At 43.9% G+C, this 52,813-nt stretch overlaps 2 protein-coding genes across 3 annotated transcripts in view; both read left to right on the top strand.

Moving 5' to 3' along the window:
- Nucleotides 1–17,380, top strand: part of LOC139373463 (glutamate receptor ionotropic, kainate 5-like) — an 88,279-nt gene extending 70,899 nt beyond the window's left edge. The window contains exons 13-20 of the mRNA XM_071114001.1: nt 1,198–1,311; nt 2,145–2,254; nt 2,551–2,724; nt 4,835–5,000; nt 5,395–5,620; nt 7,164–7,292; nt 14,290–14,456; nt 15,221–17,380. Of these exons, the coding sequence (XP_070970102.1) occupies nt 1,198–1,311; nt 2,145–2,254; nt 2,551–2,724; nt 4,835–5,000; nt 5,395–5,620; nt 7,164–7,292; nt 14,290–14,456; nt 15,221–15,874 (1,740 nt within the window). The 3' untranslated portion in view covers nt 15,875–17,380. The remainder of the gene's footprint in view (nt 1–1,197; nt 1,312–2,144; nt 2,255–2,550; nt 2,725–4,834; nt 5,001–5,394; nt 5,621–7,163; nt 7,293–14,289; nt 14,457–15,220) is intronic.
- A 12,799-nt stretch (nt 17,381–30,179) lies between these two features.
- LOC139373456 (cell adhesion molecule CEACAM20-like) lies at nt 30,180–48,371 on the top strand. Of its 2 annotated transcripts, XR_011627577.1 has the most exons (10): nt 30,180–30,275; nt 30,567–30,905; nt 33,153–33,437; nt 34,122–34,388; nt 36,122–36,400; nt 36,629–36,883; nt 37,081–37,201; nt 45,423–45,463; nt 46,031–46,119; nt 46,424–48,371. XR_011627577.1 is itself a non-coding variant. In XM_071113982.1 (9 exons), exons 1-8 carry the CDS (start codon nt 30,227–30,229, stop codon nt 45,439–45,441), a joined length of 1,614 nt encoding a protein of 537 aa, XP_070970083.1. In that variant the 5' UTR covers nt 30,180–30,226; the 3' UTR covers nt 45,442–45,463; nt 46,031–48,371. The 2 variants fall into 2 exon arrangements, 1 of the variants encoding a protein (XP_070970083.1); XM_071113982.1 differs by having other exon boundaries at nt 46,031–48,371.
- Nucleotides 48,372–52,813: the final 4,442 nt, after the last annotated feature.

The raw sequence follows: 52,813 nt of genomic DNA, 5'->3' as shown, positions 1-52,813 counted from the left end.
TCCATAATGACCTGACTTTCCCCCAGTGTGAGTGGAGCTGGTGGGGTAGTGGAGCCGTGCGTGACCTATCCGGCGCGTGAAGAGCTTAATCAAATGTCTCTCGGTCGCTAATTATACAGTGGTGCAGCCTGGGATGCCCTAGCGTAGGTTGGCACGCACACACCCTGATGAACGCACGTGTACACACACGTGTGTGTGTATACACTTAGAAAAAAAAGGGTTCCAAAAGGGTTCTTCGGATGTCCCCATAGGAGAACCCTTTTTGGTTCCAGGTAAAACCCCTTTTTGGTTCTAGGTAGAATCATTTTGGGTTCCATGTAGAATCCTCTGTGGAAAGGGTTTTTACATGTAACCAACAATGGTTCTTCAAAGGGGTTCTCCTATGGAACCTTTTGGGTTCTAGATAGCACTTTTCTTTCTAAGAGTGTACACACTGTAAGTGCACACACACATGCGCTCATGTGGAGTGAACACGCTCTTGGTGGCACACACAGAGAGACACACACTAATGGATATGCAGAGTGAGCCCTCACACACAAAGTTATGTAAATTCCATGAAAATATACACTCACTAGATTTTTTTAATATGCATACTTATGCAGTAAGCACACACACACACACACACACACACACACACACACACACACACACACAAACTAGCATTGCCTAAACAGTTCATTGAATAACACACTAACCCACCCCCTTCTCTCCCTCTCTGATACGGCATGATGAAAGTGGGTGAAACTCGTTAACGAGTCTGTCCTCGTTAATCAATTAAACTGTAGTTAAGGAACTGAGAGGTGTCTGGGGTCTTGTTTTTGTTGGAGCAGCCATGCACTCTATGATGACTATGCCCTCTATGGTGTGTCCCGCCCCTCTCCTTCCTCTAGACCTCCCTCTTGAAGACTCTTCCCCTCCTGCTTTCCTACATGTCAAGACTGCTTTCAAGTCCTCCTCGATAACATCCTTTTAAATTTTTTTTATATATCTCTCTGCTCTCTCTTCGACTCCCCTCTGTCTTATATCTATCTCCCTCAATATTTTTCTCTCACTCTGTTGTCTTTTCTCTCTCTCTCTCCCTTCTCTCTCTCTCCCTTCCCTCTCTCTCCTTATCTCTCTCTCTCTCACACTTTCTTTCTCTGTCTCTCTCTCTCTGTCCCTCTATCCCCCCCCCCTCGCCATCCCTCTCTCCTACAGAAAGCAGACCTGGCGGTAGCTGGGTTCACCATCACCTCAGAGAGGGAGAAGGTCATAGATTTCTCCAAACCCTTCATGTCCCTGGGCATCAGCATCCTGTACAGAGTCCATTTGGTAAGATGACCACGGAGACCAGTCCATTTAGTTATGATTTACCACTAATGGTTCTGCACTGTCATTGAGTACAGATTACGTGTGCTGTACTACGTTGGTGCTTTTCCACTGTGAGAGTTGTCACGGCTCTTGCCATGTCCTTAGTGTCATTCCTAGCTATGAAAAAGCAATGGAAAGCAATGGAAAGCCTCCAGCTGGACCAGGGGTGCAGTGGAATGTACACTGTTTTATACATTGTTGTTACTACCTCGGCTAACACTTTATTTGTGTGCCTATAAACTGTTTATAGACCGTGATAAAATGGTTTGTTAAGCATTAGCAAAATGTCTATCAGACGTGGATGTATTTAGTCCCATAGGCGAGTACATTGCATGTATCAATCATTTCTTATGAGGACACGTAATCATATACAAGTCATGAATAAGGATGTATTCAAACTATGATCATGATGAGTATTTTAACGTCTGCTGATAAAGTGTCACCCCCAACCGGATTCATCCAAAAAGCAATTATCACATATGGACAACAAACAAAACAAACCACATCACTCTGTAGCCTAATACATTCCATTATCAATGTAATTACTCAAGCTGTCGTGGGTCGTATTCATTAGGTACCAAATGGAAGAAAATGGACTGAAACAACTTGTTTCCATTTTTCTGCTGCAAAACCTTTTGCTCTGTAGAGTCCTAATGAATACGACCTTGTACTCACATTGCCCAGTCTGTGATGCAATCAATGCCAATACTCTGCCCCATTGTGTTTGAAATCTGAACTGCACCGTCCGCTATTGATCTCCGTTAACACTAACTTTGTCCTCGTCCTCCAATCAGGGACGGAAGCCAGGTTATTTCTCCTTCCTGGACCCGTTCTCTCCGGCCGTGTGGCTCTTCATGCTGCTGGCCTACCTGGCTGTCAGCTGTGTGCTCTTCCTAGCCGCCAGGTAGCTAACTACGCCACCTAGTGGGCTGGGGGACACCTCAACCTGCATATACACTGGTTAGAGTAGCCTGGTGGTCCTATATCTGTTGGCTATGCAGCACAAACAGATCTGGGACCAGAGGTTATACAAGTCTTCTTTCCCTCATCTACTTATCTAATAGAGAGAAGCGAAATGCAATTTTGGGGATATTTTTTTCACGCATTAAGACACGATGCTAGTATGTGTGAATCATGTGTTGAAGACATAAATCATGTGTCGAAGCTCATAGTCCACCTCTCTCACTGTCCACCTCCCAGGTTGAGTCCGTATGAGTGGTACAACTCCCACCCGTGTCCTATGGGGCGAAAGGACATGCTGGAGAACCAGTACACCCTGGGTAACAGCCTGTGGTTCCCCGTGGGAGGCTTCATGCAGCAGGGCTCTGAGATTATGCCCCGCGCCCTGTCCACGCGCTGCGTCTCCGGGGTCTGGTGAGTGTGGGAGGGGGGTTTTTGGCACGTGTGTGTGTGTCTATCTACAGTATCAATCTCTATATTTCTTCCTCCGCTCTTCCTCCACTTTACTCTTCTCTCAAAGCTACTGTTCATCAGATCAAGCAGATGGCAGTCATATACTGATGGGAATTATATTATGCCGCAGTATTACACCCAACCTCACCACTTCTCACTCTAGTTTGTTAGCTCCGTTAACTCTGAATTGTCTTGATACTGCAATGCACTGCTCAGAATAAAACTGGGTTCAACCTAAAGGGTAAAGTAGTGCAATAAGTTACTTTTTTTGAAAACTATGTAGATGCTCAGACGATCAACAAACGTTTCATTATATCAGTGCAACAGCATTCTGTGAATGCGAAGAGTTCAACAATTTGTCATTTTGACCTTCACAAGGATTCAAAAAAAGAGCAGAACTTTGAGGTGTAATAAAATGGGATAGTCTCCTGGACACAAATGAAGCCTATTTCTGGACTAGGGTTCTGGTAACTTACCCACATTACCCAGGTTTCCCTGAAATCCTGGGTGGAAGATTCCAAGAATCAGGAAGGAATAACTAGTGAAAAAGCAGGAAATGCAACCAGGATTTTTGGAAAAAAAATGGCATTTTGGGAAAGGTACCACAATTCTGCCACCATATTCTGGACAACAACTAAGATCCTATTGTAAGGGTTGTCGTCGGTGGAAGAAGGATTGGACCAAAGCGCAGAGTGGTAAGTCTTCCCCCCCAAAGGTGCGGACTCCGGCCGCAAAACCTGAATCTATAGGGAAAGGGTCTGGGTGGGCGTCTGTCCGCGGTGGCGGCTCTGGCGCGGGGCGTGGACCCCACTTCACCACAGTTTTTGTCCGCCTCCTCAACCGCCCCCGTGGCCTCTTACGAGCGGCAACCCTCGCTGTCCGACCTCCGACTGGGGACCCTAGCGATGGGTCCCGAACGGACGGGAGATTCCGACAGCGCAGGACAGGCGGGAGATTCCGGAGGCGCCGGACAGGCGGGAGACTCCGGCGGCTCCTGGCTGGCTGACGGCTCTGGCGGCTCCTGGCTGGATGGCGGCTCTGGCGGCTCCTGGCTGGCTGGCGGATCCTGGCTGGCTGGCGGCTCTGTCGGCTCAGGACAGACGGGAGACTCTGGTGGCTCAGGACAGACGGGAGACTCTGGCGGCTCAGGACAGACGGGAGACTCTGGCGGCGCTGGGCAGGAGAAAGGCTCTGGCAGCGCTGGACAGGCGGGAGCACCTGTCGGGGGAAGACAGAGAGACAGCCTGGTGCGGGGGGCTGCCACCGGAGGGCTGGTGTGTGGAGGTGGCACCTGATAGACCGGACCGTGCAGGCGCACTGTAGCTCTTGAGCACCGAGCCTGCCCAACCTTACCTGGTTGAATGCTCCCTATAGCCAGGCCAGTGCTCCCTCGTATCGCTGGCTCCTCTCTCCGGCTGCCTCTGCTCTCCTAGCTGCCTCCACCTGTTCCCATGGGAGGCGATCCCTTCCAGCCAGGATCTCCTCCCATGTGTAGCAACCCTTGCAGTCCAAAACGTCCTCCCATGTCCAGGAGTCCTGACATCGCTGCTGCTACCTGCTACTGCTGCCCGTTACCACGCTGCTTGGTCCTTTTGTGGTGGGTGTTTCTGTAAGGGTTGTGGTCGGTGGAAGAAGGATCGGACCAAAGCGCAGCATGGTAAGTGTTCATGATGATATTTAATTGAAAGGAACTGAACACTGAAATACAAAACAATAAACGATGTGAACAAAACGAAAACCGAAACAGTACCGTGTGGCCCAAACATTCACTCGGAAACAAACACCCACAAACCAAAAGTGAAACCCAGGCTACCTAAGTATGATTCTCAATCAGAGACAACTAACGACACATGCCTCTGATTGAGAACCATACTAGGCCGAACACAAAAACCAACAGACTGCCCACCCCAACTCACGCCCTGACCATACTAAAACAAAGACTAAAATAACAGAACTATGGTCAGAACGTGACACCTATAGATATCTTTTTTTAGTCCAGGACTAGGCTAGGCTTAACTTTGCCATAGTGTAACTCGTGGTAATATGCCTGTCCCCTGTCTCTCCATCCCAGGTGGGCGTTCACTCTTATCATCATCTCCTCCTACACGGCCAACCTGGCAGCCTTCCTCACTGTTCAGAGGATGGAGGTGCCCATCGAGTCTCCTGACGACCTGGCTGACCAGACAAACATCCAGTATGGTACCATCCAAGGGGGCTCCACCATGACCTTCTTCATGGTAGGGATTGTATGCTGTGTGTGTGGGGTGTGGGGTGTGGGGTGGGGGTGGGGGGGGGTGGGTGCAGGACATGTGAACAGATCATACATGTATGTTTAGAATTGCAGGAAATCTGCTTTAAATATGAAAAAGTCTCATTGCAATATGTGTAGAATTGCGGGAAATTTGCTTTAAAACGCTACCTTTTCTCTCAGCTTCATGGAAAAATGTGTAAAATGGCATGAGATTAGCTATAAAACTGCAACAAAAAAATGTGGTTGGGGCCTTGTTCAGACGGGCGGGGGGGGGGTGAGAGAGAGGGGATGGGGGTTCATGAGTATGTGTTGGGGGTATCACAAAAAGTTCAAACCCCTTCTTGTCTTGCCATGACAACCTTCAACACACCCATCAACAGAACTCGCGCTACCAGACGTACCAGCGCATGTGGAACTACATGCACTCCAAGCAGCCCAGTGTGTTTGTGAAGAGCACGGAGGAGGGCATCGCCCGCGTGGTCAACTCCAAATACGCCTTCCTGCTGGAGAGCACCATGAACAAGTACCACCGCCGCCTCAACTGTAACCTCACCCAAATAGGCGGTCTTCTCGACACCAAGGGCTATGGCATCGGCATGCCCCTGGGTGAGTGGAGAGGGAGTGTGGTCGGGGGGGGGTAGGGGAGAAGGAGTGAGGACTGCCATCAAAATGCCACTGAGTGAGTGTTGGAGAGGGTGGAGGAGAGAGAATGAGGGAAGGAGAGAAGGATGGGTTAGGAGGCATGCTGGACACCAAGAGTCACGGTTTCACACCCTAACCACCATGAGCTCTATTCTTATTTGGTGTCATTTCCCTGGAACTTATCATGTTATTACACTTCTCTCATTTTATTTTGATGATAAACCTAAATATAAACTTGCATGTTCTTGCTGGAGGCCCACTTTAACATCAAACCCACCTGGTTTAGATGGATTCCTGGCTATGTATTACAGCCTCGGGACATTTTTCCCCAAAGAATTCCCAGAATTTCAAAACATCAAAGTAGGCCTCAGACATACAGTATCACATTTCCCTTAAGGACTGACCAGGGATACGGTTCCTCTTTCTTTCATCAACATGCCTTTACATTGCCTTCCAGCTCAAAGGTCAGAAATAACTCACATCTCATCACCCAACATTTTCTTTTAAGAAGCCTGTCGCCATGGCTACAGTTGCTTCTTCCTCAGCAACTTTGATGTTACACAAGTAGGTGGTCCTCAGCGACAGATTTATTAAGGACAGGCTTGGATCCTTGTTTTTTTGGGGGGAAGTATGTATTTACACGACTCCAGCTATGTGGGAGTTCTTTCGCCTTCCCTATTAGCCGGGGGTGGAATTGGGATGGAACGCTTGGGAACAGAGATCCAACAGTGAAAATTTCAGGGGGAACATTTTGACATTTAACATTTTGTTAGTGGAGATCCATCTGTGGAGTTCACAGATGGTTCCATCCCAGCTAACTAGCCTATTACTGAATATTAACAGTATGTCTGGCTGGCCTACCTTACAACCTCTGACTTACATGTACAGTATAATTGGTGTTTGTTGTATTTGCACAACAGCATGGATGCCAACCTCTAAGGTTACAGTTGGCTCACATGTAGTGCAGAGTCCCAATTATAAATTTCTCTCTCTCTCCCTCCCTCCCTCTCGCTCACTCACCCCCTCCCTCATTTTCTTTCTCCATCACCACGTTCTCTACCTCTTTTTAAAGCCCTCTATATTCCCAATCCTCTCTTGCGTCCTCCATCTTGATTCGATTCAATTCAATTAACTTTATTGGCACGATTTGTCACTATCTTTAATCGCCAAGCAATGACACAGGAAGTTAAATCAATAATGAGGACATGGTGATACACAATTAGCAACAGTAATATTGTTCTCTCTCTCTCTTTCACTCCTTCTCTCCCTCCTTGTCCATCTGTCTGTCTGTCTCTCTCTCGCTCCCTCTCTCCTTTCCTCCCGCACTCTGTAACTCTCTCTCTCCCGCCCTCTTTCACTCCTTCTCTCCCTCCTTGTCCATCTGTCTGTCTCTCTCTCTCTCCCTCTCTCCTTTCCTCCCTCTCTCTGTAACACTCTCTCTCTCCCGCACTCTCTCTCTTTTTCTCCCCCACCCTCTATCTCTCTCCCTCCTCCCCCTCTTCCTCAGGCTCGCCGTTTAAAGAGGAGATCACTCTGGGGGTGTTACAGCTGGCAGAGAACAACAGGCTGGAGATCCTGAAGAGGAGGTGGTGGGAAGGGGGGCAGTGCCCCAAGGAGGAGGACCACCGAGCCAAGGGTGGGTACAGCACCACCTGTGCCAGTAGTTTTTATTTGATTTAACCTTTACTTAAACCAGGAAGTCCCATTGAGGTCAGATGACTTCTTTCGCAATGGAGACCTGGCAAAGTACCAGCACTAATGATCAGGGGGCCCCCCATCAAGCGTTTCAAAGTGGGCCTGCTCATCTGGGATCACTTTTTCCTTTTTGATCTTAATCAATAAGATTAAATGGACAGGGTGGAGCTGATCCTAGATCAGCACTCCTACTCCGAGAGGCTTGAAAATGAATGGAACACTTGTGGGGAAATTAAATAGGACCCTAACCCTCACACACCCTCACAGCCCAGCATATCGTATACCTTAAGTTAGGCTAGTAAATACACAACTTTTCCATCCAGGAGTGGCTCTCCGTCAGGTCCTGTTCTTGGTAACGACTGCCCAGCAACCGTCAGCCGTCACGCTAACCGCTGAGATAATGTTAATTTGTTCCAAACCAGCTCCTATGCAGTCACATTAGAATTGCACACGACTACTGTAAACAAATACCAGTTGTACACAATACAATTGCTGACATTTCCTCAAGTAGTAGCAAGCACTTGTTCCTCAGATACTCATAAAGTCCATGTATTTTTTGGTGTCGCAGAATCGTGGTATACAAGTGAATTGATACGTGTAGTCCATTCTATTCCCATCACAATGACTCACAGCTGGAAATGACATTTGCGTTAGATGTGTGTGTGTGTGTGTGTGTGGTGTGTGAATGTGTGTTGGGTTTATTATGCCTCATCCTTAAAGATGGATTCCGCAGTAGGGGGAAACTGAGTCACTGTCCACCCCACCACCGCTGTTATTGTTTTGTTGAGGAAGCACACGGGGGGGGGGGGAGAAAAGCGGTACATATTCTGCTGTTCTATAGCGCATGCAATGATGCCTGAGGAGAAAAACAGTGTTGGTTTAAGAACAAAACTAATTTGGAAGATTTATTTGATTAGTGTCATGATTACTGCATTTTACCAGGGGGATATAAATGTCTACATGGTGTGTGTGTTTGTGTTCCCAAAAGCACATTTTGTTTTTGTATTTCCCCCTTTTCTGAAGTGTTTCTTATTTTTCATTTCTGCAGTTTCCTTTTGGGACATCTGCTAACCCTTCTCCCATTCCAAATGCTTAGATAGCTACAAGCAACAGACTGGACGATATGGACCCAGACACGCTAGCACGCTAGATGTTGTTTGTGGTTTGCATATTTGGCAGCCCCGCAGAAAGACACATGTGTGACCCAAATGGCACTCTATCCCTATATTGTGCACTACTTTTTAACCAGACACACTCGTTACAGTTGAGTCATCCATGGGATAAATGAGTGCCCTCAGGTTAAAGCAGGGAGACTTGAGCCTTTGTTTTGATACACTCAACACAGCAAGGGTACTTGCTCAGAGCATTCTTATGAGACATTTTGAGGATAAACAAAACAAACAAACATGTAAAACCTTCGTGTTGAATATTCTGTCTTTGAAATAGAACAGGAAGAGCTGAAGGGGATTCGTGTGGTTGATTGACTTATTAAGTCAATGAATGCAGGCTTGTTGAATTGTACACACCCACAACAAATCAAATTTGTCACATTTATTTTTATTTATTTATTTCACCTTTATTTAACCAGGTAGGCAAGTTGAGAACAAGTTCTAATTTACAATTGCGACCTGGCCAAGATAAAGCAAAGCAGTTCGACACATACAACGACACATGGAGTAAAACAAACATACAGTCAATAATACAGTATAAACAAGTCTATATACGATGTGAGCAAATGAGGTGAGATAAGGGAGGTAAAGGCAAAAAAAGCCCATGGTGGCAAAGTAAATACAATATAGCAAGTAAAACACTGGAATGGTAGATTTGCAATGGAAGAATGTGCAAAGTAGAAATAAAAATAATGGGGTGCAAAGGAGCAAAATAAATAAATAAATAAATAAAATACAGTTGGTTTTGGGGGTGACCAGAGAGATATACCTGCTGGAGCGTGTGCTACAGGTGGGAGATGCTATGGTGACCAGCGAGCTGAGATAAGGGGGGACTTTACCAAGCAGGGTCTTGTAGATGACATGGAGCCAGTGGATTTGGCGACGAGTATGAAGCGAGGGCCAGCCAACGAGAGTGTACAGGTTGCAATGGTGGGTAGTATATGGGGCTTTGGTGACAAAATGGATTGCACTGTGATAGACTGCATCCAATTTGTTGAGTAGGGTATTGGAGGCTATTTTGTAAATGACATTGCCAAAGTCGAGGATTGGTAGGATGGTCAGTTTTACAAGGGTATGTTTGGCAGCATGAGTGAAGGATGCTTTGTTGCGAAATAGGAAGCCAATTCTAGATTTAACTTTGGATTGGAGATGTTTGATATGGGTCTGGAAGGAGAGTTTACAGTCTAACCAGACACCTAAGTATTTGTAGTTGTCCACGTATTCTAAGTCAGAGCCGTCCATAGTAGTGATGTTGGACAGGCGGGCAGGTGCAGGTAGCAATCGGTTGAAGAGCATGCATTTAGTTTTACTTGTATTTAAGAGCAATTGGAGGCCACGGAAGGAGAGTTGTATGGCATTGAAGCTTGCCTGGAGGGTTGTTAACACAGTGTCCAAAGAAGGGCCAGAAGTATACAGAATGGTGTCGTCTGCTTAGAGGTGGATCAGAGACTCACCAGCAGCAAGAGCGACCTCATTGATGTATACAGAGAAGAGAGTCGGTCCAAGAATTGAACCCTGTGGCACCCCCATAGACTGCCAGAGGTCCGGACAGCAGACCCTCCGATTTGACACACTGAACTCTATCAGAGAAGTAGTTGGTGAACCAGGCGAGGCAATCATTTGAGAAACCAAGGCTGTCGAGTCTGCCGATGAGGATGTGGTGATTGACAGAGTCGAAAGCCTTGGCCAGATCAATGAATACGGCTGCACAGTAATGTTTCTTATCGATGGCGGTTAAGATATCATTTAGGACCTTGAGCGTGGCTGAGGTGCACCCATGACCAGCTCTGAAACCAGATTGCATAGCGGAGAAGGTATGGTGAGATTCGAAATGGTCGGTAATCTGTTTGTTAATCTTAGAGCTCTCTTGAATTTTTTCAACATTTTGTTAAAAATCGCGCAACATTTCAACGTCCTGCTACTCATGCCAGGAATATAGTATATGCATATGATTAGTATGTGTGGATAGAAAACACTCTGAAGTTTCTAAAACTGGTTAAATCATGTCTGTGACTATAACAGAACGTGAACGGCAGGCAAAATCCCAAGAAAAACCTGGTCACAAAAAAAAAAAAGGTATTCATCCGCCAGTCTCTGAATTGTCAATTGGCAAGAGAAAATAGATAGCGGCCAGTTTACAGTTCCTACAGCTTCCACGCGATGTCGCCAGTACTGGCAATTTAATTGGAATGAATCCTTGGTGAAATGAGAAATAGGCACTTCCTGTCATCCAGTACACAGGAGGAGGCTTATGGGAGAGAGACAATGGACCATGATTTCAAGAGTAGCTGCTATTGAATACAGATCGCCCCGTGATCAATTTGATCGATTATTAACGTTTACAAATACCTAAAGTTGGGTTACAAAAGTAGTTTGAAGTGTTTTGTCAAAGTTTATAGGCAACTTTTTTAATTTTAAAAAATGATGTCGCGTTTTGGAAAGCATTTTTTTCCTGGATCAGACGGGCTATATAAATGGACATTTTGGGTATACATGGACGGATTTAATCGAAAAAAATACCCAATTGTAATGTTTATGGGACATATAGGAGTGCCAACAAAGAAGCTCGTCAAAGGTATTGAATGTTTTACATTTTATTTCTGCGTTTTGTGTAGCGCCGGCTACGCTAATTATTTTGTTTACGTCCCCTTCAGGTATTTCGGGGGGTTGCATGGTATCAGATAATAGCTTCTCATGCTTTCGCCGAAAAGCATTTTAAAAATCTGACATGTTGGCTAGATTCACAACGAGTGTAGCTTTAATTCAGTACCCTGCATGTGTGTTTTAATGAAAGTTTGAGTTTTAGCGAGTACTATTAGCATTTGGCGCTACGCATTTCCATTTCCTGTTGGCTAGGTGAGACGCTGGAGTCTCGGTGGCTGTAAGAGGTTTAACTTGGCTTTCGAAGACTTTAGAAAGGCATGGTAGGATAGATATAGGTCTGTAGCAGTTTGGGTCAAGAGTGTCCCCCCCTTTGAAGAGGGGGATGACCGCAGCTGCTTTCCAATCTTTGGGAATCTCAGACGACACGAAAGAGAGGTTGAACAGGCTAGTAATAGGGGTGGCAACAATTTCGGCAGATAATTTTAGAAAGAAAGGGTCCAGATTGTCTAGCCCGGCTGATTTGTAGGGGTCCAGATTTTGCAGCTCTTTCAGAACATCAGCTGAACGGATTTGGGAGAAGGAGAAATGGGGAAGGCTTGGGCGAGTTGCTGTGGGGGTGCAGTGCTGTTGACCGGGGTAGGAGTAGCCAGGTGGAAAGCATGGCCAGCCGTAGAAAAATGCTTATTGAAATTCTCAATTATGGTGGATTTATCAGTGGTGACAGTGTTTCCTATCTTCAGTGCAGTGGGCAGCTGGGAGGAGGTGTTCTTATTCTCCATGGACTCTACAGTGTCCCAGAACTTTTTTGAGTTAGTGTTGCAGGAAGCAAATTTCTGCTTGAAAAAGCTAGCCTTAGCTTTTCTAACTGCCTGTGTATAATGGTTTCTAGCTTCTCTGAATAGCTGCATATCACGGGGGCTGTTCGATGCTAATGCAGAACGCCATAGGATTTTTTTGTGTTGGCTAAGTGCAGTCAGGTCTGGGGAGAACCAAGAACCATATCTGTTCCTGGTTCTAAATTTCTTGAATGGGGCATGTTTATTTAAGATGGTTAGGAAGGCATTTAAAAAAAATATCCAGGCATCCTCTACTGACGGGATGAGATCAATATCCTTCCAGGATACCCCGGCCAGGTCGATTAGAAAGGCCTGCTCGCTGAAGTGTTTCAGGGAGCGTTTGACAGTGATGAGTGGAGGTCGTTTGACCGCTGACCCATTACGGATGCAGGCAATGAGGCAGTGATCGCTGAGATCTTGGTTGAAGACAGCAGAGGTGTATTTAGAGGGCAAGTTGGTTAGGATAATATCTATGAGGGTGTCCGTGTTTAAGGCTTTGGGGAGGTACCTGGTAGGTTCATTGATAATTTGTGTGAGATTGAGGGCATCAAGTTTAGATTGTAGGATGGCTGGGGTGTTAAGCATGTTCCAGTTTAGGTCGCCTAGCAGCACGAGCTCTGAAGATAGATGGGGTGCAATCAGTTCACATATGGTGTCCAGAGCACAGCTGGGGGCAGAGGGTGGTCTATAGCAGGCGGCAACGGTGAGAGACTTGTTTTTAGAGAGGTGGATTTTTAAAAGTAGAAGTTCAAATTATTTGGGTACAGACCTGGATAGTAGGACAGAACTCTGCAGGCTATCTTTGCAGTAGATTGCAACACCGCCCCCTTTGGCAGTTCTATCTTGTCTGAAAATGTTGTAGTTTGGGATTAAAATGTCAGAATTTTTGGTGGTCTTCCTAAGCCAGGATTCAGACACAGCTAGAACATCCGGGTTGGCAGAGTGTGCTAAAGCAGTGAATAGAACAAACTTAGGGAGGAGGCTTCTAATGTTAACATGCATGAAACCAAAGCTATTACGGTTACAGAAGTCGTCAAAAGAGAGCACCTGGGGAATAGGAGTGGAGCTAGGCACTGCAGGGCCTGGATTCACCTCTACATCGCCAGAGGAACAGAGGAAGAGTAAAATAAGGGTACGGCTAAAAGCAATGAGAATTGGTCGTCTAGAACGTCTGGAACAGAGAGTAAAAGGAGGTTTCTGGGGGCGATAAAATAGCATCAAGGTATAATGTACAGACAAAGGTATGGTAGGATGTGAACACAGTGGAGGTAAACCTAGGTATTGAGTGATGAATAGAGAAATATTGTCTCTAGAAACATCATTGAAACCAGGAGATGTCATTGCATGTGTGGGTGGTGGAACTAATAGGTTGGATAAGGTATAGTGAGCAGGACTAGAGGCTCTACAGTGAAATAAGCCAATAAACACTAACCAGAACAGCAATGGACAAGGCATATTGGAGAGGCATGCTTTGTCGAGTGATCAAAAGGGTCCAGTGAGTAGAGAGGTTGGTTGGGGGTCACGGCGATTTAGACAGCTAGCCAGGCCATCGGTAGCAAGCTAGCATAGGATGGAGGTCTGTTATTAGCCACATGCGCCATATACAACAGGTGTAGACCCTACCGAGAAATGCTTACTTACAAGCCCTTTAACCAACAATGCAGTTCAAGAAATAGAGTTCAGAAAATATTTACTAGATAAACTGAAGTAAAAAAATGTAATAAAAAAGTAACACAATAAAATAACAATAAGGAGGCTATATGCAGGGGGTACCGGTGGTACTGGTTAGTCGAGGTAATTTGTACATGTAGGCTAGGGGTAGTGACTATGTACAGATAATAACAGCGAGTAGCAGCAGTGTAAAAACAAAGTGGGGGGGGGGGTCAATGTAAATAGTCCGGGTGGCCGTTTGATTCATTGTTCAGCAGTCTCATGGCTTGGGGGTAGAAGCTGTTAAGGAGACTTTTAGACCTAGGCTTAACGCTCCGGTACCGCTTGCCGTGCGGTAGCAGAGAGAACGGTCCATGACTTGGGTGACTGAAGTCTTTGGCAACACACACACTCCCTGTAGGAACATTAGGCCGCTTAAGGTTCCCAGAGCTTTTCGCCCCCCTAAGGCTTTGTATAGAGAGTGTGAAAATGACCTTATGATCCTGTGGAGGCTATTTCATCGTGTCCTGGGCTTTTTCTGTGCCCTATGTGTGTGCCGGGGTAATCACAAATATCTGTGTGCGTGTCGTGCATGTGTATGTCCTTACACACAGCCCTACCATTCCCTCTCTGTCCGTGTTGTTCGAACTGTGTACATAATTCCTCTGTTCCTCCACAGGTCTGGGCATGGAGAACATCGGGGGCATCTTCGTGGTGTTGATCTGCGGCCTCATCATCGCTGTGTTCGTGGCCGTCATGGAGTTTGTGTGGTCCACCCGCCGCTCGGCAGAGACAGACGAGGTACGCCCTCACTCCTGCCCCGGCCAAAACCACAGACGCACTCCAGTAGGTTACTATGGCAACACAACTCCAGCTCGCCCGCCCGCTCGCGCGCTCTCTCTCTCTCTCTCTCTCCCTCTCTCTCTCGTGTGGTGTGTAGTGCAGTGGGTGTTGTGCTTCGGCGTCGTCGTGTTGTTGTGTATATGGCTGCAAGCAAACAGAGGGTGATGGTCGACGTCTGCGTTTTCCTTTCTCTGTCCTTTGTTTCTCTCCATTTCTCTCTCGCTCCCTCGTCTCTCTAGCTCTCTCTCTAGGATGTCTGTGATTCAGTTCTCTCTCCCCCTTTCTCTCTCTCTCTCTCTCTCTCTCTCACACTCCTCTGTCTCTGTCTCTATGTTTTGTGTTGGTCATTGTTATTCCTCCCGCTAGTCCATTGTGTTGTTTATTTCATTGCCGTCTGGGTAAAAAGCTGTTTGTGACTTTCATTTGCCCCTACTTTATCTCTGCTCGCTGCTTTCTTTGTATTTGTGATTCCTGTCTCCGTTGTCGCTCCGTCTTTAGCTTCGTTCTGTATGTGAGATCCTTTTGAATGCGTGTCAGTGTCACTGGAGGTAGCTACTTATTTGTCATATTGCCATTGCCCAGAGGTCACACCGTATTTGAACAGTGCAACACGTTTAGTAAACCTCAGAAGATTTTCCTCTGTCCTTCTCCCACACATTCACACGATCATCCCCTTCTCTCTTTATCTCCCTATCTTGCCTCTCCCTCTCTCTGTCGTTCTCTCTCCCTCCCTCTCTCGCTCCATCTTCCTCTTCTCTCTCGCCTAGGTGTCAGTGTGTCAGGAGATGCTGACTGAGTTCCGCAACGCCATCTCCTGTAAGAAGAGCTCACGCTCTCGGCGGCGGCGTCCCTTGGCCAGCACTGGCGGCGTCTTGCGCCACCCCACCCGCCTCCAGCTGGGTGTCCCGAGACCCATCCGCCTAGTCCGCGAGATGCGCCTCAGCAACGGCAAGCTGTACAGCAGCTCGGGCCACCTGACTGGTGGAGGGGGAGCAGCAGGGGGGGGGTGTGGGGCCGTAGGGGGGGGGCCCTCAGACATGGGTCCGGGGCCACAGCGCCTCCTGGAGGACCCGCTGGGTGCCAACACCACAACACCCCCTCCCCTGCCCGAGGCTGCCACGGCGCCACCCTCCCGGAGCTGTGCCCATGTGCGGATCTGCCAGGAGTGTCGGCGCATCCAAAGCCTGAGGTCAGCATCGTCCTTCTCACGCATCCCGCCCCACCTCGGCCCACACTCTTCCATGTCCCTGCCCCGCCTCACTCCACACCCTCCACCCTCATCCACCAACACTGACAGCGAGGGGGGCGGCTGCGGCACAGCGAGCCCCAAGCGACCCAAACCTAAGCCCACGCCCCCTCCGCGGCCCTTACCCCCGGCGAAGGCGCCCACCACAGACCTGCTGCTGGGGAAACAAGACTGAGGAGGGACGGAAGGATCGGACATGTGACAAGGGTCGAGGGTTAAAAGTCAAATGTCAGGGTTCAACAGAGAAACGCGTAGGAACGAGGAGCGGAAGGGGCTGTGAGCTTGTAGCGCATTGACACGGCAGGATCAAACCACTCTGACCCGTTTGAGGGGGTTATTCTCCAGGGCAGAATTTGCGGAGACACCAACCTAGTCAAGGCCGTCCTCCTAAACCAGGAGTCCTGCTAAGCAATGGATCAGGCTGTCTATGGAGTGGGAAATTACTTTTGACCACATATGACCGTTAGCTGCCTTTACGGTGCAGTGAGAGACCATGTGGTGACCGTTCAACAGTAAGCATAAGTGTGTTCAAGCTGCCTGGTTTGGCTTTTGACCTTCTCTCTCTCTTTCACTTGGATCTGATGGGAGGACTTGACCTATCCAACAAGCGCTGGAGAGATTCAGGGGACCATAGAGACTTCAAACACACAGAAACTCTTGCGTTTAAAGAAGTCGGTTCTCGCCAAGAAGATGCATATTTTTTTCCCCAGAGCAGCTGGAAGAGCTTGAACTTTGGAATTTGTGTTTTCGATTTGCTTTCTGTCAGAGTCTAACTCGCCTAATTTATTTTCTATCTTTCTTTCTTTCTTTCGAATATCTTTTTATTGCCGTCATTGGTTTCTTGGTCACTGTTTAGTTATTGACTCATGTTTTTGGTCTGTCATTAAAGATCCTTACGAAAGCCAATGTGGAGATCATGACCATTCGTGCGTAAATGAGGTCTCTTTCCCACCAGTCACAAGCCCGGGAACAAAGTTCAAAGGTCAATAGTCTAAAGAGGCCTTCTCTAAAACACATTCTGACAGTACACCCAGATCACAGGACTTAATATTATAGTCCACGTTTGCTTGTCAGAGTAGCAGAGAGTGGCCTTGCTTTCCACTGATCAACAAGCCAGTTTTGCCACAGAGTTTTAAACACAGAGTTAGTGTATCAAAGCCCCATCAAATTACAATGCAACAGAGCTACAGAGCACAGTTAAACAACACGGTACTTTGTGAATCCTTCAAACCGATCAGAATTGAATAAACTGGATATAAATAGCTAGAGAAAAGGAGAATTACCAAACTCAGCACAAGGAATGACAAATGAGACAAAAACGATGATTACATACGTACAAAGCAGAACAGGAGAAACGTAATGCACAGTCCTGTCTGGCCAATGGTAAAAGGAAACCTGTGTTAATGTGTGTTCTGTGTGATTCATATGGGGGTCATAAGTGTGTATGTGCGTGTGTGTGTGAGTGCATACAGAGGAAAGAATGGTGTCGAAGTGTATTTTGTCATATTTAATGCTCTTTCTTTCTCTCTCATTTTCCCTCAGATTTCTATACCAGTGCTAAATGGATTATTAAGAAAATGACGACAAATGTATATTATTACGATTATATTGTTATTATTACTACTGTTGAAGTGTGGGGTACTGTAAGAGGGGCGTAGTCGTCTGATGTTAAATATATAGACACACAAAGGTATTTGGAATAAAATTTTAAAAAACAGTATACAAACGTCTGAATCTGGTGTCGTTGCATATGTCCGTGCCGGTGTGTGCATGGACATAAACCTGATTTAATATCTAGAAGTTGTAATTTTCCTGCTGTATCTAGTTGTGTTATCGGTGGTCTGTTACACAGGATGTTGTACACCGCACTGACAGACTCATACAAGTCATGAGAGGCCTCAACAATGCATTCTGTCTCAGTAGAAGGAGCTACAGTGCAGTAGAGTACAGAATAAGAGTCGTTCAGTCGGTAAAAGCGACAAGTAGCATGCTTTTTTTTCATGCTTTTTTCATGCTTTTTTCATGCTTTTTCATGCTTTTTCATGTTTTTTCAATGCTTTTTTCATGCTTTTTTTCATGCTTTTTTCATGCTTTTTTTCATGCTTTTTTTCATGCTTTTTTCATGCTTTTTTCATGCTTTTTCATGCTTTTTTCATGCTTTTTTCATGCTTTTTTCATGCTTTTTTCATGCTTTTTCATGCTTTTTTCATGCTTTTTTCATGCTTTTTTCCATGCTTTTTTCATGCTTTTTTCATGCTTTTTTCATGCTTTTTTTCATGCTTTTTTCATGCTTTTTTTCATGCTTTTTTCATGCTTTTTTTCATGCTTTTTTCATGCTTTTTTTTTTGTTCATTTTGAGGTCACGTTATGACTTTTCATGTCAGCTGTTGGTAAGATTACTGAATACATTATGACCGTTGCATTAAATAGTGGAGCGAAGAAAACAACGTTTCTTGATGTATTCGGTGGATATTCTCTGTCTTGCCACTGCAGATAGTTTAGGCCTATATCCACGCCATCCACACTTGTAAAAACCAATCTCTCTCAGGATACTGCAATGGAGAGGGCATACTGCCAGCTGGCCCTTTTGTTTGTGGTACTGGGAAAGAACATCACATTCAATACCACCCTCAACCCCTCAGATGTGGTCAACTTTATCACTGTAGCATGGAATTTCAATGGTGGCAGTGGACTTGTACCTGTTGTCACTTCTGTGCCCAGAGGACAGACAGTTGAGGCTACGCAGGAAGTGACATTGAATTCATCTGCCCGCGTCCCAACGTGGACCTTTCATGACGAAAGATAGCAGGATTATTCCCTACTTTCAGGCTTGTTTGTGTATGTATATATATGTATATATATATATATATATTTTGTGTACATATTTGTGTATATATATATATATATATATATATATATATATATATTTTTTTTTTTACGATTACAAACTGCTATATCTGGTATTTTTTTGCATATGTCTGTGTTTTTGTGCGCAAAAATATTTTCATTTGGGACTGAGAGATTTTATAGATTTTCACAGTTCAACATCCCCTGGCCATCACTAGTCTAACACAGGATCAGTAGCGAACAGTGGAGTACAGCCACTCCACAGTGCTACTCTGTGCCACAGGGTGTCAGGCCTATAGCCAAGGCATTGAGGCAAACAGGAAAATATATTTCACGTAAAGGAGTTCTTAATTCACCCGACTCCTTAAGTCACAGGTTATGAGATACAGTTGAAGTCAGAAGTTTACATACACTTAGGTTGGAGTCATTAAAACGTGATTTTTCAACCACTCCACAATTTTCTTATTAACAAACTATAGTTTTGTCAGGTCGATTAGGACATCTACTTCGTGCATGACACAAATAATTTGCTTGACATCATGGGAAAATCAAAAGAAATAAACCAAGACCTCCACAAGTCTGGTTCATCCTTTGGAGCAATTTCCAAACACCTGAAGGTACCACAAACAATAGTATGCAAGTATAAACACCAAGGGACCACACAGCCGTCATACCGCTCAGAAAGGAGACGCGCTCTGTCTCCTAGAGATGAACGTACTTTGGTGTGAAAAGGGCAAATCAATCCCAGAACAACAGCAAAGGACCTTGTGAAGATGAGGAAACAGGTACAAAAGTATCTTATATCCACAGTAAAACGAGTCCTATATTGACATAACCTGACAGGCCGCTCAGCAAGGAAGAAGCCACTGCTCCAAAACTGCCATAAAAAAGTCAGACTACGGTTTGCAACTGCACATGGGGACAAAGATGGTACTTTTTGGAGAAATGTCCCCTGGTCTGATGAAACAAAAATAGAACTGTTTGGCCATAATGACCATCATTATGTTTGGAGGAAAAAGGGGGAGGCTTGCAAGCCGAAGAACATCATCCCAACCATGATGCTGGGGTGGCAGCATCATGTTGTGGGGGTGCATTGCTGCAGGAGGGACTGGTGCACTTCACAAAATAGATCTCAAGACATCAGTCAGGAAGTTAAAGCTTGGTCGCAAATGGGTCTCCCAAATCGACAATTACCCCAAGCATACTTCCAAAGTTGTGACAACAAAGTCAAGGTTCTGGAGTGGCCATCACAAACCCTGAGCTCAATCCTATAGAAAACTTGTGGGCAGACCTGAAAAAGTGTGTGCGAGCAAGGAAGCCTACAAACCTGACTCAGTTACACCATCTCTGTCAGGAGGAATGGGCCAAAATTCACCCAACTTATTGTGGGAAGCTTTTGGAAGGCTACCCGAAACGTTTGACCCAAGTTAAACAATTTAAAGGCAATGCTACCAAATACTAATTGAGTGTATGTCAACTTCTAACCCACAGGGAATGTGATGAAAGAAATAAAAGCTGAAATAAATAATTATCTCTACTATTATTCTTACATTTCACATTCTTCAAATAAAGTGGTGATCCTAACTGACCTAAGAAAGGGAATTTTTACTATATTAAATGTCAGGAATTGTGAAAAACTGAGTTTACAGGTAAATGTATTTGGCTAAGGTGTATGTAAACTTCCGACTTCAACTGTATTTCCCCAAAAGTGAGGTACTGGTACTAGTGTCAACATAAAAGTGACTTCAAATGTAGGGTACCAGTCAAAAGTTTGAACAGAGAGAGGGTTTCAACATGGCTACTTAAAGACATGTTCCGAGGCCTCTCCACTAAGGGTTGATGCTTTTATGTTTTAACCTTTTATCTATCAATATTAGAACACACTTTGCACACCTACTGACTCTAGCAACATTCGGGTGGCATGTATTTGATAGGTCTGGAACTGGGAAAACAAGAAGATGCAAAGAAGACCAGTAACAAGATGGCGGATGCTAACGTTATGGAGATGCTAGCCACCATCCGCGCAGAAATGGCTACACTACGCTCTGATTTCATGATCAAACTTCGCTCCTCTGTGTCAAGTCTAGGAGCTGAAATTATGACAGAAGTCCAGTCAACTATGGCGACATGACAAACTATCGCGACCCAAACCCCCAAAAATGAAGGATATTGTATTATTGTTGACCGACATAGATAAGCGGCTTACCGAATTGGAGACCAAAAACAATGAGTTTACCTCAGAGAACTTAAAGTTAAAGGTCTAGATGAACAGGAAAACCGTTCCCGGAGACAGAACATACGTGTGGTCGGGAACTGCAGAAGGGACGGAAGGGTGCAATGCTACCGAGTTCATGGCCTCTTTCCTGCAAGATGTCTTCAGGGGAGATACGTTTGACAGGCCCCCAGTCATCGACAGGGCGCATCGCACTCTAGCGGCAAAACCACAGCCAGGTCGTCCTCCCAGAGCAATACTGAACTGCCTGCATTACTTCCAGACCAAAGAGAAAATCATTCAGACATCCCACAAAATAGAACAACTGAACTACAGTTGGCAAGCGGATGATATCTTCCCAGATTAGTCGGCAGACCTGGCAAGACTCAGAGCTGAATACAAAGATGTGAAAGCCTGCCTTCACAAGGCAGGAGTCAGATTTGGCCTGATATACCAGGCTAAAATGAGGATTACTTTCCAGGGGGCTAGCCATACATTTGATGACCCCCAGTCTGCGCTCACTTTCTACCCGGACAATATCCACTCTAATAAGCGTTATGGTGTAATGTAACTAAGCTTTTAATGTATAGAACTGAGGTTTCACTTCTTTTTTTTAATGAATAAGCCAAAGCCCAATGACGTTCCTGTTAATTTGCTCATTTAGTTGGGCCTCAAGGTAGGCGAAGGGGCGTTATTACTAGGCTATATTCATTTACTTTAGGCCCGCAATTTGCCCTTTTTAAAATGTATTATATAGGCTGGGCTACATGTGACTGTATGGTGTTTCTGTTCGGGGACATGCATATGAGTGCTATAGCGTTAATGCTTAGGACAATTTGAAAAATTTGGTTATTCATTTTTCATACACATGTCCATAGATCTATGTTAATTCCCCTTTATTCAACATAGGACATAGTGAAACTTTTTTTAAATCTTTTTTCTTAAAAACCCCTAGTGGGCTTCCTGTTAGTAAAGTGACAGAAAACAGGGTAGGTCGTGTGTTTGAGATCTGTCGTATAATTTGTTGACTCGGCAGTGGGGTTCTTCTAAACTTTATTTGTATGTTTTTTTTTAGTTTAGGGTTACACAAACATCTTAGTAATTGTTTTCGTTTTTGCGATGCACTACTGGGTTAAGTTATTCTATACTACTGCTGTAACATAAACAGTTCATTTACAGCAGTCTCCTGGAATGTTTTGGGCATTGGGCATGTGGTCAAGAGGAAGAAAATTCTAACATTCTTAAAAAAAAGGAAAGGGTTTCAATTGCCACTTATCTTCAACAGAACATGCTAAACTGAAGAGGGATTGGGTGGGCCAGGTGTACTTTTCTTATTTTAGTTCAAACAAAAGAGGCACTGCCGTCCTCGTAAATAAAAAAATGTGCATTTATATTTGAGCACCAAGATACAGACCCTGAAGGAGGATTTATTTTGATTACAGGTAATATACTTGGGCAACATTTTACTATACTAAATGTACATGGCCCAAACACAGACTCCCCAAAATGTATGCCTGATATTATTTCATTACTTAATCATCACTGCAAGGGACCTGTGTTTATTTCAGGAGAATGTAATTGTACTTTGGGTAAATTGTGTGTGTGTGTGTGTGTGTGTGTGTGTGTGTGTGTGTGTGTGTGTGTGTGTGTGTGTGTGTGTGTGTGGTGTAGCAGGTTCAAGGGTGTGGGGTTTCCACGTCACCAAGTTCAATAACCAAACACACAAGGAGCACAACTAGAATGCAAATGGGGAGTTCATTAGGGAGTTTTGCACACTGGTGAAAAGGGGGGAATTCACCAACCATTTCACAGTCCACAATCCGTTCTCCTTGTCTGTTCCGTTCTCCAGGGGTAATCCTAAAACTCGGGTCTTCAGCCAATCCGGTTCGGTACACAGTTGGGGTAGTCAGACAGTCCAGGTCACAACGAGTAATCACACAGTTATTCCTCTTACTTCCCTCTCTGTTCTCTGCCCTGTTGTGCAGGCCGCTTCCTCTTTTATCCCCCAGTGCTCCCTGGCTTAATGATCCACAGGCTCGCCTGGGGCAGGAAGTCCATAAAATAGTCAAATAATATGCATAAATATATACATACATACACACTGCATATATACACAGTGTACCTATTGTGGCAGACGGCAGGGAGAGGTGAGGGGGTGGAACCAGCGGGCTGCAAGATATCTCCCTTCAATAAACACTCCCCTCACTTCTCCCTGCCATCTGCCGCAGTAGGTATGTGTATATATGGCAGTGTGTATGTATGTATATATGAATGTATATTATTTTACTGCTCTAGGGATGTAATTATTCTTTGGATGACCTTACTTACTATTATGTATTTTTTCACTCTTTATGTGATGCGCAATGCAGAGAACGCCGGAAGAAGAATGATCATTTAATTACCATAGTGAATTATTGTAATGTTTGTTTATGTGTCAATTAATCCCATAATGGATGGGTTGCCAATTGGCAATTTGACACGGAAAGAGACTATACTTTCTACTCTAGACCCTATAATTCATATTCTAGATTGGACAATTTTTTATATGCCCTCTATTTGCATGCATGTTGTCCAGTCATGTGCTATTGGCTCTATAGTAATTTCCGACCATGCCCTAGTGTATATAGATATTGAAATCGGCAAAACAGTTCCCAAAATGAGATATTGGAGACTTAATACATATCTGCTTAACAATGAAGGATTCTGCTCTGTGATAAAAGATAAATGATCACATTACTGCCTCGACAATCAACTCTCTCCTGTTTGAGCTGCAACTGTCTGGGATGCTGCCAAAGCAACCATAAGGGGTCATATCATTTCCCATGCCTCTCTGATCAAGAAGCTTAGAATGGAAGAAGCATTTAGTAAAGCATTTAGAACTTTTTCATAAACAACCACCAACCCCGGAGAACTGGAATTCACTAAGTTGTGCTGAGGCCAAACTCAATTTAGAGCATACAAAGCATGCAAAAAAAACGGTTGTTTTTTTACCAAGCAAAAATAGAGTGAGTTTGGTAACCGTCTGAGCCGTCTACTTGCACACCAACTTTAAAAAGAACAGAATGAAAGATTGATTAAGTCTATAAGAATGGCAGATGGCTCCACTTCTTATGATCAATTTCTTATCAATTATTTTCTTTTGCAACTTCTATACGTTCCTTTATACTTCACAATGTACAAGATCGAACAACGAAATTTCAAAATATCTGATTAAGATTATCTTGCCCATTATATCTGATGAGCATAGAAATAGACTAAATGCACCCTTTACTCCTGAATAGGTTTGGGACACTATTAAGGTAGTGCCTTCTGGCAAGGCACTCGGCAGAGTTCGACAAGACGTTCTGGCCTGAGACATGCCCTGTCTTCATGCCTGCTCTAAATAATATGTCTGAAAGAGACATCACCTGTCAGGGTACAAAATTAACATGGATAAATCCACGGCTTTACCTTTGAATATCCCTTCTACAATCAACTTAGAAACGATGGTCTGAAACAGGCTTAAAATACGTGGGCATATGTGTTACTCCAAATCTTAAAGACCTGTTTACTTCAAATGATATGCCTTTGCTCACAAAGATTAGACAGGATCTGAGTAACTGGTCTACCCTACCAACTCTCTTTTTGGCAGAATTAATGTCGTCAGGATGAATATCCTTCCACGGCTAAGTTACCTATTCCAAAATATTCCCTGCTGTCTATCTCAGTCCTTTTTTTTCAGAAAATGAATGCAAATATATCTGTGTTTTTGTATTTATCGGGAACAAAAATAAACCTACAATCAAATGTACCAAGCTAATGAAGTCTAAGGATTTAGGAGGGGTCTCTTTTCCAAATCTGCAACTATATTACTGGTCTGCACAGATCAAGCACATGATTAGTTGGTGCCTAGACAGATGCCACTCACTTTAGGTTGGTAATGGAATCAATAGCATGTCATCCAAGAGCACTTCCTTACCATTTATTAATAGCTTTGAAAAGATCCAGTCTTTATCTGACAATGTCACAGTACATACTGTAATGCACTCTTAGCTTGGAAAGACGCAAGGAGGTACTTGGTCACCGATTGCCCTTAATCCAGATTCCCCCCAAAGATTTCTTTAAAGTACCTACAACTTAGACATTTCATAGAGGGTCAGAAGAAAGCCCGATAAACTACGTTTTCAAATGACTGAAGTTGAAAAACTATTTACGAAATCTACTGTTCGGAGAGGTTTAATCTCAGACATATATTCTATTTTATTGAACAGAAGTGCCTCATCCTATCTACTATCTTGAAGACATGTTTGGGAGAGAGACATTGGACATGCATTCGGTGAGGAAGAACGGGCTTCTATCTGCGAAAGGGTCCACCCCAAATGCACCTCCATAAGCATACAATAACTAGGTTTCAACATTTTTTATAGAACCTACTTTAAACCAGTCCGCCTTCACAGAATGTTTTCCAGTGCATCACATTTATGTTTTAAATGTAAACAGGATACTGGCACTCTTCATGTATTTTTGTTTGGTACTGTCACAGTATCCAGTCTTGGAATGATATTCATTTACACATCTAAAAGATCTTGGGTAGACAATTAGCTTTTTCACCGAATGTATATTTGCTCTACTTTGATTGTAAGGTTGTGTTTGATCCTGACTCTGAACATCTGTTCAATACCCTTGTATGTGCATATTGTTATTATTGTCCACACCTGAAGTACCATCTGCGATAATGTGGCTTTCTCTAGCTTCTGCTATCCCACCTCTAGAGAAACGTACCTTTGATTTATACCAGAGGTCTGATACATTTAGGAAAATCTGGTCTCCATTGGGATCCTATGTAGAAAAACTCCCATAAATTACCTATGTTACAATCGTGATGTTTTTGTTATTTTTTTTTTATGACTGCCTTTTTGTATAACGTTTTGCTCTATCCTTATTCATTTTTATTGTACTTGGTCTGTGTGGTGCAGTTTGTTTGGTTGTCTGTGTAACCCCTGTTAAAAGAAAATAACATTCAAATAGAAAGATAATTACAAATAGTTACAAAACAGTTTGGACACACCTACTCATTCAAGGGTTTTTCTTTATTTCTACTATTTTCTACCTTCTCATTCAAGGGTTTTTCTTTATTTCTACTATTTTCTACCTTGTGGAATAATAGTGAAGACATCAAAACTATGAAATAACATATATGGAATCAGGTAGTAACCAAAAAAGTGTAAAACAAATCAAAACATATTTTGTATTTGAGATTCTTCAAAGTAGCCACCCTTTGCCTTGATGACAGCTTTGCACACTCTTAGCATTCTCTCAACCAGCCTCACGAGGAAGTCACCTGGAATGGATTTCAATTAGCAGGTGTGCCTTGTTAAAAGTTCACTTATGGAATTTCTTTCCTTAATGAGTTTGAGCTTTAAGTTGAGCTTTCAATTGTGTTGTGAAAAGGCAGGGGTGGTATTTAGAAGATAGCACTATTTGGTAAAATACCAAGTCCAAGGGCCTCCCAGGTGGCTTAGTGGTTAAGGGCGCTGTTCTGCAGTGCCAGCTGTGCCACCAGAGACTCTGGGTTCACGCCCAGGCTCTGTCGTAACCGGCCACGACCGGGAGGTCCGTGGGGCGACGCAGCGTTGTCCGGGTTAGGGAGGGTTTGGACGGTAGGGAAATCCTTGTCTCATCGCACACCAGGGACTCCTGAGCAGTGCGCGCTAACCAAGGTTGCACGGTGCACGGTGTTTCCTCCGACACATTGGTGCGGCTGGCTTCCGGGTTGGATGGCGCTGTGTTAAGAAGCAGTGCGGCTTGGTTGGGTTGTGTATCGGAGGACGCATGACTTTCAACCTTTGTCTCTCCCGAGCCCGTACGGGAGTTGTAGCGATGAGACAAGATAGTAGCTACTAAACAATTGGATACCACGAAATTGGGGAGAAAAAGGGGGTAAAATTCAACAAAAAATACAAATAAATAAATACCAAGTCCAAGGGCGGCAGGTAGCCTAGTGGTTAAAGCGTTGGGCCAGTAACCGAAAGGTTGCTGGATAAAATCCTTGAAATCCTTGAAAGGTAAAGAGCTGCCCCTGAACAAGGCAGTTATTGCCGTCATTGTAAATAATATTTTGTTCTTAAAAGACTTGCCTAGTTAGATAAATAAAAATGTTAAGGCAAAAACAGCTCAAAGAGAAACTAAAGCTTTAAGATTACTTTAAGACATGAAGGTTAGTCAATGCAGAGAATGTCAAGAACTTTGATAGTTTTTTCAAGCGTAGTCGCAAAAACCATCAAGCACTATGATGAAACTGGCTCTCATGAGGACCGCCACAGGAAAGGAAGACCCAGAGTTACCTCTGCTGCAGAGGATAAGTTCATTAGAGTTAACGGCTTCAGAAATTGCAACCAAAATAAATGCTTCACAGAGTTCAGGTAACAGACACATCTCAACATCAACTGTTCAGAGGAGACTGTGTGAATCAGGCCTTCATGATCGAATTGCTGCAAAGAAACCACTACTAAAGAACACCAAGAAGAAGAAGAGACTTGCTTGAGCCAAGAAACACGAACAATGGACATTAGACCGGTGGAAATCTGTCCTTTGGTCTGATGAGTCCAAATTTTAGATTTTTGGTTCCAACTGCCGTGTCTTTGTGAGACGCAGAGTAGGTGAACGGATGATCTCTGCATTAAAGGTTGACCGATTATGATTTTTCAACGCCGATACCGATACCGATTATTGGAGGACCAAAAAAGCCGATACCGATTAATCTGGCCTTTTTTTTAATTATTTGTAATAATGACAATTACAACAATACTGAATGAACACTTATTTTAACTTAATATAATACATAAATAAAATCAATTTAGCCTCAAGTAAATAATGAAACATGTTCAATTTGGTTTAAATAATGCAAAAACAATGTGTTGAAGAGGAATGTAAAAGTCCAATATGTGCTATGTAAGAAAGCTAACGTTTCAGTTCCTTGCTCAGAACATGAGAACATATGAAAGAAAGCTGGTGGTTCCTTTTAACATGAGTCTTCAATATTCCCAGGTAAGAAGTTTTAGGTTGTAGTTATTATAGGAATTATAGGACTATTTCCCTCTATACCATTTGTATTTCATTAACCTTTGACTATTGGATGTTCTTATAGGCACTTTAGTATTGCCAGTGTAACTGTATAGCTTCCGTCCCTCTCCTTACTCCTCTCTGGGCTCGAACCAGCAACACAACGACAATTAGAGCTAGCTAATTAGCCAGCCATTTCACTTCGGTTACACAAGCCTCATCTCGGGAGTTGATAGGCTTGAAGTCATTAACAGCGCAATGATTGACGCACAACGAAGAGCTGCTGGCAAAACGCACGAAAGCGCTGTTTGAATGAATGTTTACGCGCCTGCTTCTGCCTACCACCGCTCAGTCAGATACTTAGATACTTGTATGCTTGTTTGCTCAGTCAGATTATATGCAATGCAGGACACGCTAGATAATATCTAGTAATATCATCAACCATGTGTAGTTAACTAGTGATTATGATTGATTGTTTTTTATAAGATAAGTTTAATGCTAGCTAGCAACTAACCTTGGCTTACTGCATTCGCGTAACAGGCAGTCAGTCTCCTTGTGGAGTGCAATGAGAGAGAGGCAAGTCGTTATTGCGTTGGACTAGTTAACTGTAAGGTGGCAAGATTGGATCCCTCGAGCTGACAAGGTAAAAAATCGGTCGTTCTGCCCCTGAACAAGGCAGTTAATCCACCGTTCTTAAGCCGTCATTGAAAATAAGAATGTGTTCTTAACTGACTTGCCTAGTTAAATGAAGGTATAAAACAATTAAAATAAAAAAATAAATTGGCAAATTGGCTGGCGCCCAAAAATACAGATTTCCGATTGTTATGAAAACTTGAAATCGTCCCTAATTAATCGGCCATTCCGATGAATCGGTCGACCTCTACTCTGCATGTGTGGTTCCCACGTGAAATACAGAGGAGGAGGTGTGATGGTGTATGGGTGCTTTGCTGGTGACACTGTCAAGGATTTATTTAGAATTCAATGCACCCTTAACCAGCATGGCTACCACAGCATTCTGCAGCGATACGCCATCCCATCTGGTTTGCGCTTAGTGGGACTATCATTTGTTTTTCAACAGGACAATAACCCAACACACCTCCAGGCTGTGTAAGGGCTATTTGACCAAGAAGAAGAGTGATGGCGCTTTGCATCAGATGGCCTGTCCTCCACAATCACCTGACCTCAACCCCATTGAGATGGTTTGGGATGAGTTGGACCGCAGACTGAAGGAAAAGCAGCCAACAAGTGCTCAGCATATGTGGGATCTCCTTCAAGTCTGTTGGAAAAGCATTCCAGGTGAAGCTGGTTGAGAGAATGCCAAGAGTGCACAAAACTGTTATCAAGGCAAACTAGTGGTTACTTTGAAGAATCTAAAATATATTTAGATTTGTTCAATACTTTTTTGCTTACTACATGATTCCATATGTGTCATTTCATAGTTTTGATGAATTCACTATTATTGTACAATGTAGAAAATAGTATAAATAAAGAAAAGCCCTTGAATGAGTAGGTGTGTCCAAACTTTTGACTAGTACTGTACATTGAATATTCCAGTTCCCACTGTCTCTACCTGTGGTGTTGGTGGTCACACAGGATGCCGTGCACTGTATTGGCACATCTATACAGGTCATGAGATATCTCAACGATTTACCATGTCTCAAGGATCTACGGTAGAATAGAACTTTATTGTCCAGATTTTTTTTTTTTTTTTTTTTTTTACTTCTGTCTGATATTCTACCTCCAAAACCTGGTCTCAGAAATTCCAGACCTAGAAACATGGTTCATGTGGGAGGCAACCCGTCTGCCTAAGGAAGACACGAACATTGTGCCCACAGTACAACTGAACTGTCAAGATGAAACCTTGTCTAGCTTATTCCACTGGGTGTCAGCACTGTCAAGGCAGATCGCAAAATCAAACGTTCACCTTAAACAATTACAGTAGACTACCCTACAATGTTTTTTAGGGTTTGTGGGGTGAATATCTTTTGAAAAAATAAATAGATTTTTTTTTCTTAGAAATTGTTTCCCATGGTGAAAAAGTAAAGCCATTCCTACATTTCAAGCAGTAAATTATATTTAGTTTTTCTTAATTGGTGAGTTGCTAAATTCACAGTAATAGTAGCCGTACCATTCTATGAGCAAATATGATGACTTGACTTGACATTGTTAGGCTGTTTGAAATATTTTGGGCACAGAACTAGACATCATTTCTTCGATATTTTTCATTCTCCGCAGTAGTAATAGTTGGTACTATGTCAAAATAGAGTGCAGTATGTGAATGGGTTGCAATCCATTCTAAGAGGCGGGTTTTCTGATGTTGACACCTTTACTGGGTGTGTACCATGAAGGAGTGTACTCATTCAGTTTGTAAAAGCGACAGGTAGCCCGCATTATTCTCTGTCGCAAGAAGGGTTCCAGACATCTGGGATGGATTTGTTTAATTTTAGGTCGCTTGTCATTTTGCTGTCAGCAGTTGGTAAGATTAATGAATATATAAATTATTGTTAGCCCTACATGTAATAGTGGACCGAAGAAAACAAAATGTTTGGAGATGTGTTGGGTCGGTTAGGTTTTGGAGGCGCCGTCTGAAGGCGCATTGACGTGGTTCTAGTAGAATGCCTTTTTCAGGCCAATAATATAGGCTACCATTACAAACATTTATTTATAGTTTTTACTAGTGCATTGCATATATCTTGCTTCCTTCTTGATGTATATCACACACTTATATGTTGAAGTGAACACCTGTACTCAAACCGGTTTCTCTCAGGATGCTGCAACGGGCAGAGCGTACTCCCAGCAGGCCCGTTGCAGGGAGTACAGGGAAAGAACGTCACGTTCAAAACCCTCATCATGCCCACAGATGTAGGCGACTTTATCACAGTATCTTGGAATTTCAACGGAGGTAGTGGACTTGTACCTGTTGTCACTTCTGCGCCCAAAGGAGAGACAGTTGGCGCTGGCTACGCAGGAAGAGTGTCACTGAATTCATCTACCGGCGTATTGAAGCTGGGACCCTTGACCGCGAAGGATAGCGGGGACTATGCGGTGACCATGGTCACAAGTGCTGCAGTACAGCGCACAGGTGTAACGGCGCTCAAAGTTCTAGGTGAGTAAGACGTTGATTGTGCATACAAGACGTTCATTGAATGCGTAAATGTCCCGAAGTAGCCTACACATTTTGGCATATGTTTGCCAAAATCAACTTTGTTATTTACAGCCAACTGTTTTCGTCTACTCTCTTCATTCCCAAGTAGGCCCTACTCCACAGATGCATTTTGATGCATAATTCCCTAATAATGATTCAAGGGTGTGGCCCTGTGGCTTGGAAAACGAACATTCTAACCTACTACCATGCTATAGAATTATGGGATGGAGTTATGTCACTGGCATTATACTGTATTGCTACAAACCTAGGCCTGTCTTTAGCAATGTGTGTGTCTGTGATGGCTCAAGGCATTTCTTGGATTAATGCTTATCCATGCCAATATCCCAAATTAGTTTTTTCCATATGCTGTGTAGCTAGACACCTACACAGCACTGCCTTCAGAAAGTATTCACACTCCGTGACTTATTCTACATGCTGTTGTGTTACAGCCTGAATATTTTTTTCTCTCAACCATCTACACACAATACCCCATAATGACAAATTGAAAACCATGTTTTTAGAAGAAGAAAAATGTTTGCACATTTATTTAAAATGAAATGCAGAAATAGCTCATTTACATTAGTATTCCCACCCTTGAGTCAATACTTTGTAGAAGCACCTTTGGCAGCTACTGTATTACAGCTGTGAGTCTTTCTGGGTATGTCTAAGAGCTTTCCACACCTGGATTGTACAATATTTGCCCATTTATTTTTTTCGAAATTCTTCAAGCTCTGTCAAATTGGTTGTTGATCATTTCTAGACAACCCTTTCCAGGTCTTGCCATAGATTTTCCAGTAGATTTAAGTCAAACCTGTAACTCGGTCACTCAGGAACATTCACTGTCTTCTTGGTAAGCAACTCCAGTGCAGATATGGCCTTGAGTTTTAGGTTATTGTCCTGCTGAAAGTTGAATTAATCTCCCAGTGTCTGGTGGAAAGCAGACTGAACCAGGTTTTCCTCCTGGATTTTGCCTGTGCTTAGCTACATTCTGTAGGCCTCCTGCCTTATGTAACCATACCAAATGTTACATATCATACTAATTTGAGTGTCCCAGGTTTATGTTTACTATGTTACGTCTAGTCTATGAGACCAGGCATTATACTGATTTAAAAACTCAGTCAACTTCCTCTGTGACAACAACACCGAAAAATAGGGGTTTTATGGTTTTAGAGAATCAAAGGACCATGAATGTCATAAGAAACCTTAGGTGCTGGCTTAAGGCCGGTAGCAAACGCTACAGCATGTCCGGCCAGAACAAGGATGAGGCGGATGTCCAGGTTAAGAAGGGCTTCATGGAAAAAGACAGCCACATTCACACACGTGTCACACACAGCTGACCACTCATGGTTCAGAGAACTGAGAATCATGTCCACTGAGAACTGACATTAACTATGGTTCTGAAAGGAAAGAGGGCAAAGAAAACACAGGCTATAGCACTGCTATAAATAAAGGTTCAATTAAAAAATATATATAAATAATATGAATGACATGGCTGTCTAAGCTAGCGCAGGTTAAGTATAAAACAGGAAAGGCTATACACTACAGCAGGATTTAATATTTGTATTAGTATTTACATTTTCGCATACTGGTTTGTAATTAAGGCATGTGAAAGTTCACATGTTTATAGATGGCATTTCTGCCCCCAACAAATGCATTTTGATGCAAAAAACGTTTTTTATTTTTTACTTTCAAATGCTTCTCCTTTAAAGTAATAACGTCCGTCATTCGCCTCCATTTGCATGCTGCGTCACCTATTCCAAGCTTGAAGGATGGCAATGACGAGTCAGAAGTAGGGAAATAGTTTACAAGTGAAACTGGACGTTCAGGTTTATGGCAAAGTGTAAAACCAGCAAGAGGTCATATACCATTTTGTTGGGTCAGATTAGAATGACCCCTGTGTGTTTTTGGTCAGTTAAACGGCAATTTATTTTACGACATCACAGCCATCGAATGAGCACTTGTTCAGTTCACAACATGTTCAGAAAGCCTTTGCTGCCAACCTGTGGTTTACTTTTCATCAGTTTAATGCTTTCGCTCCCTTCCCCCTCAGCCTTAGAGTACAGCTTCATCAATATGCCGCTCTCCCCTCCCCCTCCCTCTGCCTCAAAACTCAAGCACTGATAACAATTACCCTGAAACCCCATGCCCTCTTTGCCATCACCTCGTCTTCCCATTCACCCACCCCTACCTCCTCCCTCCCCTCCTCAGAACCGGTCGCTGTCGTGACCATCAAGTCCAACCTGAATGAAGCGGTCGAGTTCAACAGCACTGTGGTCTTGACCTGTTCGGCCAAAGGCTCCTTCCTCATGTACAAGTGGCTCAACGGCACCGCCCCACTGGTCGCCGATGGGAATCATGTGACTTTGAGTGCAAACGCAACAGTGCTAACCGTGGCTGGAGTGTTCAGGGAGGATCTGGTCGGACCCATCTACTGCACAGTCTCCAACAAATTAGAGAGCGATAGCAGTGCCCCCTTCAACCTCACTGTCAGCTGTAAGTACCTATGTTCTTATAGCCTGGTCTCACATCTGTTTGAGCTGTCTCCTACTCCTAGGTCATTGTTAGAAAGACAGCACAAACAGATCTGGGACCAGGCTAATATTCTTATCCATTGATTCCGCTCACGTCTCTGCAAGGCTATCTGAAAGGTTCAGGTGGCATTTAGTTTAGTCTTAGGAGGCTTTGTGTGACTTGGGACACTCCCAGTAGGGGTTTCTACACCCAAACCCAACTCTCCTGTTTACACCATGCCTGTGGTCCGATGGTTATGCTGATTTACCCTTATCAAGAGAGTTGAAATCCCGTCAACATTTTCTTTCTCAATTTTATCAAAACGTAGATATGATATTGAGCAGTAGATCAATTCGTTTGTGTGACGGCTTTAGAATAAGTCATGCCAGCCATTTTCTATATTGTAACAGGTAGAGGCTGCTGATCTAAATCAGCCAGCTCAGGGTAGTACAATGCAGGTGTCAGGAAAATACAGGTCAGATAATATCCACATTTCATCAAAGTCCATCTGAGTTGAGCACCTGGGTGGGGATAGACCAAGCATGGCTTGTTTTCGTTAAGAATTTAATGAGCTGCTACATTGTGGTTTGCAGCCTTAGGTCCAGATATTTTTCAAATGTAGGCTTAGGCCTAACTCCAATATACCTAACTCCAATATATTTGCAGATGGGCCAGAAAACATTGCCATGGCAGTCACCCCCACGGCTGAGGTCCAAAAGAAGGGTTCCAACATTACATTGACCTGCTCAGCCCAGTCTAGCCCTGCGGCTGTGATTCAGTGGATCCACAATGGAGTCCCGCTCAATGTGATGGGCCCCAAGCTGGTACTGGCCAACATTGCCGAGGCACAGAGTGGAAACTACTCCTGCATGGCCAGCAATGCCAAAACCTTGCGATACCTGGAATCCACCACAGCCAAGTTCACTGTAGTAGGTGAGTAGAAGAACCACAAGAGCCAATGGGAAATCAATGTTTTGTACATGGATAGGAAGGGTGCTTTAGCAAATACAAAGGGGAACCATGGACAGTATACTGGTAAAGACCTAGAGACTCAAATCTTACTCTAATGGAAAGCTAAGTAGTGAAAATGGTGGTTGCATTCAGTTGAGCTACAGTATTCTTCTGAGGTTCTTGTCGGTAACATGTTTCTCAGATGTTACACTCATTTGATTTTATTAGACTTATAGAATGACTTGATCTTGTTTAACTAATTACAAGGAAGTTATTATTACCCGTTCTCCATTTAATGGTGAATATTTCATCGAAAAGGTTCGTTACAGCCAAATCAACACTTTTTTTAAAACAGTTTCTGTATCTGCAAGATAAAGAATTTGTCATTAGTCCTCCATCCCTGCCTCAAAGAGATGGTATCATCCTTATTAAGCTAATACCATGAACAGACAGACTGAAACCTGTTTCTTGGCTTCGCACCCAGAAGGCATAACACCGAACACTGAATGGATTCTGTATGATTTTTAAGCCTACGGTACAAGTTTCAAACCCAGTGACCTCGTATCATGGCTTTGTACGTTCCCTTGTAGGTTTTTAAAGCGTGCAAAATATGTGCTGCATACCATACGGTACAAAGAGTGCATGGCCCGGTGTGTACTGAAACGGTTTACAACAGGAGACAGACAGTCTACCATGTTATGAGTGACTAAAACCTGCTCGGTTGGGGGGGAGGTCTTTCAGAATGCCTGGAGTTTTTGAGTCGTGTGTTGTTTTTTTCAAAGGAAGAGAGATTGTGGGATGTGGTGGGGGGGGGGGGGGGGGGGGGGTCATTTCAGTCGTTCTATGAATGCTCCACTCTACTTGGCAAACAGTAGTGACTTCAAGTCCAATTATTCCGTCACGAATCACAGTGACACGTTTTTACTTTTAATGACTGACCAAAGCTGAGGAAATAAGAATTTGCCTCTGAAAATGTCTTCAAGCCTAACACTTATTGGCCAAAGTATTGATTAGGCAGTTATGAGTCACCATTGAGGGCCATGAACTTTGTGTTTAAAATATATGATCTTGGCATTCGTTTTCCAACACTTAATAGTCTGGAAAGAAGACATCAAGATAAACAAGACAGTGTTTTCTCCCGTTCCACCGGTTCACCTGGTCCAAAGAAAAACACAAACTTGGCCTTAGTCTCACTTTCAAGTGGTCTAGCAAGACAGTGAGCATGTTAATTGCATTATCTATTCATGTAGGTCATTTGGTTTTGCTTGGTACATCAGCCCATTCAAAGACTCATTGTAAAATAACATTCTATTTGATGTCACATTTTATGGAAACATGGCCTGGTATAAGCTGTACAGTGATATTGTATAGTAGCGACCCACAGACGTCAAATCAACTATTATTCCATGTTGGTTCAACGTAATTTCCTGGTTCAACCAGTGTGCCCAGTGTTCAGATGTCATGTCATTAAGGTATAATGAAAGTACAATGTCTTCCAATTTAGTAGGCATCGCCAAATGCATCCAACTAAAATCGAATGAAGAGTTCATCAAGCTTCATGGGGTTCACCAAGCTTCATGGGGTTCATCAAGCTTCGTATATTCTAAATACTTTGTGGGTCTAGCACTCTGTAGTTGTGAGTGAAACAAGCTGTCTCTCAGTGTTACCATCTGGTCTGTGTAAACCCGACCTCCATTTGTCCTCTGTGTTTGTAGAGGCCCTATCCGGCACTAAGATCACAGGCCCCAATGGAACGCTCGTTGCAGGTAACAGCACGGCCACCCTGAGCTGCCAGGCAAGCGCCGGCACCGCCGGCACCCGAGTGTGGCTGAAGAATGGCGTGGCACTGTCTCCTAGCAACAGGGTCGTGGTCTCGGCAGACAAGAGCTCGGTCACGATCAAGCCAGTGCAGAAGGAGGACAGTGGGGAGTACCAGTGCAAGCTGACCAATGTTGTGAACACAGACTCTGCCAGTCTCAAGATAGGGGTCAACTGTGAGTCTCTGGCCTCTTGACCTCTACGCTGACCATTAACACCAATGAACAAAGTTAACTTTATGTTTTGTTGTATATTCATAACGTTACAGTATCCAAAAAGAAAAGCTTTGTGTTTCACCCAAATCCACAATGAACTGTCTGAATGCTAAAGTGTAGTATTATTGAGGTCAGAATGGCCAAATCCAGCTGAAATTCAGGTATAAATTCTCCTTTCCTGTGTGTCAGTTGGTCCTGAGGCTGTGTCGGTGAAGGGGGATAGTGCCGTGGAGGTGAAAGACCGTGTCACGCTCAAGTGTACCTCAGTCTCCCTCCCTGCTGCCACCTACACCTGGAAGTTCAACGGGACGCGGACCGACGTGATGACAGCCGAGTACATCATCGAAGCCGCCGTGTACAAGAACACTGGGATTTACACCTGTGAAGCCAGCAACGCCGTCACCGGGTTGAGCACCGCCGTCGCCCACCAGCTGTCCGTCAAAGGTTTGATAGTGGAAGAGTATTCCACCATTCGGCACCATGGTTCTTAGGATGTCTTCTCACCCTAACTTTTGTTGGGATATTCTACACGTAAATCATGTACGGTAGCACTGTACACATTTATCTCCAGAGGAAGCCGCATTACTTTGAGATGTTCTGATGACGATGATAAATGATAGGTTGTTCTTGTGATTCCTCAGAGGAGGGAACACTGGATAATGGTCTGACGGGCGGGCAGATCACTGGGATCGTCATCGGCGTGATTATCGCCCTAGGGGCCATCATCGGTGGAGTCCTCCACCTGAGACGGAGAAAAAGACAGTGAGTTCTCTTGGTTTTACCTTTTGATCCACTTGTGCTAATCCATTAAAAGAGCGTATGGCTTTGCAGACACACCTGTTGTGTGTAATGATACCCAATTCCTCCCCGTCTCTTAAGTGCCCTTCCTGTGAATCTCCAGGCCTCGCTTCATTCCTCTCATTCTTTGGCATCCTAGAACTTGTAGTGTTACCAAGTATCTTCACTTTGTTTCGTAGCAGTCAAATTCTCTGCACTTCCAAAAACCCTATTTTAGCAAACTCTTTGTGGCTTTTCATTTGCCTCAACACAGATAAAGATACTGAATTTTTTGTTGGGGGGGGGGGGGATTCATATGGAACTCCAGAGTGGAACTCCAAGGTTATGGAACTCCAAGGTTTCATATGGAACTCCAAAGTGTCATTTCTGATCAATCGTATCACTGAGGTGAAAGTGATGCAAACGACCACATCCTCTGAGTTACCTGCCAGTGGATTCAGGAATCGTTATCTTAAAGCGAAGAACAAACCGTTTAGCCAAGGCAGACACGGGCTGACACGCCTCGCAGATTCCAGCATTTGGCAACAGAAATCTATGATAACACCCCTTCTGAACAAACCAGAAAGGGAGAAATATACCACAGGTGTCATTGCTCACAGTTTTGCGTCAACACCCTTTTTCTCATTGGAACTCTTGTTGTAGTTCACGTTCTCATTCCTCTCCCCTCCCTCGCTAATAAGAGTGTTGTCAGGCAGAGCAGACGAAAAAAAAGTGACCTGATGGGACAGAGATCGCTGGAGGTACTGTACCTGCAGAGCACGGTCTACAACCGCCGCTCCAAGGTTCAGAGTTTGTCTCCCTGCTCCTCGTCATCATAATCCGACAAACTCAAACTTGATATTTGAGGCTATTGTTCCTTGACGGCGTTCGCACTCCTGGAGGTCTTAGAGAGGAAACTGTCTGTATCCATTGACTAAGAATGTCAGGTTTGGATCATTGGCAGGCTCCTCTCGCCTGTAACTATTCCCCAGGCCGTTGCTGCAAATGAGAACGTGTTCTCAGTCAACTGACCTGGTAAAATAACGGATGAATAAATAAATAAATTATTGTAAGGTTGTCAATGGAAAAACAGGAACTCTGTAAGTGAAGATGAACTACTGGGATTGCTCGCTTAATATCTACCTGGCTGATTTCTAGAGTGTGCCTGCAGATGCATTCCTTGAAATAGTTTTTGTTTCATTAGTAGACGTCGTACAAAGTAGTATTACGCACCTCAGCTTTTTGTGTTTGTGGCCAGTAGAAAATAAAGAACGGAGGTGTGCGTAAAGGTTCAAAACAAGGAAAGGGAAATAAAGTTACAGGGATTTCTGATGCAAAGACCAACCGCCTTCATCCAGTCAGGAAGATGAGCCTCCAGATAACCAACCAGCATAACACGCAGTTCCCCCAAAGTGCAGACTTCCTATTGGATAACTTAACAAGCTGATAAAAAGCAAAAGATACAACATTTTACTTGAGTTCACTTCATTGTCGTGTTTACTGCCGGTGAACAAGGGGAATGCAGTGTGGCGTTAAAAGTAGGCCTGGTTGGTTACGTTTAGACAACCCTGTGTGCACAGCTGGGTTCACACAGACGCACAGCTGTTTTAGATGAGAGAGGGACTGGCAGGTTCAAAGCCCCAAACACCATACGGTTCCTGATTAGTGCGATAGGTGACTGGCAAATTGGTGCACAGCAGGCCAGGCCCCTAAGTAAAATGGGGGGGATTAGTGATTACAGGTGCCAATAGTGTAGGTTTCTGGAAAAGGGCACAGTCTTTATAGGGAGCAGATTATTTTCACCGGTAGAGGATATAGATAGATATATGTCTTAGGTGTACGCTGAATTTGTTTAACCATGTTCTGATATACGTTACTGGACACTTTTTACAGAGTATCCAAGATTGATTAAAGCAACTAAGATATGATTCTGTTGATATACCATGACATGTATACAGTAGATAACTGTGATACGTCACAGATAAACCACTGCCAAAGACCTGCATGTATTTATTCTGGCTCGCTCTCCTCATTCTGCCTGGCCTTGTCAGCCTGGATCAACGCTGTGGGTTTCAGTATTTTGAAAACACAGTCGGACCACATTCCAACACTCTCTCTCTAGCCTCACACTCAGGAGAGGAAGATTCCATCTCAACAGGGGGGTCCGCCTCTTTTCGCCCCTCTCTGAATCACCTTAAGATAACAAGCTGTCGGGGCGTGGTGGCCCCGGGCCGTGGAACGGACACTTCCAGCCGAGCTTAAGCCCCTCCTCACTTCAGATTCAGAGTATTTAATAGTCACGTACAGTGTTGCAGGTGTGATTGTAGGGTACAGTGAAAATCTTAGTCTTAGAGATCCAACATGCAGGACTAAGTGAAATAAAATAATGGAGATGGTAATAAAAAACAACAATAGAAATAGCACTATATACATAACTGTGGCGGTGATAAATAGATCAATTAAGTAGCAGGTAGCTGACTAGTGGTGGCTATTCAGCAGTCTGATGGTCTGAGGGTAGAAACGTTCCGTTTTTGACACAATGCTCCTGTACTCCCCTTGTCTGAGTGATAGAAGCAGGGAGAACAGGGCGTGGCTTGGGAGCCTGGGGACCCAGATGATCTTCTTGGCCTTCCTGCAACACCTGGTGTTGTAGGTGTCCTGTAGGACAGACAGTGTGCGTTCGGCTGCACGTACCACCCTCATAAGAGCCTTGCTGTCCTCGAGCGGTGGAGTTGCCGCACCAGGCTGCGATGCAGCCCGACAGTATGCACTCAATGGTGCTCCTGTACAACACTGTGAGGGCCCTCGAGGACAGGCCAAATTTCTTCAGCATCCAGAGGTTGAAGAGTCATCACGTCGGTCAGTGTCCAATTGAACTTCCAGGTGTAGGTGGCAGCAGGGAGGGAGACTGGGGTACACTTCAGCGTGACACGGTCTTTCACCTCTACGGCACTATCCCCCTTCACAGGACCCAGTTGTATGGGGAGGAGTTCAGACCCAGGGTTGTGAGCTTTGTAATGAGCTTATAGGGCACTATGGTATTGAAGGCCGAGCTCTGGTCGATGAACAGCATCCTCACATATGTGACCAACCGGCTCAATCTTATGTAGCAAAATTTGAAATTGTGTTTTTTACATTTAGATAAAAGTAGAGACTCAGAGCTACAAAATGGTATATCATACACTACAATTGAGGAACAATGGGAAAGTAATTCTACTTTGAAAGTTGATAAACTTGTAATCTCACTTTGGAGAAAATGGCCCTTGAATGTTTTGGTACACCTACTGGAGAGCTCTTTGTCTACACCCATTCAGCATCGTTCACACAATCTTAAGCTTCAGCCCCACCCAGCTCTTTAAGGATTCACATGTGAGGCCATATAGTAAACAACCAAAGATTTCAAGACTAAAGGCTGGTTTATACTACGGGTGTGTTCATAAATTCAATCTGGAGTGCCAGAGCGTGCTCTGGCGTTTTGTAAATTCAGAGCGTTTTGCTCTTGGAGTGTTCAGACAGCATACTGGACGCTCTGGCCTAGGAGTAGGGTTGATCTGAGCGTTCTGACCTAACAACAACAGTCAAGCACCCAAACTAACTGACTAACATTGGCTAGCTTGCTAGCTACTTCCAGACACAAATGAGGAAACAGCTCACTCTGACCCTTTTACTCACCCTAGCAGAGGTGGTTAGGTTGTTTTTGTTGGTGACTGCAACTGTGCTTCTCGCAACAATTTAATTCAGCTCTTTTTTTCCAACGTTTACTGACACCGGCCATATTGAACAAGTGTTGAGCGTTCGTAAATTCATCTGTTATTCTGCTCTCTGGCACGCTCAGACAAGTGCTCTGAAATCAGAGTAAATAGCCAGAGCGTCTATCAACAGTTGTTGCAGTGGCATCATGAACATTCTATTGAAATGGTTACTTGCATAGTGGAGTCTTTTGTTTAGACATGTAGCTAGCTAGCTAAACAATGAACCATAATCCCAACTCACAACGTTACTACCCTGCATGAATCTGCAGGTAGCTAACCAACCAGGTTCAATGTTAGCTAGCTAGCTAACATGAGGCTATAACTACCAATGCAAATAGCTCTGAGATACGAATAATATTACTACACAGATCATACACGTAACGTTAGCTCGCGAGCCAGCCAGCTAAGGTTAACTAGCTAACTAACAGTACACTTTAACTTGAAATGAAAACAACTTTCTGACAAAATTTGAAATGTGTAATATCTGAAAATGTAGCGAGTTTACTATTTTGCCTGTATTCATGGATGGACGCATCTCCCTCTCTGTCACAGATGCCATGGTTGCCTTAGTTTGAAGATGTAATCCGGAGAGAGGTGTTTTATACAACAGCCTTCAGTGTGTTCTCTTTTCAACTCCGTCTGCATATTTGCAATCAAACGGCAGAATTTTCTCCTTAGCTACTGTATCATACTCTAATTCCACCATGCATTCCACTGATTTCAAAACATGGTCCTCCAGAAAGTGGAGAGCAACCCCTTTGCAGTTCTACTATGTGATATCTTTCAAAGAAATCTGCATTAGAGAGGATTACCTACACATACTGACCAGCTCAAATAGACAGTAGCGTGCTACATGACAGACATGACAGACCAATCTGAACTCATCTCTCGACATGTCCAGCCCACCCATTATCTCAGCCAATCACGCCTAGCGGGAAGGTTCCTGTCTTTTTCTGTGGCTAAACCAACTAGGCTCGTAATTGAACAATTGTATTAATATTTACAGATTGCATATCAGTTTGTTATTAAGGCACATGAATGTTTACATGTTCCAGAAGGCACTTCTGCCAAAAAAACGCATTTAGATTTTTTTTAAATTAAAAAGTTAACTACGTTCAAATGGCTTTCCTGTGGAATGGTGACGTGCGACATACGCCTAGTTTCCTGAAATGAGTCACATTTGCATTCCTATGGTCCAGGTGGGTAAGGGCAGTGTGCAGTGCAATAGCGATTACGTCGTCCGTGGATCTGTCAGGGCGGTAGACTAATTGGAGAGGGACGAGTGTGTCGGGGAAGGAGGAGGTGATATGGTATTTGACTAGCCTCTCAAAGCACTTCATGATGACAGAAGTGAGTGCTACTGGTCTGTAGTCATTCAGCTCAATTTCTTTCCCTTTCTTGGGCACAGGATGATAGTGGACATCTCGAAGAAGGTGGGTATAGAGGCCGGAGTTAGGGAGAGATTGAAAATGTCCGAGAACACAAAACAGCCAGTTCGTCTGCACATGCTCTGAGGGCACTGCTAGAGATGCCGTCTGGGCCAGCAACCTTGCAAGGGTTAAGATGTTTGAATGACTTACTTGAATGGTAGCTCAGGGTCATTGTGCTCGTTTCTTGAGAAAAAGGTGTTTAGCTCGTCCGGTAGGGTGGCGTTGGTGATCGTTAGGAGCCCCTGCCACATACGCCTTGTGTCCGACCTGCTGAATTGCTCCTCCCCTTTTGTCCCTATACTTGTGTTTCACCATCTTGATCGATCTGCGTATGTCATATTTGTACTGTTTAACCAAACTATTGTCCGCGGTCACCTTGCTCTGTTTATAAGCAGCATCTCTCTCTTCAGATTTCTGGTACGTTGTGGTGGACTAGAGAGGTGGACAGAGATTTGAGTCAGTGGAGCAACAATTAGATAAGGGAAATTTATGCCCTTCTTTATTGCCATCACTTGGATTTTCCCCCTTTCCATGGGAGTCACTGGTGATAGGAGAGAGGCTGAGTTGAGAGCATGTTTGGAATGCCACCGTCTTGTCTGCACAGGTCTCTCGCTCTCTTTCTGTCCATCTCCCTCTTCTTCTCGCCTCTTCTGTCTGTTACTGTCTTTCACTCTTTCTAACATTCTTACTCTACATTCCTCTCTTCCACTTGGTTCCATCTGTCCTCGCTTACTTTCCGCTATGATTTAGAGTTTCCTCGACACGGTTTGTCCTGAGGGACATTCCTCACGGAAGTACTCATATTTTCTGGAGACATGCCGTAATTCAGCCATAGTACACGGGCATACCTGCAGGATCAAAGTGAAACGGCCAAGTACTCATTGTTGATATTGTAGTTATTGAGTCATCCTCTTCCTGTGTTTGCCCCCATTGTTATGTCTACTGTTCTTATCAATGGCACAAAACTAGGCTAGATGCTTAGATGCTTTCTGAGATGAGATCGCAGCATTACAAAGGTTACAGTACCTACCAACACTGCTCTTATTCATCAGGGCATTAGGGTTTGTTCACTAACCATTTAAACTCGTAGGAATTGGCCTATATGGATAGGGCTAAATATATATTTTTTTACAGAAGAAATATGAAAACCATATGTATAACCATGGTAGCAATTAAAAGGAAACAGTTTGGAAATTAGGGGGAAATTATTTAGACTAAAGGCGAGGACAAAACAGTTAATCTGAAACGAGATGGAATCTTAACTTTACATTGTTGATTGTATGTGAATTTTACATTTGTCTTTTTCGCTGCATTTGCTGATAACGAAATCGGAAAATACTGTGGATACATTCAGCAACACGATAAGGATATAAAAATTTGGGGTAGGTACAACATAAGACAAAGAGATGAGAAGGGTTTGAGTGAGAGGTCAAACTGGTGTCTCCAAGTGGCTTTCACACCTCTACAAAGTGTCCACAGTTCCTAAGCAATTTCAATGCAATATTATGACTCCAAGAAGAGTCTTCAACAATGAGCTGCTATTCCAAGCTCTCCTAGCTGTGTTGTTGAGGAACGAGAGCAAGCAGACTTGTAGTTGTTCAGAACAACCCAGGGTATGACGCCACGTCGTCTTGGAACTGAACATCAAGCACAGTGATCATAAACGTTGACAATGTACTCTATATCACATGAGTCTTACGATATGGAAATGGGAAGTCTTTGGCTTGCTTGTACGGCATAAAAGCGATATTTTATTATAATCCTCAACGTCTCGTCTTTCAAAATACTTTGAGTCCTCTTTTATTTACAGCATTTCCCTCACTCGGACAACAAAACATTTGCTCAAATTGCCCAGTTACAGGGAGGGATGGGGCCAACATCTTGTCACTCGTGGGCTCAAGCTCAGAACCGCTGTCAGTCAATACCCATACCGTGCTGTGAAGCGGAGACCTTGAGCTCTGACGTCATGTACACTCGGTTGGCAGTTTATTAGGTACGCCACCCCGTTCACCTGGCCATGGCTTGCTATTTTAAAGCAGGCAGACGGGCATCGAGGCACTCAGTTACTGTAGGATTAGAATGGGCAAAACGAGTGACCCAAGTGACTGTGAGCATGGTATTATCGTCGGTGACAATCAAATAACATCCAGTCAGCGGCAGTCCTGTGGGCCAAAAAGGCTGGTTGATGAGGGGTCAAAGGAAAATGGCAAGAAACGTGCAAGCTAACAGGCGGGCCACAAACAGTGGTGTGGCGCAGTACCACAGTGGTGTGTAGAATGGCATCTCGGAACGCACAACTCGTCGGTCCTTGTCATGGATGGGCTATTGCAGCCGGCGACCACACCGGGTTTCACTCCTATCAGCTAAAAACAAGAAGAAGCAGCTCCAGTGGGCACGCGATCACCAACACTGGGAAATTGAGGAGTGGAAAAACATTGCCTGTTCTGATGAATCCCGGTTCATCTTGCTGATGGCAGAGTCAAGGATTTGCCGTAAGCAGCATGAGTCCATGGCCCCATCCTGCCTGGTGTCAACGGTACAGGATGGTGGCGGTGCTGTAATGGTGTGCGGAATGTTTTCCTGGCACACGTTTGATCCCTTGATACCAGTTGAGCAACGTTTCCATGCCTGAATAATTCTGGGTGTCTGACCGGGTCCTTCGTGTACCTAATAAACTGGCCACTGAGTGTATAGCATGTTACTGTAAAGCCACTGCGTTACAATTTAGGCGCTTATCAGTGACCAAATCTGCCAATTTCAACATGTATATGAGTACAAGTGTAAAGAGCTACCTATTGGGTTTCCATCAAAGAAATTAGGATACACAATTATTTTGAAATAATAGCTGCCTGCTTTATATTTGTTGCGGTCATGTGGATATATGAACTAAAAGTCAAGTCATTCAGGTTGTCAAAGTGAAGTTATCATCCCCACAACAATGAGGCGTCTTGTTTTCTCAAATCCCTTCAAAGCCAACTCATCATTACACTCATCGCCACTATTTTCTTTTATGTTCTGTTTCAGTGTCGAGTCGCCATACTAGAAGAGTGCCCCGAGGAAAGCTGGTAAGCCGCTCTTTGATAACTCTATATTATCCTGAAGTTGTTTTTGCGTTCCCTTGTCAGGCAACGCAGGCCAGCATTATTATCCTGTTGTTAACAACAGTTATCAAGGCTGTCTCCACTGACCTGGGACAAATATTTCCTTGTTGAGGACATTTTTATTGCATTGCGTTTGAGGCTATAGCTACTGTTCTGTGGTGCCACTCCGTATCACACACATTTTACCTGAAAGGCCTTTCAGATAAGAATGTTGACTTTATACGTAGGGAGTGAGCACCGAGTCCGAGTCTGGCATAGCTACAGTAAATCAGTGTATCCATCTTTAGTCTGAATGAACAAGTAAGGCAAAGGTCCTCATTGCTGTTATCATTTGATTTTTGCCTATTAGCACTTTGGAAGTTGAAGTAGAACAAAAGCCAGTAGACACTGTATAGCCTAAGTATTGCCAATGTTCACCTAAGAGGACTTTCAGACGAGGGCTGATGAAAACAAGATATTCAACTTCAGAACGTGTTCTTGTGGTTGTGAGTAGCGCTCAGTGGTAAGCTATGAGTTTCTTCTTCCCCACAGGAGCTATCAGCCCAAAGAATCAGCCAATTATTCCCCTCAAGATCAATCTCTGCAGTCGGGAAGACCACTCAGGTGGAAACCTCCCCCAGGTCTGTCCAGCCATACAAGCTATTCATCACAAAGTCCATATAACCCCAGGGGTCACAACATCGCCCTCTCCAAAAACACTCACACATCACAAGACATGGTCATCTCTGTTGAAAATGGTGGTGTCCTTGGGCTTGGATTGGACCCGAAAGCACCAACACATCTATCCCATCTAACATCTATCTGTCTGTATGGACTTATTTTCCTTCACACACCTTCCCTCCTCTCCATCCATCCCATTGGCTAAGGTAAACAGCTCCCAACATTCCCTGAGAATGCTGACTCTTCCCTTTTTTTGCAAAACAGGAATGTCATCGCTTACATCAATTTCTCCACACATTCCTTGGGAAATGAATCGCATCATAGACTTGAGCGATGGTGAGAAACTGGAGGAGGATCTAGTGGTGTAATACACTGGAGTCCCACGGGACTGTAGGGCTTAGTCACTTGGTCCCTCCTCACTGAGCACACTCATCAAGGCGAATGGGCAAGTATCGTCTGAATCTTTCAAACACCTGACGGACACAGGTTCATAAATCTGACGTTGCCACAGACAGGTGTCTGCCTGATCCCAAGGATTGCTCCCCCCCTCCCCCCCCTTTTTCTTTTCCGTCTTTACCTCTACAAGATCTGCTCGTAAGAACTTAATGTGAAGACGGCGATGACAAGATCCAACACGCAGCAAATATTCAGGGGAGAAGAAAAAAAAAAGTAGGAATGTTTTTGTGGGCAAAGACATTCTTTGGTTTTGGAGGGAAAATGTGTGTGCTTCAGGGCTGTACTACTGAGTTCTGTTATTTGCTATATTCCACTTTTCAAATGTTTTAATCATTTGGCCTTTTGTAGTTTAAACCCCCCAAAAAGACAAAACTATGTTTTTAGAAACATGAATGAACAAGTGACATTTTATGTTAACTGTAACACAACCCCTTTTGACCTGCTTTTAGCTTTGTTTTTGTCACTAGTGTTTTTTGAACCCTCCGATGAATACATTAAGCTGATGGGGTTTGTTTTTTTAATCCAATGAATGATAATAAGTTGTTTGCTGTCAAACAATTAGTTGTTTGATAGCACACACAGGTATGTGACAACCAGTCATACACACCTTCAATTAGAACACACAGAACTATGGGTTAAAAGTTATTTTATCTGTTAAGTTTTCTCCCGCTATTTAAAGTCAATGGGGGGTTTTGTGTGGCATAAACAGTACAGGGCAGTTACTCTAGTAGGCCTGGTAATGTAACTTGGCTGTGGAAGGTGTTTACTCTTGTGGTTTGACCTATTCTGTTTAAACATGTAATTACATAAAGCATTCCGTATATTCAAACATAAAGACAGATGCACAGACACCAGAACTTGAACACGGTAACCAAGTACACTGAACAAAAATTTAAACACAACATATTAAGTGCTGGTCCCATGATTCATTAACTGAAAAAAATATCCCAGAAATGTTCCATACACACAAAAAGCTTATTTCTCTCAAATGTTGTGCACAAATTTGTTAACATCCCTGTTAGTGAGAATTGTATCCTTTGTCAAGATAACACATCCACCTGACAGGTGTGTCATATCAGGAAGCTGATCAAACAGCATGATCATTCCACAGGTGCATCTTGTGCTGGGGACAATAAAAGGCCACTCTAAAATGTGCAGTTTTGTCACACAACACAATGCCACAGATGTCTCAAGTTTTGAGGGAGCATGCAATTGGCATGCTGACTACAGGAATGTCCACCAGAACTGTTGTCAGAGAATTGAATAAGCCGCCTCCAACGTCGTTTTAGAGAATTTGGCAGTAACTCATTCCGATTGGCTGGGCCTGGCTCTCCAGTGTGTGGGCCTATGTCATGTGGCTGCGCCCATGCCCAGTCATGTGAAATCCCTATATTAGGGCCTAAAGAATTTATTTTAATTGACTGATTTCCTTATATGAACTGTAACTCAGTAAAATCTTAGGAATTGTTGCATGTTGTGTTTATAGTCTTGTTCAGCAGGTACACTGGTCAAAGCCACTGCATGTACTAGTCATTAGTTTTCATAGAGATCTAAGTAAGAAACTTGATTGACTGAGGAAGAATGAGATTGTTCCGTTTTCGTCTCGTTGGTTTAGTTCTTGAAGATAAACAGGGAGAAATTGACACCTTTTACCTGAAGTGTTTTAGTGAAAAATGGAAGAGCAATAAACCTTTGTAAATATGATTTACTTCATGTAAATGTATACTGTAATAAACATTGTATTTTTTAGGCTTGACATTCTGTTGTCGATTTGGGGTTTCTTGCTTTATCTTCATTTGAATATTTCAAATGTCAGAAGCTTTCTCAGGTTGTTTACAGAAAGGCGTATTATTCTTGAATGACTGACCAGCCTATATTCATTCATCATTTTTCTCCTTGTATGGACACGCCTCTGAGATTTTTTGTTTTATTTATTCTTCTGTCCTTACTGCCACTTGTGTTTTGTTAGTCTTGCTTCTTTGCAAATGGAACTCTCCTACCTATGTCTCGCTAGCCAACCGCAGACTCTGTTTCTAAACAGCCAATCACCTCTCTCTCTCTCTCTCTCCCTCTCTCTCTCTCTCTCTCTCTCTGTCTCTCTCTCTCTCTGTCTCTCTCTCTCTCTCTCTCTCTCTCTCTCTCTCTCTCTCTCTCTCTCTCTCTCTCTCTCTCTCTCTCTCTCTCTCTCTCTCTCTCTCTCTCTCTCTCTCTCTCTCTCTCTCTCTCGGGTTTTGGAATGACACAGAACATAAAGGCGGTCTTGCTGCAGTTGGTGTGTGTGTGTATGCAATGGTGCTCTCCTCTCCTGCCACACAAGTCCCGTCCCCCCCCCCCCCCCCCCCGTTTCTTCACAGATATGGCTCAGAAAAAAAAGAAAGAAACGATGTAAAAACCTGCTTTAACAGAGAAAGAGAATCCCTGCAGTGGGCATGTTGTGAGCTCAGGGTGAGAAACCGACACCCTGAGCTCAGGGGTGGGTTAATTAAAGCATCCATATTTTATCTGAACCATAATGGACTGGATTTGAAACCACACATTTACATTTGAACTGGATTTGATCCTCTTGCAGACGCGTTCATATAAAATGAGCTAACTTGTCTAGTGTAATTGGGACGGGAATACGAATGCACGGTTGGATAAACAAACACTACAAGGTGCAGGATGCTCTTGGTGGTGACCAGTCTATCAAGTTCATTTGCCTTGAGTCAACAATGGCTTTTTTTTAAATGTACTTTTGGTCTGGTTGGATGTTAAAACAATGGGACAACTGTATCACTGTACTTGAATCTAAACGAAAACTCAATAAAATGTAAGTGTACAAAAATATCTCTGGATCCCTTTTTAAAGCTGCCTTTATGTCTTATAAGATTACACCACATCTATGAGCTCAAGCTTTTAGTTGCCAGTGTATTAGGTTTCTTGAGTGCAAAGTGTTCTGCATGTCAAACAACAGGCATGAAATCAAATATACTGAATGTAAAGTGCTTTCGAGCAATTATCTTGAAAATTAAAGCCAAGAGGAGTTCGTATAATTCTTTACTAACTTGATTGTAACATGTTTGTTGTGGCCATACAGGTTTGAAGGCTATGTGGGATATAGGCTACCTCTACCTGACTTCCACTAACCCTGTCACTGTCAGGAAGTTGTGCCTGCCAAGGACATTAGTTCATAAATAAGTCTGCTTGGCAGATCGAGTGAGTGTCTCTCACCCACGAACAGTGTAGTCTAAAGAATAGTCCCCAGTCACAAATGATGACTTTCAGTTTTTGCTCATATGTCACGGGGACAGTCCCCAGAGCTCTTGTACAAGGCAGCGCAGCCTTGAGAGAGGAGAGGGGAGGCAGTTTCAGTGCTGTGACTATGACTCACCAACCTGACTTTCTGCAGATCAGGGCTGTCATTACCCTACTCTGTAATCACACTCACACCGGCCAATGTGTCTCAGTGTTTTTTGTTGTTGTAGTAGGCAGATTAAAATGGCTGTAACTTGTTGGTACAAGTCTAGATGTATGCAATTTCAAATTGTTCCTTTAAATATTATTTTTTTTACAAATTAGCTTTTAAGTTTGGAAATCAGTTTTGAACTAAATAAGAATGTTATGTGTAAAATAACTAGTGGTAAATTATATTTTGTGATGTGTGAGTCATGACCTTTAACTGTATGTGCATATCTGTCTCAGCTATGAGTGCAAATTCAGGTTCCCAAGTTTACTTTATTTTTTCTTTTTTGGGGGAGCTCTCTCTCTCATCCAGCTCTCTCAATCCTCTACCATTGCATTTACACACACATTCTCAACATACAGACAGATATTATTTCCTAGATATTAAAACTTGGCGTCAATTACTTCTTTACCGCTGGCTTCTCTTGCTCACAGACCTGAAACGTAACCAAACAGGTAGCATCTTCTAGATCAGAGTACCTTGGAGTCAATCAGCCTCTGCGTGCCAGGCCCAGGGGCCTCATTTATAAACCGTGCAATACAAACTAGATCCCAAAACATGCCAGTTTTCACCAGTTTTCACGCAAAAGTTGGCATTCACAAAAACGGAACTTGGTGTTAAAATGTAATCATGTTCCCGCAAACTTTAAACCATGCCTACTCGCAGTTTCTAGTGGTTAAAGTGTTGCATTACAAGCAGGCAAGTATATTAGTGTTGTGTGCAAATGGGGGATATGATAGACAGGCTTATTCGTAACGATAAACAGGTAAATAACAAGATGCAATCCTTTGCCGTTAGTGAGAAGAGTGAACATCTATTTTGTTTATCTTTGCATTTTAAAATAATTACAAATAGGCGTCTATTTCCGAGGATATTATTTATTTATTTTGTTCCATGATCATTGCATAATAAATTCCTCACCTTTTCTGTCATGGTTTCGTACTCACGAGGTAGTACAGGCCGACAACAAGGATACCATTCGTCCCATCTCGTTTAATTGGACTCACTTCACAGTAGTAACGGCTCCAGAGGCGTGCTCTGACCACCAACTGTCTGTCATATGCGCGCAGGGAAATAGATCATGAGAGGAAAAATGCATCAAAGAGAAGAAAAATGCATGTTTAGAACTGATCATTGATCGCATGGTGCAAGAATTAATGCAATTCATTGATTATTCAATCAATCAATCAAATGTATTGGTAGCCTAGTGGTTAGAGGGGTGGGCCAGTAACTGAAAGTTTGCTGGATCGAATCCCAGAGCTGACAAGGTACAAATCTGTCATTCCCCGGGCACCGAAGATGTGAATTTCGATTAAGGCAGTCCCCCGCACCTCTGTAATTCAGAGGGGTTGGGTTAAATGCGTAAGACACATTTCAGTTGAAAACATTCAGTTGGAGAACTGACTAGGTACCCCCCCTTTCCTTTATTTATTTATAAAGCCCTTTCTACATCAGCAGATGTCACAAAGTGCTATACAGAAACCCAGCCTAAAACCCCAAACAGCAAGCAATGCAGATGTAGAAACACGGTGGCTAGGGAAAAACTCCCTAGAAAGGCAGGAACCTAGGAAGAACCCTAGAGAGGAACCAGGATCTGAGAGCTGGCCAGTCGTCTTCTGGCTGTGCCGGGTGGAGATTATAACAGTACATGGCCAAAATGTTCAAATATTCATAGATGACCAGCAGGGTCAAATAATAATAATCACAGTGGTTGTAGAGGGTGCAACAGGTCAGCACCTCAGGAGTAAATGTTAGTTGGCTTTTCATAGCCGATCATTCAGAGTTTGAGACCGCAGGCACGGTAGAGAGAGAGAGTCGAAACAGCAGGTCCGGGACAAGGTAGCACGTCCAAAGAACAGGTCAGGGTTCCATAGCCGCAGGCAGAACAGTTGAAGCTGGAGCAGCAGCACGACCAGGTGGACTGGAGACAGACAAGGAGTCATCAGGCCAGGTTGTCCTGAGGCATGATCCCAGGGCTCAGGCCCTCCAGGAGGGGAGGGAGAGAGAGAATCAGAGGGAACATACTTAAATTCACACAGGACACCAGATAAGACAGGAGAATTACACCAGATATAACAGACTGACCCTAGCCACCCGACACATAAACTATTGCAGAATAGATACTGAAGGCTGAGACAGGAGGGGCCGGGAGACACTGTGGCCCTGTCCGACGATACCCCCGGACAGTGCCAACTAGGCAGGATATGACCCCACGCACTTTGCCAAAGCCAGCCCCCACACCACTAGAGGGATATCCACAGACCACCAACTAACTACCATGAGACAAGGCTAAGTATAGCCCACAAAGATCTCCCCCATGGCACGAATCGGAGGCAGCGCCAACCCAGACAAGAAGATCACCCACTTTAGTGACGCACCCCTCCTAGGGATGACATGGAAGAGCACTAGTAAGCCAGTGACTCAGTTCCCGTAACAGGATCAGAGGCAGAGAATCCCATTGGAGAGAGGGGAACCTGTCAGGCAGAGACAACAAGGGTGGTTCGTCGCTCCATTGCCTTTCCGTTCACCTTCACACCCCTGGGCCAGACTACACTAATTCATAGGACCCACTAAAGAGATGAGTCTTCAATAAAGACTTAAAGGTCGAGACCGAGTTTACATCTCTCACATGGATAGGGAGACCATTCCATAAAAAAATGTAGCTCTGTCGAAGAAAGCCCTGCCTGCAGCTGTTTGCTTAAAAATTATAGGGACAATAAGGAGGCCTGTGTCTTGTAACCGTAGCGTACGTGACC

Source organism: Oncorhynchus clarkii, chromosome 18, assembly GCF_045791955.1.
Source record: "Oncorhynchus clarkii lewisi isolate Uvic-CL-2024 chromosome 18, UVic_Ocla_1.0, whole genome shotgun sequence".
NCBI classification, from domain to species: Eukaryota; Metazoa; Chordata; class Actinopteri; order Salmoniformes; family Salmonidae; genus Oncorhynchus; species Oncorhynchus clarkii.
The sequence above is the reverse complement of the archived record's forward strand: the minus strand, read 5'-3'. Positions and strand labels throughout refer to the sequence as shown.

Bases quoted from the DNA above. Each gene is read 5' to 3' on its own strand.
- LOC139373456 (XM_071113982.1), top strand. From the start codon at position 30,227: ATGGATTTGTTTAATTTTAGGTCGCTTGTCATTTTGCTGTCAGCAGTT. The intron at 30,276-30,566 runs GTAAGATTAATG...GGTTTCTCTCAG, and splicing joins CATTTTGCTGTCAGCAGTTG to GATGCTGCAACGGGCAGAGC. The intron at 36,884-37,080 runs GTTTGATAGTGG...GTGATTCCTCAG, and splicing joins CCACCAGCTGTCCGTCAAAG to AGGAGGGAACACTGGATAAT.